The sequence below is a fragment of the Coenobita brevimanus genome, chromosome 68, assembly GCF_032717465.1.
Source record: "Coenobita brevimanus isolate Jiangsu-jjx chromosome 68, ASM3271746v2, whole genome shotgun sequence".
Classification (NCBI taxonomy): Eukaryota; Metazoa; Arthropoda; class Malacostraca; order Decapoda; family Coenobitidae; genus Coenobita; species Coenobita brevimanus.
In genome coordinates this window covers 11,283,938-11,356,026 of record NC_137021.1, presented here as the reverse complement: position 1 = coordinate 11,356,026, position 72,089 = coordinate 11,283,938, and the positions used below count along the sequence as shown (strand labels likewise).

At 41.7% G+C, this 72,089-nt stretch overlaps 1 protein-coding gene across 2 annotated transcripts; it reads left to right on the top strand.

Moving 5' to 3' along the window:
• The first annotated feature begins 34,311 nt into the window (after positions 1-34,311).
• On the top strand, positions 34,312-69,538 carry park (E3 ubiquitin-protein ligase parkin). 2 transcript variants are annotated; one of them, XM_080277084.1, is made up of 6 exons: positions 34,312-34,391; positions 37,126-37,301; positions 42,073-42,360; positions 50,494-50,739; positions 65,251-65,418; positions 66,674-69,538. In XM_080277084.1, the coding sequence occupies exons 2-6, from the start codon at positions 37,170-37,172 to the stop codon at positions 67,493-67,495; spliced, it is 1,656 nt and encodes a 551-aa protein (XP_080133210.1). In that variant the 5' UTR covers positions 34,312-34,391; positions 37,126-37,169; the 3' UTR covers positions 67,496-69,538. The 2 variants fall into 2 exon arrangements, with proteins under 2 accessions (XP_080133210.1, XP_080133211.1); XM_080277085.1 differs by lacking the exon at positions 34,312-34,391 and adding an exon at positions 34,425-34,486.
• Positions 69,539-72,089: the final 2,551 nt, after the last annotated feature.

The window sequence follows — 72,089 nt, the reverse complement described above, 5'->3', positions numbered from 1 at the left end:
CTTTCAAGTACTTCATCCTCCAAACTTCCATCCTTACTCATCACACTACCCAAGTACTTAAATGCACTCCTATTTCCCATTTCCTCCTCATCCAACCTCACTGTACATTCAGTGGCTTCATTTCTCTCAAGGACCATAACTTTACTCTTCCCTACATTCACCTTTAGATTCCATTTCTTACACACACTCCAAAACTCATCCACCAAACCATGCAGTTTCCCTTCCTCTTCACTTAACAATACCGTATCATCTGCAAACAACAGTACAGGAAGCTTCCATACCCTGCCTTTTCTCATTGGGGTCACTCCTACATCCACTGCTTTGCTTTTTATCTCTTTTATAACCCTATCCATATACAGATTGAAAACCATGAGGACATGACACATCCCTTATGGTCACTACAGCAAATAAAACCCTATTTTACTTTATATCAACCCTTAACTCAAGAAAATTATATATATGTATCTATCTACTGCCAGACTCCTTTATCCAGGGTTAAAAAAAAATAAATAAATAAAAAAAAATTAAAAACAAAATAAATGCACCCAGGGAAATTCTTGCTAACACTAAACAATGATTCTATCGTGAGCAATTGTTGGCATTGTGAAATTTTTTTTAAACCAACTCTATACTGTACTCTAACTTGGCCCAAATTTTTGTCCTTCTGTTAATTTTAAAAAAAAGTTTAGTGACAGAAAAAGACAATGCTTCAGCTCTCTCTACTTTCCACTGCAACTCCTCATGACTAGCATAAGTCAAGTGTTTGCCTACAGTTACAACTCAGCACTACTAGGGAGATGGCTGTTTTGGGCCAAATTAGTGCAAAAGGGGTTCAGTGAATATAAATATAATCCCTAACTCGCCTGTTAATTATCAGCATATGAGGGAGGAGGGTGCAATTTGGGGGGAGGACAGTGAAATTGCAGGGGAAAGGGCAACATGGAGGTGATATGTTTGTGCCCACTCCTTAATCAAGGTAACATGAGAATTTCAAGAGAGAAAAAAATAATGATCTTATCTATCGATCTATTGCCAGACGCCTCAATCCTGTTCGGGGTGGCCACAAACAAATCGCCTCCACGTCGCCCTGTCCCCCGCTGTTTCACTGCCCCGCTCCCAACTCACACCCCCCTCTCTCATATACCTCTCCACCCCATCCCTCCATCTCATCCTCGGCCTCCCCCTCCCTCTTCCCCTCTCCACCTCACTCACATACACTCTGTCAGTCTTTCACCCTCCATCCTCTCCAAATGGCCAAACCACCTCAGTGTATTCCTCCTAATAATTCCTATCACATCCACATCCACACCACAATGCTCCTTTATATACTCATTTGTCAGCCTGTCTCTCCATGTGACTCCACAGGCTCCTCTTAAATAACTCATTTCCACTGCTCTCACTCTTGACTTGTGTTCTTCCAGCAACGTCCAAGCTTCACTTCCATACGTTAGAGTTGGTATCACAATACTGTCATGTAGTAACTTTTTCACTTCCATGCTCACTTCCCTGTTTCTTATCACTGCTTTCAAGGAACCAGCAACCTTTCTTCCCTGCTGTACCCTTTCAAGCACTTCACCTTCCAAACCTCCATCCTTGCTCATCACACTGCCCAAGTACTTAAACATACTCACATTTTCCAATTCTTCACCATCCAACCTCGCTGTACATTCACTGACTTCACGTCTCTCAAAGACCATCACTTTACTCTTCCCTACATTCACCTTTAGATTCCATTTCTTACACACTCTCCCAAACTCATCCACCAAGCCTTGCAGCTCTCCTTCGTCTTCATTCAACAACACATCATCATCTGCAAACAACAGTACAGGGAGTTTCCAAACACTACCCTCTCTCACCAGGGCCACTCCAACATCCACTACCCTACCCAGTACCTCTTTTATTACCCCATCCATGTACAGATTGAAGAACCATGGAGACACGACACATCCCTGTTTCAACCCAACCTTCAAAGAGAACAATTCACTCAGTTCACCATCCACACGCACTGCAGCCTTCGTACCATCATACATATTCTTCACAGCATTCAACAACTTCCCATCTACTCCATATATTCTTAACACTTTCCACAATCCTTGTCTATCCACCCTGTCATATGCTTTCTCCAAATCCATGAAGGCTGCATACAACTTCTTTCCCTTCTCTAGAAACTTTTCCACTAAAGATCTAAGAATGAATATCTGATCCCTGCCTAAAGCCTCCCTGTTCTTCTCCAAGTAATTCCTCTGTTCTTTCTCTAACTCTGTCAATAAGTATCCTACCATACACTTTTCCTATTATACTAAGAAGACAAATGCCCCTATGATTACCACACACTTCTTTTTCCCCTTTTCCTTTGTACAAGGGAATAATTATACCTGACTTCCAATCCTCCGGGACTCTACCTTCCTCCCAGGCCAATCTGCACATTTTCCACATCCATTCTACTACTATCTCTCCCCCATGCTTCACATGAACAAAATCACAGGGGTTGGGGATCAGGGGTAGGCTAAATGAAACCAGATGTGGTATATCGAAATATTTGGGGGATAATGCGTGTGGTATATTACTGATTTTTCACATAATGCTGTACAGTAAGCTTTAGTGAACGAGATTCTAAAAGCACATAGCATGTGTACTATAGCACATGCAATTTTTTTTTAAATACTGAAATCTGGGGGTAATTTCATTTTACTCAATTTTTTGGGTAGTACTCCAAAAAAATTTCCAGGCTCTTGCATTACAAGAAAATGGGTTTTAGTAACATTAACTCACTAGACAATTTTAGTTCATAAAAGGTGCTTAGCAACTCAAGGCGCTAGTTATGACGTCACTAATCAAGCAGGTTGTTAAATAAACAAGTAAAACTTAATAAACTGAAGCAAATAACACTGAATTCTGCCACTACACACTCATATGACAGGAAAAAAAGTAGCAAATCAAGGCACTAAATAATAAATCACCACACAAACTTTGAATGAAATAAAATAAATTCAAACAAATAAATTAGGCAGTACTCACTCACGTAACCGTCGCCAAGGTGGGAATGAGGAACTGGTGATTTGAAAGGATGAGGAAACCTTGAAAACGAGGCGGGGAGACTTCTCTCGGCGACTCGCACTCCACAGAGGTCGAAGCACTTGTTTCTTGGCGACTCATTCTTGTTTTATATACTCATACATTCTTCTTTGTGTGGTAGGTGGGGGCACTCACCATCCACTCACCTGATGTAGTGCTACTCTCGGGTGTCTGCCCTTTCCTCTCCTCCATCCTTCTTCCCATCCATTCTCTTCTGTCTTTCTTTCCTTCACTCTTTCCTCTTTCTTCTGCCTGCAGGTGACTTTACACTCCCTCTTGTGTCTTTTTTTCCTTCATTCTTTCTTCTTCCTTCTGCCTTGGGTGACTCTACACTGAGTGACAAGCCAAATGGTTTCCTGTACACCAGGAAACCATTTACTATGCTGAGTGGTAACCATATAACCAAATTTTGGCTCCTGGTGGTTTAGTGGGTAATAACGGTGCTCCAATCGGACTGAGCCGGTGAAGGTTTATATCCAAGGGGTGGTTGGGGTTTATTGCTCACGTAATGCCACGCAGGGATGCGTGAGGCTGGTCACTCTCATCTTAAATGCCAGGACCAACTTGCCTAGTCCTGGGCTCCTAAGCTCCTCATGGGGCAATGTAGGATTAGATGAAGGATGGATGGACATTCTTCTTTATGATTTTAATGTTGATATAGTTTGTGTTAGTGATATAAGAGGAAAATGATATGTAGTGTTAGTGATATAAGAAGACAATATGTCATAAACTGCTAAGATTCACATTCTACAGGGTTCGAAGCACTTGTTATTCGGCTATTTAGTTTGATATGTAATCTTCCACTTTATACTGTGCTTTTTAGTAGCAATATAGCTTATGTTAATACAGCAATCCCTCCAATATCCGACGTAATAGAGCCATAGGCAGGTCCGGATAGTGGTCCTGTCCGGATATTGGACCCCAGCCTCCTGGACTTGTACTTATGGACCCTAACTCAGAAAAACACCTATACAACTCCCTCTGGACATGCATAGCACCTATTTAAGACCCAAATCACACCAATAAGGCACATAAAAGACTGAAATAAATGCAAAAGAACCATAAAATGAGGCTTTAGAGGTGAGTTTATACAATATTAAACATTCTGGGTACTTAAAAGACCCTGGCTCCTGGACTGGTTTGAACTCCCAGTTTGCAGTCCACAGTTAATCCTCTGCACTCTAAATTCTAATTTCTTGACAATGCACAACACTGTAAATTCCTGTGTGTTCTAGTGGCGAGGTATTGCAGTTTATTCACTGTTTATTCACACAAAAAAAGCACCTGTGGCTTGCACTGCTATGAGCATTTGCTCTCGATCGGATTTAGGCTGTGACTGTTGATGATGGCGGGGTAACAGAGTTGCCAGATCGCAACGGCCATATTACCAATCTCCTCAACTTTCATTACCAAATTCGTAAAGCTAGCATTTATTCTTCACTAATTATATATACAAGTGGAAATACATGTAATCACTCTCCTTATAATTAACACCATGTTGATTATTTTCACGCTATGTAGGGCAGCAGATTAATCAGAGGCAGCAAACAATCCACCATCTCCATCCTGTGTATCCTCATACATGTGAAAAATCCATTTGGTAATGCATTATCCTGATTCATTACCAAACGAATTTTTCATTACCAAATTGGCCCACACTTGGTAATAAAAAATACCAAATGGCAACCCTGACATGGGAGGGGGGAGGAAGGGGTGAAGGGACCATGGTGTAACAGCTGTTCGGCGCCAGGCAGCAATTTCAAATTACGGGTGGGAAAAAAGTCAGATTTTTTTTCGAATTTTTTGCGGTTTTTGGCCCATTTTGGGAATATTGGATCCCAGGACGATTATGTCTGATTAGTGGGGATGTTCGGATATTGGGCGTTCGGATATTAGAGGGATTACTAATATATATGGGGATGGTGATGTAGAATATGGAAAATAAATCGCTAAGACATAAGAGTTACGATATATGCACGAAAGTGAGACCCACATTAGGTAATATTCTAAAAAGTTCCCCGGCTCTTGCAGTACAAGAATCTAAGGTTTTCAGTGTAATGTTAATTCAATAGACGATTTTAGTTCACAAAAGGTGCTTAGTAACTCAAGGCGCTAGTTATTACATCACTAATCAAGCAGATTGTTAAATAAATAAAAATTAATAAAAAGAAGCAAATAACATAAGAGGGGTGTGTGGGCTGGGAGCAGGGCAATGAAATGGCGGGGGACAGAGCGACACGGAGATTTGTTTGTGGACACCCCTTACGGGATTAAGGCATCTGGCAATAGACAGACAGATAGAAATAACAGACAGAATTCCACCACTACTCACAGGGTGGGGTGGATTGCTTGGAGGCATGGAGTATATAGACCTGTGTACAGTAGTGAAGAAATTAGGGAACACCTAGACATGGCATTAAAAATTAAAAATGGCATATCCTATATGGAAGAGGAAATAATAAATGAAGAAATTGTGAAAATGTGTCTAAGAATAATGAAAACAAAGAACGCTGCTGGTCCAGATGGTATAAAACCAGAATTTTTCAAAGTTTTCCAAAAAAAAAAAAGTAAGATATTATTATGAACAATAGTCGATATAATAAAACTAACATAGCAAACAGCTAACATACCAGATGGCTGGAGAGAATCTAATAAAGTTATGATACCTAAAACTAAGAAGCCTAAAGTTAATGAGTTCAGACCTATAGCGTTAACAAATACAGGTTATAAACTAATGATGGCAGTGCTAAGAATGAGCATAAAAGAACACATAGAGAGGAATGGATGGGGAAAAGATAATCAAGTCAGTTTTACAGCAGGTGGTAGAGTAGAAAACAACATTCTTATTCTGAGGTACTGTACAGAAAAGGCATTTATGAATAGAAAAACATTAATAGTTATATCACTTTTGCTAAAGCATTCAATAGTGTTAAAATAGACTTGATGGTAATGTTGTTACTGGATTACAGGATAAATGAAAAAGCAAAAGACATTATTATAAAACCATACAAGAGGGACAAAACAAAGGTGAAGTTGGATGAGGGTGAAGTGCTTGCGATACCAGTAGGTTGTGGTATAAGGCAAGGGTGTACAGCTTCAACCACTTCATTCAAGTTAGTAACTTTCAAAATAATTCAGATGCCAGAAGAACTAGATAGGGGCTCTAAAGATGAGGCTTTTAAAATAACATCTCTGTTCTTTGCTGATGATGGGATGCTGTTGGCAAGCAATGTAGAAGATGCAGAAAGAGTAGTGGAACAGGTGGTGACAACAGGTAGGGAATGTCAAGAAAGTAATACTATAATAATCAACATGAAAGAAGAATCACAGGAGATAGCTGGTAGAAGGGTTAGTGATAGGCTGAAGTATTTAGGGATTACAATTAATGATAGTAGATACTCCTTTAAGGCACAGAAAGAGTTAATGATAGAGAAGGCAGTAAGAATGGCAATCATGACCAATTCAACAGTTGCAAGGAACTGTTCAAGACTGTTCTTAGGAAAAACATGCTGGAAGAGCAAAACTGTATGGATCCAATGTAATAGACTTCACAAAGCAGGAGATAGAATAGAGAACTGTGTGTGTAGGAAGACACTAGGAGCTCCAAGCTATGCACAACAACCAGCGTTACGGGGAGAAATAGGGATATCAAGTATGACAGCAAGAATTATGGAAAGGTCAGCTAAAGTTTTTACAGTATAATTTGAGAGGGGAGGGGAATGAACTGATTGAAAGAGTTGTGGGAGAGATGAGTGTGCTAGTCAAAAAGAATGGATCGATACAAGGTCTAACAGAGGGAAGAAAAAGGATGGATATAAGAGAAAGCACTGTGACAAATGATGAGATAAAGATGAAAGTTCAAGCATGGGATACAAGAGTCTGGAAGCAAGAGATGCAAGAAAAAGTGAGTTTGAGAATGTATAGTAAGTGGAGAGAAGAGATGGGTGCCCAAGAGAAAGTATATGACAACAGGGGAGCATCTGTCATTCTCTTTAGGTGCAGAATTAATAACATGCGCTGGAGAGACAGAAGAAGGTTCCAAAATGAGTCAACAGAATGTATTATGTGCGGATACAACACCGAGGACCTGAATCACTTCATCTTACACTGCCCTGCCTACAACGAGGAAAGAAGAAAAAATCCTGTATAACAGCGCCCGTACCATTAAGATAATATACGATAACGACAACACAGAAGAAAACAAATAAGGTGCATGCAATAGTAAGGGCACAAGCACCACCGCACCCACATCCGAGTTGCCAGTACTGCATTTTTTCTCAGGGTTTCCTCTATCCAACAGTAGGACGTATATGCCCTTCTGATTATTTTTCTTATCGTCTAGTGAGCCCTGAAACACCCGCGATTTTTCAGCTGTATACACCCTAATACAGCTCTGCCAGAGCTGGGACCTTCCCATGGCCGTAACCGCAAACCAAAGCCAGACACGTGGAAAGCCAATGTGGTGAAAAAAACTTCGTAATGAAGGTAAGGCTTACACCAGCAGTATGACTAAGAAACTGGTGGAAGAACGAAAGATAGGACCTCCATGTGCTAATGGTTGTTTCAATAAAGTGACTAGGTAGCGGAGAAGAGTCGGCAGGGTTGGTGAGCACTGCATTAGTGTTACACTCCCCTTCCTTTGTCTGTCTGTCTGTCTGTCTCTCCTCACTCACCTGTCTGTCTGTCTGTCTGTCTCTCACTCACTCACTCTCTTCCTTTTTTATGTATGCCTGCCACCCTATAATGCCTATTCTAATATTTTTATTATTATGACATTGCGTTATTATTCTGAGCATTATTGAAAATTTATTATTATTACTTAGAAGTTGAGAGACAGAAGAGAGAGTTATATGTAGAAAGAAAGAGAGAGGTGAAAAGATTAGTAAGAGAGAGTAAGAAGAGAGTGAATGAGGAATTTGGAAGGAATTTGAGTGTAAAGTGGAGGGACTGTAAGAAAATGTTCTGGAAAGAGGTGAAAAGAGTAAGGCAGGGTGGAAGTGAAGTTAGCAGGGTAGTGAAAGATAAAAATGGTAGATTACTAGTGGAGAAGGGAGAAAAAGTGAGCAGATGGAAAGAACACTTTAAGGAATTATTGAACGTAGAGGATGGAAGTAATGCGAGTATAAGTGGCTGGGGAATGGCTGGGAGAAGGAGGGAGGTGAGAAAACAGGAAGAAATCAGTAGGATAGAAGTTGTGGAAGCAATGAAGAAAGTTAAATCGGGGAAAGCCCCAGGAATTGATGGAGTGTGTGGTGAAATGCTGAAGCATGGGGGAGAGATAGTAGTAGAATGGATGTGGAAGATGTGCAGATTGGTATGGGAGGAAGGTAGAGTCCCGGAGGATTGGAAGTCAGGTATAATTATTCCCTTGTACAAAGGAAATGGGGAAAAAGAAGTGTGTGGTAATCATAGGGGCATTTGTCTTCCTAGTATAATAGGAAAAGTGTATGGTAGGATACTTATTGACAGAGTTAGAGAAAGAACAGAGAAATTAGTTGGAGAAGAACAGGGAGCCTTTAGGAAGGGAAGAGGTTGTGTAGATCAGATATTCATTCTTAGATCTTTAGTGGAAAAGTTTCTAGAGAAAGGAAAGAAGTTGTATGCGGCTTTCATGGATTTGGAGAAAGCATATGACAGGGTGGATAGACAAGGATTGTGGAAAGTGTTAAGAATATATTGAGTAGATGGGAAGTTGTTGAATGCTGTGAAGAATATGTATGATGGTGCGAAGGCTGCAGTGCGTGTGGATGGTGAACTAAGTGAATTTTTCTCTTTGAAAGTTGGTTTGAAACAGGGATGTGTCATGTCTCCATGGTTGTTCAATATGTACATGGATGGGGTAATAAAAGAGGTACAAGGTAGGGTAGTGGATGTTGGAGTGGCCCTGGTGAGAGAGGATAGTGTTTGGAAACTCCCTGTACTGTTGTTTGCAGATGATACTGTGTTGTTGAGTGAAGACGAAGGGGAGCTGCAAGGCTTGGTGGATGAGTTTGGGAGAGTGTGTAAGAAACGGAATCTAAAGGTGAATGTAAGGAAGAGTAAAGTGATGGTCTTTGAGAGAGGTGAAGTCAGTGAATGTACAGCGAGGTTGGATGGTGAGGAATTGGAAAATGTGAGTACGTTTAAGTACTTGGGTAGTGTGATGAGTAAGGATGGAGGTTTGGAGGGTGAAGTGCTTGAAAGGGTACAGCAGGGAAGAAAGGTTGCTGGTTCTTTGAAAGCAGTGATAAAAAACAGGGAAGTGAGCATGGAAGTGAAAAAGTTACTACATGACAGTATTGTGATACCAACTCTAACGTATGGAAGTGAAGCTTGGACGTTGTTGGAAGGACACAAGTCAAGAGTGAGAGCAGTGGAAATGAGTTATTTAAGAGGAGCCTGTGGAGTCACATGGAGAGACAGGCTGACGAATGAGGATATAAAGAAGCGTTGTGGTGTTGATGTGGATGTGATAGGATGCGTTATGAGGAACACACTGAGGTGGTTTGGCCATGTGGAGAGGATGGAGGGTGAAAGACTGACGAAGAGAGTGTATGTGAGTGAGGTGGAGGGGGGAAGAGGGAGGGGGAGGCTGAGGATGAGATGGAGGGATGGGGTGGAGAGGTATATGAGAGAGGGGGGTGCAAGTTGGGAGCAGGGCAGTGAAATGGCGGGGGACAGGGCGACTTGGAGGCGATTTGTTTGTGGCCACCCCAAACGGGATTGAGGCGTCTGGCAATAGATAGATAGATTATTTACCATTATTATATGAATGATTATCATGTGTATGCTACTATTATGGCATTATTATAACATCTATTCTGATGTGTTGTAATGTCAATGGTTAGGAGATGGAAAAAAAAATGATTTCAGCAGTAAAAGAGATATGATTTTGCAAAGTATCAGAGACACATTACCTGACGTCTTATGCTGCAACAAAGGCATAAAGCATAATAATGAAATAATTTTGGGATACGTATTAGAGGGATAAGTTTACTTTAAATTGGTGCAAAGTAGATTGAATTCGTATGGTTGGTTTGGAAGATCTTGCTGTTTCAAAACTTTAAACTCGTTTTTCTTGTTTTTAAAAAAATAGCGCTTGTGCCCTTACTACACCGTGTGCCTCAAATGATATACAAATTCTGGCAAATAAGGGAAAAGAAAAGGAAACTTGCTGCCATACGAAAAAGACCCAGACCATGACAAGACCGCCAATTCTAAGGCAATACTTCCACCATCCAACTGAACTGAACTGAAGTGAGGTTCATTCGAAGCACCCCATCCTCAACAACTTATTTTGCATTCCACACCTTCACATTCTTTACAAGGTTTTTAAATATCTGTAAGATTTTTAAATATCTACAAGGTTTTTAAATACATGGTTTTTAAATATTTACAAGTTTTTCAAAATATCTACAAAGGTTTTAAATTCCGACATAGTCGGAATACTTGGTTTAATGTTTAATGTAGAAAAGAAAAAGAATTATTCGTAAAGGAAGAGGTGTTTCGTACGGTGACTCCCCTCCCTATATGACCCCTGGTTTTATGCTTGATGCCTCAGATGATGATGATGATTATGATGATGAAGATGATGATTATTATTATTATCATCAGCAGCAGCAGCAGCAAAATTATCATTATCATCAATAATATTATCATTATTACTGACAAAACTATATATCTCTCACATCAACATGGCCCAGATTTTCGTCCTTTTTCACATCATTTCACGTAGCCCATTCTCTTAAAAATACTATGATTTTATTCTTTCCATAGCATTTCTTCGTGACTAGTGCTATATTCTAGAGTTAAAGCTAACTATGCACAATGGACTGATGGGAATTTTAGGCCAAGTTAGAATACAGTATGGCAGTGAAGGGGTTAATGAACGCTATGGCTCCCTAACACCCCTCCATTAGCGATTAATTTTCCAAACTACCCTTCAATATTGCCTGGTACTAATGAAATGGTGGGGGACAGGGTGACATGGAGACGATTTGTTTGTGGCCACCTTTTATGGGATTAAGGTGTCTGGCAATAGAGATACATAGATTGACTAATGAAGGCAAGATATAACTCTACTGTTACCTGGACTTACACATACACAAAAAATAAAATAATAATACTGTAATAATAATTTTAAAAAATGAAAAGCAGGCCATTACCTTGAAGAATTTATCAAGACTAGTGTATATGTAACTCCTAATATGATGAATATGATGATAATAATAACAATGATAATAATGATAATAATAATAATAATAATAATAATATCTATCTACCTATCTATTGCAAGATGCCATAATCCCATAAGGGGCGGCCATTTGAGTTTGAGTTATTTGTTTTACAGGGAGGGGCACTAACCCTCTATCAACCCACTTGTTGACATGTACGAAGCAAGTATGGTTTGGTTATATGGTTACCACCCAGCGTTGTAAATGGTTTCTTAGCTTACAGGAAACCATTTGGCTTGTCACTCAACGTCAAGCCACCTGTAAAGGAAAGAAAAGCAATAAGAAGTGACAGGAAAGATGGGAGACATAGGAAGAAAGGAGGGCAGACACAGAAAATGAATGATAAAGGCTACGGAAAAAGTAGGCAGCACTACATCAAGTGAGTGGATGATGGTCACCACCACCTACCTACAATACATAATAATAATAATAATACAGTAATCCCTCCAATATCTGATGTAACAGAGCCAAAGGCATGTCCGGATAGTGATCTTGTCCGGATATTGGACCCCAGCCTCCTGGACTTGTACTTATGGACCCTAACTCAGAAAAACACCTATACAACTCCCTCTGGACATGCATTGCACCTATTTAAGACCCAAATCACACCAATAAGGCACATAAAAGACTGAAATAAATGCAAAAGAACCATAAAATGAAGTTTTAGAGGTGAGTTTATACAATATTAAACATTCTGGGTACTTACAAGTCCCTGGCTCCTGGACTGGTTTGAACCGCCAGTTTGCAGTCCACAGTTAATCCTCTGCACTCTAAATTCTAATTTCTTAACAATGCACAACACTGTAAATTCCAGTGTGTTCTAGTGGCGAGGTATTGCAGTTTATTCACTGTTTATTCACAAAAAACAAGCACCTGTGGCTTGCACTGCTATAAGCATCTGCTCTTGATCAAATTTAGGCTGTGACTGTTGATGATGGCAGGGTAACAGAGTTGCCAGATCGCAACGGCCACATTACCAAACTCTTCAATTTTCATTACCAAATTTGTAAGGCTAGCATCTATTCTTCTTTAATTATATACATAAGTGGAAATACATGTAATCACTCTTCTTATAAGTATCAGCATGTTGATTATTATCACGCTATATAGGCTACCAAATTAATCAGAGAGAGCAAACAATCCTCCACCTCCATCCTCTGTATCCTCATACATGTGAAAAATCCATTTGGTAATGCATTATTCTGATTCATTACCAAATGAATTTTTCATTACCAAATTGGCCCACACTTGGTAATAAAAAATACCAAATGGCAACCCTGACAGGGGAGGGGGGAGGAAGGAAGGGGTGAAGGGACCATGGTGTAACAGCTGTTCGGCGCCAGGCAGCAATTTCAAATTACGGGTGGGAATAAAAGTCAGATTTTTTTCGATTTTTTTGCGGTTTTTGGCCCATTTTGGGAATATTGGATCCCGGGATGATTATGTCCAGTTAGTGGGGATGTTCGGATAGTGGGCGTTCAGATATTAGAGGGATTACTTATATAATACATAATAATAATAATAATAAAAATAATACCAATAATATACAATACATAATAATAATAGTAATAATAATAATAATAATAATCTATCTATCTATCTATTGCCAGATGCCTCAATCCCGTTTGGGGTGGCCACAAACAAATCGCCTCCACGTCACCCTGTCCCTCACCATTTCACTACCCTGCTCTCAACTCACCCCCCCCCCTCATATACCTCTCCACGCCATCCCTCCATCTCATCCTCAGCCTCCCCCTCCCTCTACCTCACTCACATACATTCTCCTCGTCAGTCGCTCACCCTCCATCCACTCCACATGGCCAATAATACACAGTAATAATAACAACAACAATAATAATAATAATAGTAATAATAATAATGATAATAATAACACATAATAATGTCACCTAATAATAACAATAATCTATCTATCTATCTATCTGTTGCCAGACGCCTCAATCCCGTTTGGGGTGGCCACAAACAAATCGCCTCCAAGTCGCCCTGTCCCCCGGCATTTCACTGCCCTGCTCCCAACTCACGCCACCCTCTCTCATATACCTCTCCACCCCATCCCTCCATCTCATCCTCGGCCTCCCCCTCCCTCTTCCCCCCTCCACCTCACTCACATACACTCTCTTCGTCAGTCTTTCACCCTCCATCCTCTCCACATGGCCAAACCACCTCAATGTGTTCCTCATAATGCTTCCTATCACATCCACATCAACACCATAATGCTCTTTTTTCACTTCCATGCTCACTTCCCTGTTCCTTATCACTGCTTTCAAAGAACCAGCAACCTTTCTTCCCTGCTGTACCCTTTCAAGCACTTCACCCTCCAAACCTCCATCCTTACTCATCACACTACCCAAGTACTTAAACGTACTCACATTTTCCAATTCCTCACCATCCAACCTCGCTGTACATTCACTGACTTCACCTCTCTCAAAGACCATCACTTTACTCTTCCTTACATTCACCTTTAGATTCCATTTCTTACACACTCTCCCAAACTCATCCACCAAGCCTTGCAGCTCCCCTTCGTCTTCACTCAACAACACAGTATCATCTGCAAACAACAGTACAGGGAGTTTCCAAACACTATCCTCTCTCACCAGGGCCACTCCAACATCCACTACCCTACCTTGTACCTCTTTTATTACCCCATCCATGTACAGATTGCACAACCATGGAGACATGACACATCCCTGTTTCAAACCAACTTTCAAAGAGAAAAATTCACTTAGTTCACCATCCACACGCACTGCAGCCTTCGCACCATCGTACATACTCTTCACAGCATTCAACAACTTCCCATCTACTCCATATATTCTTAACACTTTCCACAATCCTTGTCTATCCACCTTGTCATATGCTTTCTCCAAATCCATGAAAGCCGCATACAACTTCTTTCCCTTCTCTAGAAACTTTTCCACAAAAGATCTAAGAATGAATATCTGATCTACACAACCTCTTCCCTTCCTAAAGGCTCCCTGTTCTTCTCCAACTAATTTCTCTGTTCTTTCTCTAACTCTGTCAATAAGTATCCTACCATACACTTTTCCTATTATACTAGGAAGACAAATGCCCCTATGATTACCACACACTTCTTTTTCCCCATTTCCTTTGTACAAGGGAATAATTATACCTGACTTCCAATCCTCCGGGACTCTACCTTCCTCCCAGGCCAATCTGCACATCTTCCACATCCATTCTACTACTATCTCTCCCCCATGCTTCAGCATTTCACCACACACTCCATCAATTCCTGGGGCTTTCCCCGATTTAACTTTCTTCATTGCTTCCACAACTTCTATCCTACTGATTTCTTACTGTCTTCTCACCTCCCTCCTTCTCCCAGCCATTCCCCAGCCACTTATACTCGCATTACTTCCATCCTCTACGTTCAACAATTCCTTAAAGTGTTCTCTCCATCTGCTCACTTTTTCTCCCTTCTCCACTAGTAATCTACCATTTTTATCTTTCACTCCCCTGCTAACTTCACTTCCACCCTGTCTTACTCTTTTCATAATAATATTAATAATAAATAATAATAGTAATAATATTAATAATAACAATAATAATAATTCATAATAATATTAATAATAAATAATAATAGTAATAATATTAATAATAACAATAATAATAATACAGTAATCACTCTAATATCCGGACGCCCAATAACCGAACATCCCCACTAACCGAACCTTATCGTCCTGGGATCAAACATTCCCAAAATGGTCCGAAAATCCAAAAAAAATTGGAAAAAAAAAATCGATTTTTTTGCCGTCCGTAATTTGAACTTGCCGCGCGCGCCGCGTGAGAGCATTGTTTTGGTTCGTCATTCCTCCGACGTCCGATAGAGCGCCGCTGCATCCTCCCCACTTCCCGCCTGTCTCTCACCGCGACAAGACCTACGCTCTTCGTCATGGCTGCCCACGTGCTCGCTTTTGTGGTGGTGCCGTACTTGCTGCAAGGCCTCCTGCTGCTCTCTGCCCTACTCTTAGTGTGTGTGATGATGGCCCCGCCTCCTGAGAAAAGGAAGAGAGTGGTGTTGACTCTGGAGAAGAAACGGGAGATATTGGAGAAGGTTGATGCGGGTTGGTCTTCCTCTCGCATTCTCCGCGAGTTCAACCTGGCCCGGTCGACTTTGTTTGATATCAAGCGTTCCCGAGACAAGCTCATGCAGTACACGGCTGACTTCTCGTCGAGAAGCAAACGCAACGTGGAGAGGAAGGTTATGTTTACTCCCAAGTATGCAGAGATCGACCGCTCCACGTTGATTTGGTATCGACAGCAACGTGCAGCTGGTGTGATGGTATGTGGAACGGAGCTGAAGGCTGCTGCTGAGAAGTTTGCAAGGCTTCACGACGCCCTAGACTTCAAGGCATCCGAGGGTTGGCTCTTCGCGTTCAAGTTGCGACATGGCCTTACTAACTGTAAAGCACATGGCGAAGCATTGGACGCTAACGAGGATGGAGTGGACGAGTTTCGGCACAAGGTGAAAGGCTTGATCGACAGGGAGGGCCTCACTCTCGGTCAAGTCTATAACGCTGACGAAACTGGCCTGTTCTATCGCTCGGTGCCAACGAACACTCTCGCCGATGAGACGGAGAAGCGTGTACCTGGCCGCAAGCTTTCTAAGGAACAGATATGTGCTTTGTGTTGTGCCAATGCTAACGGCATGCACCGGCTTAAGCCCGTTATTGTTGGCCGTGCAAAGCAGCCTCGGTGCCTTCGTGGGGTGATGGATGTCCTTCCTGTCGTATGGTACCATTCTTTGAAAGCATGGTTCACAGCTGTGATTTTCAAAGACTGGTTTCACCATCACGCCGTCAAGGAGGTCATACATTGCAGACGAAGACACTGGGAATTCCTCGCGACCAGGTAAAGGCTCTCCTTCTCCTCGACAATGCACCTGCCCACCCGTGCGACAAGGACTTGGTTGCTGAGAATGGCCGTATTAGGTGCATGTTTCTGCCACCTAATACGACTGCTCTCATTCAACCAATGGACCAAGGAGTGATCGTGGCAACAAAGCGCCTGTACCGTCCGGAAGTTCCTGGACGAGGTGATGGTGGTTCTCGAGGACGAGGACGAGCGCAGGGAAGGACGTGGACACTCGAGGCAAGCGGACTTTGGAAAACCTTCGCCGCTACAACATCAAGTCTGCGCTGTACAACTGGGCTAGTGCATGGAAGGAAGTCCCTGTGAAAACTCTTGAAAATGGTTGGTCTCGTCTGCTTCTCGGAACAGATGTGGAGTACGATTTCCTAGGGTTTGACGTGGATGACTTCCATGCACGGCTCCGTACGCACGGCGACGATGTTGATGTGGACGATGTTCGTGAGTGGTTGGACGACGACGAGGCGATCCTGGGTATCAGACGTTGTCTGATATCGAGATCGCGTCTTCGGTTGCTGGTGTCAGTCCCGAACTTGAAGATTCCGACGACGAAGGCGATGATGATGCAGACTCCGCCCAGCAGGACACTACTCCAGCCATCCCCAAGCTGAGCGCACTCCGGGAACATCTAGAGTTCATCCTAGACTACCTGGAACACCCGGACTGCGACAGGGAGATGGGGCCTTGGGACTCGTGGAGGAAGTGCGTGCTTTCCGGCAGCGCATCATCAATCGCCAGAATCGTCGGTCCTTGCGTCAGTCAACGATTGACAGTTTTTTCAGGCCCGTGAACCCCGCTGTGCCAAGCCCTGGTTCCACTCCGTTGCCTCCCCAAGACAGGCCCTCATGCTCCGAGCCACAGCCCAGCACATCAGCTACAGTGGAGTCACCGCTCGACGTGAGTTTGCGGCTGTCTTCAGAGTCTTCTGTAGTCGGTACGCCATCACCACTACCCACCGATGCACCCCTTGGACGCCTGCCAGTGATACTCTCGGGCTCTGACAGTGAATAAACAGCAAGAACTTTTCCACTAGACCACACGGGAATTTTGAGTGTTGTGCAGTGAAAAAAACGGTGTGTTGTGTTAAGGTTTTCAAGTTGGGAGAAAAGACTAAGTAGAAAAGAAATTTAACGTAACTAACCTTCTTTGTTTTGGCTTTGGAAACTTAAAAAAACTTGGGAAAAGTTAATGTGCAACACTTAAATTTAATGGAACATTATTTGGACTAAAGTGAACACTGTGAAAAGAACGGACTTCTGTGTGTTAGTGACTAAGTTCAGTGCAAGACTTCAGGAAGAGTGTAGTGCAAGTGCTTCAGGAATTCGTTCTTACTGTCAGAGTCCGAGAGGAGGCGGTTATTCATCGAGGTGGCCAGGGACTTGCTGTAAGTAGCCAAAATGTTTCATGTTGTACTATTTTCCATACTATATTTACCAGATTGTTTCATATTGTATTTTTTCCCATACTATACTTACCAGAAAGTGTCATACTGTACTTCTTTCCATACTAAACTTACCTCATGCATGTGCAGTAGGAATGTGTTTTTCAGAGTTCGGTTAGGTTCGGTTAGGTTAGGTTCGGTTAGAGTCCATAAGTACCAGAATGTTTATTAATGTATGAACATACTTCTAAACCCACATTTAATGTGTCTATTGCATTTATTTCAGTCATTTATGTGCCTTATTGGTGTGATTTGGGTGTTAAATAGGTGCTATGCATGTCCGGAGGGAGTTGTATAGGTGTTTCTCTGTGTTAGGGTCCGTAAGTACAAGTCCATAAGCTGGGGCCCAATATCCGGACAAAACCAATATCCGAACCTACCGATGGCTCTATTGATCCGGATATTGGAGTGATTACTGTATTAATAATAATAATATTAATAATAATAATAATAATAACTAATAATAATAATTAATAATAATAATAACAATAATAATAATAATAATAATAATAATAATGACAATGTCTATAGCTAAGTAGAATAAAAGTTGATAGACAATATATATAGAATAAAATTGTTGGTAGGTCTGTAGAATAAAATAAGGAGAGAGAGAGAGAGAGAGGGGGCGGCAGCAGGGGGAAGACTACTGAACCAGGGGGGAAGGGGGAAGACTACCGAACCACCTAGTACTGTACATTCAAACCAGCGAAATGACCCATCAGGATTCATATTTTCCCGCCAATGAGGTGAGGTGTGGAAGAAGGAGCAATGGTGGGTCAGTTTCAATTGAGCAGCTGGACTAGGAAGACACTGCATGGTAAGCTGGAGTACACTGATATATTTGCTGTTTTATTGGATATTTTCAATGTTTGTGATATTAAGGGGCAGTGGGCTACATTTTTGGGCAAGTATAAAAATTACTGACTAATTTTTCATGAAGATTTAATACAACACAAAAAGGAAATCTTTAATTTTACTTATATGAACAAATTTAGTAATAGCAGCTTAAAAGTGATCATACTGAATACTTTTTAGCTTGGCATGGTAAGTTTTTTAAAGAATACTTTTTTCAAAACTTCAAACCTTCTACCTACAAAAGTACTGTAGGTATCTAATTCGAGTTGCAGGAAATTTTACTGAAAATAGGTCAGTAATTTTTATCTATCTATCTATCAATAGCCCGACACCCTAATCCCGCAAAAGGTGGCCGCAGACAAAACGCTTCCAAGTCGCTCTGTAACCCACCATTTGACTACCCTCCCCCCAACTCATCCCCTCTCCCTCATATATCTCTCAACTCCATTCCTCCACCTCATCCTCAGTCTACCCTTCCTTCTCCCTCCCTCCCTCCACATCACCTACATGCACCCTCTTAGTCAGTCTTTCATTCTCCATTCTCTCCACATGTCCAAACCACCTCAGTGTATTTCTCCTAATCTTCTCAACCACATCCACATCCACCCCACAACGTTCCTTCACTTCTTCATTCGTCAACCTGTCCCTCCATGTCACTCCACATGCTCCTCTCAAGTAACTCATTTCCACTGCTCTCACTCTTGACATGTTCCCCTCTTGCAGGGTCCACGCCTCGCTTCCATACGTCAGGGTAGGGACCATAATATTATCATGCAATGACTTCTCAACTTCCATACTCACCTCCCTATTTCTCATCACTGCTTTCAGTGAACCAACAACCTTTCTTCCCTGCTGTACCCTTTCACGCACTTAATCCCCCAAAGTTCCATCCTTACTCATCACACTACCCAAGTACTTGAATGCACTCACATTCTCCATATCCTCACCATCCAACCTCACTGTACATTCTATGACTTCATTCCTCTCAAACACCATAACTTTACTTTTGTTTACATTAACTTTCAGCTTCCTCCTCCTACACACTGTCCCAAATTCATTCACCAAACCTTGCAACTCCCATTCATCTTCACTCAACAATACTGTATCATCAGCAAACAGCAACACTGGAATCTTCCAAATCTCACCCTCATTCATTAGAGCCACTCCCACATCCACTGCCCTACCTTGCACCTCCTTTACAACCCCATCCATGTACATATTAAACAGCCATGGAGACATCACACAACCCTGTTTCAGTCCCACACCGAGATCAAAGACCTCACTCAGCTCACCATCCACTCGCACCGTAGCCCTAGCTCCTTCGTACATAAGGTACTCTTCACAGCACTCAACAATTTCCCCTTCACTCCATATATTCTTAATACCTTCCACATACCTTGCCTATCTATTCTGTCATAAGCTTTCTCCAAGTCCATGACGGCAGCATACACTTTCTTTCCCTTCTCTAGATACTTCTCCACTAAACATCTTAGAACAAATATCTGATCTTCACGCCCTTTTCCCTTCCTAAATCCCCCTTGTTCTTCTCCAACTAGTTCCTCTGTCACATGCCTAACCCTATATGTGAGTATTCTATCTTATATTTTACCAGTCACACTAAGAAGGCAAATACCCCTATGGTTACCACATACTTCTCTCTCCCCTTTTCCTTTGTATAAAGGAACAATTATACCTGATTTCCAGTCCTCTGGAACCCTTCCCTCTTCCCAAGCCAATCTACACAACTTCCATATCCACTCCACAACAATCTCACCCCCATACCTCAACATTTCACCACACACTCCATCAATTTCTGGGGCCTTTCCCAACTTGATCTTCTTCATTGCTTCCACTACTTCCGCTCTACTGATCTCTTCCTCCCTCCTCTCATCTCTTCTTCTCCCAGCCAATCCCAAACCACTTATACTCGTACTGCTCTCACTCTCTACATTCAACAAATCCTCAAAGTGCTCCTTCCATCTCCTCAATTTCTCTCTCTTCTCCACCAACAATCTGTTATTCCTATCTTTCACTCCCCTACTAATTTCCCTTCCACACTGCCTTACTTTCTTTACCTCCTTCCAAAACAATTTCTTACTCTCCCTCCATTTCACACTCAGATTCCTCCCAAACTCTTCATCCACTTTCTTCTTACTCTCCTTCACCAGTCTCTTCACCTCCCTTCTCCTGCTCACATATACCTCTCTCTTCTCTCTCTCACCTTCTCCCCTACCTCTACTCGCTAGCCATTCACTATATGCCTTCTTCTTTTGTTCCACAGCTCGTTTCACCTCACCATTCCACCATCCTGTCCCTTGCACACCCTTGCATCTCCTCCTCACTCCACAAACCACCTCACATGCTGCGCCTATCTCTTCCGTGAATATCTTACATACATCTTCCACCCCTTCCATGTGCTCTAGCTCATACCTTCCCAATCTTTCTTCCACTATGCTCTTATACTCTGCCATTTTCTCACTCTTCCAAATTCTCCACTCTTCTCACAGGAGCTGTTTCCTCATGTCTTCCCCTTCGTTTTTTTTCGTTTCAATTCGTTTCATTTTTAAAGGCTCCAACATGCTTGCATGTGTCGGCCTTGGTCACCTAATGGCGGCTCTCCACGCTGCACGATCCATTGCAGCCTCCCTGTTCAGTCCCTTAACCCTAAGGTCACACTTAATGACCTTGTCCCATGTCTTTCTCGGTCTACCCCTCATAACCCCACCCCCAATATTAACACTTCTCACCTTCCTCACCCAATTATCATCCCCCATCCTCTCCACATGTCCAAACCACCTCAATCTACCTCTCCTCATCACAACACCAATACACTCCAGTCCCATCCTACCTCTCAACTCTTCCATTGTAAACCCAGCCCCTCCAGGCCTTGGACGCTGGGACGCACTGCACATCCACCTAATCATTGTCATTTCTGTATGTCTGAGCTGGCGAATGTCTTCCTCCTTCACTGCCCAGGTCTCACTGCCATACAGCATTACACTCCTAACACATGCTGCATACAAAGACCCCTTAGCATGTAGGGAGAGCCCTCTCAATGTCAGGAGAGGCAAGAGGTCCCTGAACTTCTTCCAACCACTTCTCACCCTAGCCACAGAGCTAGCTCCAGCCCCACCTCCAGCACACAACATGTCTCCCAAATAACAAAACTCTTCCACACACTCAAGAGATTCACCAGCAAGTTCAATCTTTTCACATCTGACGATCTCCACCTGCTCACCCCAGCACGCCGTACACATAAAATCAGCATTATCTCGCAGTCTACCTATGATACCACTACATCTCTTATGCACCCATTTATCACACACACCGCACAAGATGGAATTACTTCCCACGCCCTTGTGGCAAACTGCACATGGCCATTCTCCCTTGTCTTTGAAAGTACTGCCACCAACCCTAGATATCATCACTTTTGTTTTATCTGCATTTACCCTTAAACCCTTTTGCCCCATACCATCTCTCCACTTCCTAAACCTTTCCTCCGCCTCCCTTTCATTCTCTGCAATCAACACCAAATCATCAGCATACAACAACTCCCACGGGAGTCCGTTTCTAAAGTCACGTGAAAGGGCTTCAAGTACCATGATAAACAACATGGGACTCAAGACTGACCCCTGATGCATACCAACATTCACGGAAAACTCATCATTCAAATCTCCATTCACTCTCACCTGGGTGTGAGCACCCACATACATGGCCATAACCACCCTAACCAGCCACTCCTCCAAGCCAAGCTTTCTCATTGCCCACTTCACCACCTCTCTAGGGACTCTGTCAAAGGCCTTTTCCAAATCAACAAAAACTAAATAAAGATCCCTTCTCCTACCAATATATTTTTCCTGAAGCTGTCGAACAATGAATATGGCATCAGTGGTCCCCCTACCTGGCATAAACCCAAACTGCATCTCATTAATATTCACTCTTTCTCTAATCATACCTTCTAAAACTCTCTCCATTACCTTCATTATCTGATCTAAAAGCTTTATACCTCTATAATTTCCTCTTTCCAGGGCATCACCCTTCCCTTTATACACATTTACAATTACAATCTTCAGCCAATCATCTGGGACAACACACTCATAAATAATCCTATTTATCAGGTCAGTGACTAAACTCACCCCTATATCGCCTGAGGCCTTCAACATTTCGGCAGTCAACCCAGACACACCTGCTGCCTTCCCCACCCTCATCCTGCCTATTGCCTCACTCACAGTAGCAGTATCAATCAAAGGCCAAGGGCCAGACACTGGATCTGCTGGCTCCAAACCTTCCCTGTCCCAGTCAAACTCCTCATTCAACAACCGGTTATAATGCTCTCTCCATGCATCTTTAATATCCTCACTGTTCACCACTACCCTTCCTTCATCATTCTTCACACACTGCTCACCTATGATATCCCGATTATCCCTCTTCACCTGACCTGCCACCCTAAATATATTTTTCCTTTCCCCATGATTTAGGTTATCAAGTAATTGTCTCTGTGACTCAGACTTTGCCCTGTATACCTCTCTCCTAGCCCTACGCTTGGCAGCCAAGTATTCCTCTTCGCTACCACCCTTCTTCCATTCCCGGAAAAGCCTTCTTTTCTCCTTAATTGCAGCTTCTACACCCTCATCCCACCACCAAGTTACTTTATGTCTTGGTGGTCCTCTTGTCCAGCCGCATGTTACATCAGTAACTCTCAAGAAATTGATCTTGAGGGCTCTGTACTGTTCATTAACGCCTCTGTCTACAGCTCCCTGTTCAGCCACCACTTCGTTTCCTCAACCATTTTCTTTGCAGCTTTACCTCCATTCCCCCACCCTCTCCACACTCTTGCATCCAACACTTGTCTTCTCATTCACTCATCCACACACACGTAGTATATCATTGCCTTTCGTTCAACAAGTTCACCATCTATTCTCCGCATTACTCTCCATGTATACCAGTTGATCATCTTATGCCGAAAGTAGATGTTGACTATTGCCAACCCCTTACCCAAAATATAGCCCAATGCCCCTTACGTTTGACTCGATGTTTTGTCTTTGTCAAAGAACTTGTTTTTCTTCCTGTCATGATCTTTTAATATTGCCTGTCTCTGCAATATACTGTACTTATCTAGAAATTTGGGATAAGTAACATCAAATACTAAATCTATACTAAACTGTACAGAAACTTGCATCTCGACAAGGGTAGACTTGGCGGGTTGGAGCGCTCCTCTGACCGAAGGGTAGGAGGTTTGAGTCCACCCGAGGGTCATAAGCAGACATCAAGGATACCTGGCCACAAAGTACTGCAGGCTCCAAAACCAAAGTCCTCTACCCAGGGGCAACGTCTTAGCCCTTATCGAAAAGAAGATGACATGACATAAAACGCACAAATTAAGATTAAACCAACTGGAACTAGACTGTTTGCCTGGTAGTAACATATAATAAAGGGTTAGGTAAGTTCTTGGTCACGTGATAAAAAGTACAAATACAGTCTGGTCACGTGATAAAAAGTACAAATACAGTCTCTTAACTAATCTTGTTACAGGTGTGGGCTGGTCTTTGCTGATAATCCGTTGGACTAAAGACTAACCCCTATCCAATTCCTGCATCTCAGTATCATTCCACAGGCAGAATGGAATGACTAGACTGCCGGGTAGAAGCACTGACGGGTTTTAGTGACCCGTGAAGGAGTCACCTAGGCAGATAATATGAAGGGTGAATCTACAATCACCCGGGCATGGAAACAAATCCTCCTCTACCACATAACTTAAACCTCCCTGACCCACTAAACCACCAGGCGTCACTACACAATACCAGCAAATATACGGGACGCTACTACATACCGGAATATCTGAACAACAAATTCTCAACCACGTAAATTGAACTGCCTTGACCTACTGAACCACCAGGAGTCTACACTAAGCCGTTTATGATGAGGGAGTTTATTTATGCCTTTGAAATGGAATCTTTAAGGAAACTGTATATTTAAACTGAAATTACTTAAGCCTGTCGTGAATAAATTGTTTTTTATTTGTCGTGGCCTATAAATATTCCTGTTTATTTGGTATTTGAATTTATACACATGTCTGGTGTATGTAGTCAGGCAAGAAATTTAAATTACTTTAATCTATCTATTGCCAGAACCCTTAATCCCGTAAAGGGTGGCCACAAACAAATTGCCTCCATGTCTCCCTGTCCCTCGGCATTTCATTGCCCTGCTCCCAGTTCATGTCCCCCTTTCTCATGTACCTCTCCACTCCATCCCTCCATCTCATCCTTGGCCTCCTCCTTCCTCTCCCCCTCCACCTCACTCACATACTCTCCTCGTCAGTCTCTCACTCTACTTTAATGTTTAAGTAATTATTAAATTAGTTTAACTAGCAACACTAAAGACTCTGTCTTGTACTGTGTAAATACAGTATCTTCATAAAGAGAGAATGAAATCTGTGCCAGATAACAAACATGGCATATGATTGGAAGATATGTTAAAGAGTAGGGAGATGACAGTTGAGAAAGATGTAAATAGGATGTCCTTAAACTATAACTGTTAGAACAGGAAAAACAAAAACGGAAAGACACATGGAAATAGAGAGGTAGTGCAGAAATAATAAAAGGACTTGAGAAATTTTAAGATGCCTCTCAAGACACACAAAGGAAGTATTTTCTCACAATAAGATGGAAAATATCTAAGAATAGAGATAATCACACAAATCTGATGGCCAAATGGATTGCTAGTTATTTGGGCAGTATCATAAAACTTTTTTTTCGCTGTCAAATTAGTCAAACATCTATACTCGGCTGAACCTGGCTTAAAACTACCATCACCTAAGCAGAATGTGAGTAAACAAAGAAGCACAGAAGTTCGTACATGAAGTTCCTGAAAATGTCTTGCTTACTCTCCTGCCGAGCTATGTTACTAGCTGCAAAAGACTTTATGCCAAAGGCAACATGAATAACTTCTGGTTGCACTGACTTAGATACTTTCGTTTCACTGATATCGGCCTTGGTCACCTAATGTCGGTTCTACACGATGTTCGATCTCTGGCAACCTCCTTAAGTCCCTCATCCCTGAGGTCACAATGACCTTGTCCAAGGTCTTTTTCAGTCTGCCTCTCACAACCCTATCCCCATTATTCACACTTCTTGCTTTCTGCACCCATTTGTCACCCCCCGTCCACTCCACATGCCCAGACCATCTCAATCTATCCGTGTATAAGATTCTGTATAGTGGTCTGTATATAACGCTAGACTAAACTGCATGCCATACTTCGCTGCAGGAGCTGCTCAGTCTGCTGGTGTGGGTGTGACACTGGGAGTATGAAATATATGATGCAGGACAGACACTGACAACTGAGCCATACTTCCAACACCAGAGAAATCACCCAGCCCAGCAGATTATTCTCTCTCTCTCTCTCTCTTTCACATAGCTCAGACAGAAAAATCATTACTGTAGCTCCACATCCCTTCCATAGCACTTCTTCGTGACTAGCATCATGTTCGTTAAAACTTTCGCAAACTCAGTACTGGAGAGATGGTAATTGTAGGCCAAATTTAACATAGTATGGTCAAAAGTCTTTAAAAATAATTACGTTTTCTTTATATTTTTATTAAACGTATAGCCTACATAACCTTTTTAAATTCATAATCTTTATCAGGAGGAGGAGGAGGAGGAGGAGAAGAAAGAGGAAGAGCAGGAGGAGAAGAAATAGGAAGTGTTGGACGAAAAATTAATAATAATAATAATAATAATAATAATAATAATAATATCTAACAACTCTTCACCATTTCTCTACCGCTCCAAACCATTAAACAACCTGACTAAACCTCTTCCTAACAAGCATCACGTCAACAGATCACCTTAACCATGATTATAATAAATGACAAAAATATATGCCATTTTAAAAAGCTGTTTCCTTCTTAATTTGGGAGAAAGAAGAGAAATGGCCCATCTTGAACCCTCTTCAGGTTAAATAAGGCTTTGGTTCTACCTTAACCCCTTAACCGCGGGGCGTCACTTCCGTGACGCTTGGGAGCAAGGGATCATACCGCGGGGCGTCGCTTTTGTGATTCTGTGTTATTTTGAATTCACCCGGGCTTCCAAGTGGGGGCTTGTATCATCTATCAGTACTGCCAATGTCCAACACTAGTCAGCACTCCTAATCTCATCTGTACTCCCATCCATTGTTGACAATTTAGCCATTTCTCCCCGTTCTTGACTCCCCTCCCTACCCCCCCTCCATTACCCTATCCTCTTGCCTGCCCGGCAGTGCTACGCTAAGTAAATCTTCCCTGGAATTTTTCACTGATTTCATCCATTGAAATAAGCCCTATGTCCTATTCTTATACCAAATAATATATACAAGAAAGAAATAAGGTAAGTGAGAGTGCCATACACCTGGAATTGGCTAATTATCACCTGACAACACCTCACGTGCACTCGTTCGCTAATTTTCGCTGTTTTTTCCCCTTGAAATATGCCGTATAATCTATTTTCGTAATAAATATACATGTAAGGAGGGAAGGGAGAAGCCTAAGTGATATTTACATTCACCTGGAACTACCTAATTTATAATGTATTGTCTAGATTTCCTGCCAATCATTTTAGTGCTAGACAAAGCTGTTTCAAGAGCTAACATTGGTAGCTCTGAATATCTCCTAAGTAGGTCTCTAATCTATTTTCGTAATAAATATACATGTAAGGAGGGAAGGGAGAAGCCTAAGTGATATTTACATTCACCTGGAACTACCTAATTTATAATGTATTGTCTAGATTTCCTGCCAATCATTTCAGTGCTAGACATAGCCGTTTCAAGACCTAACATTGGTAGCTCTGAATAACCCCTAAGCAGGCCTCCACCCCGGCCCTCCGTTATCAGTTTACTTTCATCTTCCGAAGCGAGGGTACGTATGTTTCTTCTTGCTGACTTCAAGGCCTTTTTTCACCCCCATGCAAAGGGCCCTGTGACCTTTACCCCCTACTAAACCTCGTGTGGAAAGAGGTAAAGGGCTGACAATTGATAAAAGAGTGACTATGATCTTTCTATTGAGTAAAACAGTGCAAGTGGAATTGTAAATAATGTGTAAACAGCAAGTGAAAGTAATGAATGTAAATATACGTGAACAATGGAAAATAGTTTTATAAGTTACTTCAAGTGACAGTGCATAACACAGTGTAAATAAAATAGAAATGTAAATAATGTAAATAAAATAGAGAACGTAAATAGAAATGTAAATTAGTATTATAAGAATACGAGTATATACCCCAGGAGTAATGAAAGTGAAAGTTTCACTCTAGCATGTCTGAATGCTATGAGTTATGAGAGTGAAGATGAAAGTGACATTCACTCTCAATGCCAGTATACAGGACGAGAAAGTGAATGCTACGTATTTTACTGAAAGAAATTGAATCCCTACAGTGACAATAAACTAATACTACTGAAGGAAACTTATGGATAAAGACTGTAGATATATATAAGTGTTATATAGTAACAGAAATATAAAGTGTGAGGGGTTTTATGAATAATAAATGACAGAGTACCAAGAGCGAACTAGTGCCAGTGCGACGATCAGACGCACTTGTAATTTCCATTGCTTTCACAGTGTTTTTTTTTTTGAGTATGGATCCCAAACTACTTGAAAATTGTAGAATAGTGTTTATAGTGTTTGTATCTGGCTGTGGTAATCATATTACGGGTTGTCGGGAAGTGTAAAGTGGAGACTTCGTTACCCTACTTCAGAGGTCTCCACAAGTCCTACGGTAACCGACGAAGGCTCAACAATCATTCCAGGAGAAAGCTGAAGGTATGTGCCATAAGCATATGTAATTTTATTATACTAGGACTAATAACTGATTTTTGGCAAATATTTTTTGAGAGTCTGTCGGAGCCCAAATAACCCCGCGGGACACGCAAGTCATTGGTAAACAAGCCCGCGGTGTAGGGGTTAACCATGATTATAATAAATGACAAAAATATATGCCATTTCAAAAAGCTGTTTCCTTCTTAATTTGGGAGAAAGAACAGAAATGGCCCATCCTGAACCCTCTTCAGATTAAATAAGCCTTTGGTTCTTTCTTCTCTGCAAAAAAGAAAATATATACCTACAACATCACTGTCAGATATCATTTAAAATCTCAATACAACTATATATATTCACACATCTGGAGGAAAAAAAAAAAAAAAAAAAAAATCCATACTCCCTCCATTTTTAGCTCGCTGAAGGACTGATTTGACTAATAACTATGGAGATTCATTTTCGAGGCTTAAAAAAATCAATGGCCAAGTGTCATTAGACTGAAGTAATTATTTGACTAGTAACCAAGGAGACTCATTTAAGGTCCAAAAAATCACATACCATTAAACACTACTGAAATGACTGAAGGAATTATTTGACTAGTAACCAAGGAGACTCATTTGAGGCTTTAAACAAATCATGTACCACTAAACACTACTGAAATTGTGGGAGTGACTCAGGCCAATCAGGTGATAAAAATCTGCAATAGTAACCAAGGAGATTCATTCCTACTTACATGGTTGGTATTTAAACTGGCATAATGCTGCTCAGGGATGGTGACTGGTCTCCCTTCCCTTCGGTGTCTAGACTGAGTAGCATATTCCTGAGATAATAAAGACTTAGATGAATAGATGGACAATGTTTATCAGTATCTATATCTACTAGTCTATTTATCTATCTACTCTACTGGTCTATCTATCTATCTATTCTATCTACTAGTCTATTTATCTGTCTACCACTCTATCTACTAGTCTTCATAATCAACGCTGAGGCAAAGAATTGGATGAATGGATGGATAATATCTATAAGTAACTATATTTACCAGCCCATTCAGCCTATCCACTAGTCAATCTATTGATCTGTCTATATCTATCTAGTACTCTATCTATCTACTAGTCTTTGCTACCCTATACTAACTGCTGAATAGAAAAATATAACAGCCTAATAATTATTGACAATGGTTCAGGGGATTCTCTCTCTCTCTCTCTCTCAGCACAACACTGCAGCAACATATACCATATTGATGAAACTCGCTCACACACACACACTCTCTCTCTCTCACGGTAAACACTACAGCAGAATATATTGATCAAACCTCCTTACTCTCTTTCTCTCTCTCTCAGGGCAACATGACAGCAGCGTTCACTTTCTCAACTCACTCCAACTGGAACACATGACTTGCTCCAGCCAAAGACTTTACTGCCTTCCCTCTTGTCTCTATTCAGCTGTCTCTTTTTGCACTCACTTGTCTTGTTTTCCCACTCATTGTGTTCTTTTCCCACTCACTGTCTTGTTTTCCCTCTGGTCTCCAATCAGCTGTCTATTTTTGCATTCAGTTGTTTTCCTACTCACTGTCGTGTCTTCCCTCTCGTCTCCACTCAGCTGTCTCTTTTTCCACTCAATTGTCTTCTTTTCCCACTTAGTCTTGTTTTCCCTCTGGTCTCCACTCAGCTGTCTCTTTTTTCCACTCAATTGTCTTCTTTTCCCACTCACTATCTTTTTTTCAACTTTCTCTTCCCATTCATTTGTCTCGTTCTGATACCATCCTAGGACCTGATTCAGCCTAAAAGTGGCTTATCAAGTTGATTTGGAAAAGAAGGACTGTATTATGTAGGTACTGTAATTGGCCTCATTGCTCTGTCCTGGTTATCTGATCGAGTAGATCCATCGACCACAGGTAACTGCCCCCTATGAGATGATCCCACATGTTCCTCCCCACTGTTGATGTTGTCTCCCTATTCATGTGGAACTTCCTGTGTATGTTGTGTGGGCCTATTTTACAAGCAGGGTATGTCATTTGTGGTTCCACCCAGCCCATATTTAAGCTGGTTGCTGAGGAAGGCTGGGTGATGTCCTGATGTACTCAATCTGTATTTAAGGACACCTTCAATGAGCGTATGTCAGGAGGGAGGCTTCAGGATGGTGTTATGATTGAGTTGTACTGCTGTGTGTGAAGTGAGTATGGAGGTGTTTCTTCATTGCTGGTGTTGGAATATCTGGAGGTGGGATACTGTTGTAAAGGTTTTGCTAATGTTTGTCTGGTGGGTGTTCTGTGCCTATGTGTGTTGTGTCTGTCATGTAAGCTACGTGTAATGAGTGGGGTGTTGTGTACTGGTTACGAGTCCCTCATATCATGGTAGTTTCTGGGAGGGCTTTAGTTTCCGAGTGTGAGAGTGGTTTTGGTGCCATCAGTGTTGATGTGTAGGCTGTTTGTCCATATGGTTTGCAGGGTGTTCTTGTGAGTATCGGATAGGATGGGACCCGATGTCAAGGAGGCACAGGACATTAAGTGAACTAAAGTCTCTGCTGTGGTCAATAAATGATGTTCTGTAGAGTGAGGCCCAAAGTCTAGCCCTGTGGTTGCCCCAAGTGCAGGGAGTCTGGGGGTGCACGGCCTCTTGATGTCTTGTAATGGGTCCTTGAAGGTGTGTCTACAGTAGTTTCATGCATCACTACAAGAACTTAGTAGGGGGTGTGGGTTAAGTGGACTGTGATGAGGAGGGTGTGGATTAAGTGGATTGTGATTAGGAGGGTGTGGAGTAAGTGGATTGTGATGTGGAGGGAGTATCTGTGACCATGTTTACTGCTGGTGATGTGTTGTGGTGGATTTGGCTAAGGCGACTGTCAACCTCTTGTCCTCGACCCAAGTCTGCTGTGTGTTAAGGTAGTCTTGCTGCAGTGAAGGGGCTGTGTCTGCAATGTGGTATGTGGTTGTCGTGGTGTCACAACATGATGTCGTTTTTACGGTGTCTGCAATGTGGCGTGTGTTGTTATGGTGGTCTGCAGTGTGATGTGGTTGAAATGGTGGTCATCTGCATACAGTATAAGGCAATGTTAGTGGCTGGCTGGGATGTGGGAATATCATGACTGTATAGACTGAAGAGTGTGGGTGAGTCTCAGCAAGTATTATGCACACTGCCAATACAGGGATACCCCATGATTCTGCAAGGGGATTTAGTACTTAACAGTAATTTGCACTGTTAATACACCCTCTCCCAACTTCTCATGGTCAGCTCAGGAATCCAACCAAGGACCTTTAAGTGGTGGGTCGTGTGCTACAAATTACACCCCAAATCCTACAGTTCATGTTAGTCTCTTGACAATATTAGTCAGAAGAGAGGTATATGAGAGAGAGAGGTGTAAGTTGGATGGATGGTCATTGAAATGGTAGGGGACAGGGCGACATGGAAATTTGTTTGTGGGCACCCCTTATGTGATTAAAGTGTCTGGCTATAGACAGATAGTTACCGGAGGAAAGTGACAATTAGGAGGTGAAATAGTCAACAGGGGATAGTGACATGCAGACGAGGTGAAATATTAGACGAACGTTTGTCCTACACCGTAGATTAAATGTTAGAAGACCCCTTACACTAGAGAAGTCAAAATACACTCTACAGTACTACATTCAACTTTATTGCTCTACATAAATGAGCTATTGTAAATCTGTGCAAATCATAACAATACAGTACATGAGAAGTGACTTCCACAAGTACTGTACCACACATATATGGACTTAGCGATTCTGATACAGTATTTCCCATTAACACGTACAGTAGGTCCTCATTGTACGCGAGTATATGGGTGGCAGAGGACATTGCGTACTAGGAATTCGCGTACTTTGAACACAGAAACTTATGGGAAAAATTACACATGGTCAGCACCCCCCTTCATGGGCAACCCTTGTGACTCCTTTCAGACCTAAGTATTGTACTGTACAGAGACACTATCTAAGTCTTACCTAAGATAAAGTAAACCAACATGATTATGGCTTTACTAAATCAACATGGATATGGCTTAACCAAACGAACACCTTAACCCAAGTGGACAACAGGCTTAATAGAGGTAAGAAGGGGATCCGAAGCAGGGTGAGGCACCTAGCGTGGGTTTCAGGTGAATTCGCCATCACAACAATAACAAGACAATTCATCATCATTAATGAAGGCAGCAATGGGTGACACTAGAATATGTATTCAAAGGTGACTACAGCAAGGAAGAGACAAGTTACGGTAATTATTGTCTGACGGAGAATTGACTTGATGGCAAATTTTCTCGGAAACCAAGTGTGCACTTGCTGTACCACCCGCCACACCACTCTCATCACCAGCACTTTCGACACTTTCACTAGCTAATGCACTCACTTCGTTCATAAACCCTTAAAAGTGAAGTCATCACTTCCTCCACTCGCAACTGACAGTGTTCGATGTTCTTGAATTCTTCCTTGAATTTATCAAAGGCACACAGTACCTGGCTGAGCTCCATCATCGACAAGACTCCACTCTCCATCACTGGTAGTTAGAGCTTCTTGGGGTGGCAATGTCGCGTTCTCGGGGTAAACCCCAGATTTCGGCCACTCTTTGCTGCTGTCTCACCTAAGACGAGTTCAATTCACATACTATTAAAAAAAAAAAAAAACTAAAATTCGGATAAAAAATAGGTCCTCACATACAATGAGGATTGCGTACTCTGAACTCGCATACTGTGGGTACCTCCTGTACCATAATGCTCTGAGACAACACTGGCTACTCCCCATACATACAAAATGTCCCCAAAAATGTTAAAAAATCTAGGTGGTGAAAATATGGTTAATTTTGTGATAAATGGTATAAAAACATGTCTAATTCTCAGCCAAGGGATATTTACAGAAGGTCTTATGGGAGAAAATGCAACTGGTTATAATTACTGAAGGTCTTATGGGAGAAAATGCAACTGGTTATAATTACCAAAAGTCTTATGGGAGAAAATGCAACTGGTTACAATTACTGGAGGTCTTATGGGAGAAAATGCCGAGTTATAATTACTGATTGTCTTATGGGAGAAAATATGTATTCTCATCTGTTAAGGAAGTTCCCTAGCACCTCTTCCTTAGCGATTTATTTTTGGATATGTCTGGGTAATATCATTTGGTTGGTAATGCTGAGTATGGTAATGTTTGGACAATATATATAACACAAGAGGTCAGTAAGGTGTAATATGCAAAATAAATCACAAAGAAAAAGATGTTAGGGAGTTTTGTCAATCATACAATCACTTCCTTCACTTTCTCAAACACATACACATCCCAAGACACTGTGTATTACAACATACGGACAGCATACATAGATTATACAGACCTACTTCCTGTATGTACACAAGGCACTAATCAATACGCTACTTTGTGTGAACTGGAAGTAAGTTACTGGTGACTTTGCCATTACCAGTATTTGCAATACCTTTCATCAAAGCCTGATAACGGGCCCTGGTGTTGTTTAACTGAAGCATTATGTCAATATTTTCCATGGCTACTGCTAAGTGTTGAAAAAGTGTCATGTTCTCTTTCAATGCATTTACAGTATATTGTCCAAACTTTCTTCAGTTATCCTTTCTGAGATTTTTCACACTCATCACTGCCGTTCTGACTGTCAACTAGCTTCTGTTGGTATGTTAATACCTGATCTATCTTATTAAATTTGTTGTTTACTTCTTGAGGATCTTTTTCCGTCGAACACCGCGCCTCTCACGTGTAGTAGCCTATGTGCGATGGGGTCTATCTATCCTACAAAATTACAATGATGTTTTAAGCGAGGGATGAAGAATAATCCATACTTAATTTCGGAATGTGATTAAATCCTGTCTGAATATATATTTTTTTTTTTAATCAAGTAATGAGGAAACCAGTTGCAAAACCAGTGTAACGTGGCATCTAGAAATTTTTAGCAAGAGTGTGAAATATGAAGCAGGAAAGCGATCAAGCAGCATAGAAAATATCACAAAAAATATAGACCAAAAAATCAGTTGCAGAGGCCCTGAGAAACCCGGGTCAAACGCGACAGACAAGAAGCAGAAGTGTCCCTTACATTGTAATGTAAACAGAGATCAGCTGATCATAGGGATGACCCGCAAGTAGACCACGAAGGGGGATATTATGAGGTTATTTTAGATTATGTGTGTGTGTACTCTCACAAACTGTGCATTTATATATTGGTTGTTAATACTGTCTCAAACTTTAGCATCTTGTGTTTAAGGTAACTGATCTTAATCGAGAGGTTTGCACTTTGCATACGGTATCGTCTGCATAAAGTTGTAATTTTAATTTTGTAACACTATACAGTAGAAGATTAATGCGTCACACGCTGCCACACCACTATCTGCACTGTGAGTTCAGACACTGCCAATAGGTAGGTGGCAAAATTATGTAACGCCAATGGTAAATTGAATTATTTGTAACCTTCCTAATATTAATTTTGACAAATTTTAAGAGCTACTATTCACAGAAGATAGAAAGTTTATGACAAAGATTCAGTCTGGTAAGGCTAGAGTATGGGCATCACCACAAGTATTTATGTAATCTCTTCCCATCTTTCAGATTGTGTTACTGGTAGGTGAAATGTTACTGTAAATAAGATTAACCATGCAGAAACCCAACCCAGCCTAACCTAACATCTATCTATCTATCTATTGCCAGACGCCTCAATCCCGTTTGGGGTGGCCACAAACAAATTGCCTCCAAGTCGCCCTGTCCCCCGCCATTTCACTGCCCTGCTCCCAACTCACACCCCCCTCTCTCATATACCTCTCCACCCCATCCCTCCATCTCATCCTCGGCCTCCCCCTCCCTCTTCCCCCCTCCACCTCACTCACATACACTCTCTTCGTCAGTCTTTCACCCTCCATCCTCTCCACATGGCCAAACCACCTCAGTGGGTTCCTCATAACGCTTCCTATCACATCTACATCCACACCACAACGCTCCTTTATATCCTCATTCGTCAGCCTGTCTCTCCACGTGACTCCACAGGCTCCTCTTAAATAACTCATTTCCACTGCTCTCACTCTTGACTTGTGTCCTTCCAACAATGTCCAAGCTTCACTTCTGTACGTTAGAGTTGGTATCACAATACTGTCATGTAGTAACTTTTTCACTTCCATGCTCACTTCCCTGTTTCTTATCACTGCTTTCAAGGAACCAGCAACCTTTCTTCCCTGCTGTACCCTTTCAAGCACTTCACCCTCCAAACCTCCATCCTTACTCATCACACTACCCAAATACTTAAACGTACTCACATTTTCCAATTCCTCACCATCCAACCTCGCTGTACATTCACTAACTTCACCTCTCTCAAAGACCATCACTTTACTCTTCCCTACATTCACCTTTAGGTTCCGTTTCTTACACACTCTCTCAAACTCATCCACCAAGCCTTGCAGCTCCCCTTCGTCTTCACTCAACAACACAGTATCATCTGCAAACAACAGTACAGGGAGTTTCCAAACACTATCCTCTCTCACCAGGGCCACTCCAACATCCACTACCCTACCTTGTACCTCTTTTATTACCCCATCCATGTACAGATTGAACAACCATGGAGACATGACACATCCCTGTTTCAAACCAACTTTCAAAGAGAAAAATTCACTTAGTTCACCATCCACATGCACTGCAGCCTTCGCACCATTGTACATACTCTTCACAGCATTCAACAACTTCCCATCTACTCCATATATTCTTAACACTTTCCACAATCCTTGTCTATCCACCCTGTCATATGCTTTCTCCAAATCCATGAAAGCCACATACAACTTCTTTCCCTTCTCTAGAAACTTTTCCACTAAAGATCTAAGAATGAATATCTGATCTACACAACCTCTTCCCTTCCTAAAGCCTCCCTGTTCTTCTCCAACTAATTTCTCTGTTCTTTCTCTAACTCTGTCTATAAGTATCCTACCATACACTTTTCCTATTATACTAAGAAGACAAATGCCCCTATGATTACCACACACTTCATTTTCCCCTGAAAAGTATAGGCTCCTGGGTAGGTTTCAGAGGGACTCTGTTGTCATTATAATATAAGCTCCATTATAATGTACCATACAATAAATGATAAATTACTGTGTGATGATATAAGTTGATGCAATTATTGTAATTTTCCCTCAAATTTTGTTGTAAAAAATTTGAATTCATGAAGACCCTAGTTTAAATACTGTATAAAGAGAAAATATAACAAATATAAAATGTGCAGCTAAACTTTACTTGACAGAAGCCTTCACTGTCATAATGTATATACCGGCATTCTTTTATTCTGTTCTTGCAAGAATAAACTAAAGAACATTTCTTCAGAGTGATGGTACTAATAGCTAGTGAAATGTAAAACTTAACTTCCTTGAGTTAATGAAAAAAGATGATGAAAGACATACCCAGAACCTTGTAACCACTGATCCTTATTAAGTCATACCCAAAACCTCATATTAAATATATGGTGGTAAAAAAATCTCATTTATGTTGTAGGCACTGTCCATCTTCCCCTATATACTAAAGTCAGAGATACAAACTACCCTACAGTACATTTCATTATCTAATGGTTCTGGAAGGGGGTGCCCCCTCCAACATACCTACTGTATACAAATATCCCAGAACTCCCTCCCATTCCCCAGAAAGGAGGATGATGGACTGCATGAGATGATCAACTTCCAGTCTGCAGTCCACTAAGTTCACTTTGAGATAAATATTGGGCCACAAGAACAACAACATTGTGCGATGAATAAACACTTTGGCTTTTTTTTTTGGTATCATCACTGCATCCATACAATACAATATAATGGTGTTCAGTTAAAAAGGATATGCTAATATATGTGTAAGAAAACTTAAAGAATATTCATTTTTCAGCACCATGACGAGGTACTGGCAGCAGAGAGGGAGTGTGTTTTACAATGCTGGGGTTCATCTTTGATTTCCTGAGTGGCCTCTGGCATTCTCTACTGGCAATGTTTGGCCTTGGAAGACCTCAGCCAGCCATCTCAAACAATCTTGAGATCTTTGTCAGAACAAACACTGGAGAGAAGGTGACAGTTAACCCCTTGAAACCTAGTTAAATGAGTGATTGTAGCTTTTTCATGGTGGAGTGCTAGCATACTTTTGTCATTTTTCGGTATACCACTTCTACACTGCAACTATCACCCAGTGACTTAATGCATATCAACTTATCCATTTTCACTGACAGAGACTGGTCATTACTGCAGCAAAAACATGTCACTTTACAACTGTGCACCATACTTTGGAAACAGTCTTGATCTGAGTCTCATTTCCTCTAGCTGTGACTTTTGCCTAAGTATTTGTGAAACAAACATCACATCCTGTAGAGTATACAGTATACTGAATATGCAGAAATGGGAAGTTACCTACATGCAGTGCTAGGCAGGTGTCTTGTTTTTCAGTCTTTAGTGGTTTAAATATATTAAGCTTTATTATCTGCCTTCCCACCAAAAAAAAATCAAAAGCTGGACCAAAAATGTTGCATGATCACCCACTAATGTTTAATAATATTTAGCTTAATCCTGCATCATCCTTGAACATGCTTGGGGTTTTATTTACTCGGGGCTTATCTTGGAAAGATCATATTACATCTCTCGTAAAATCTGCTTCCAAGAGATTAGGTGTGCTAAGCCGACTCCGTTCTTTCTTTACCCCTGCTCAATTGTTGACTCTATACAGGGGTTTTATCCGCCCCTGTGTGGAGTACAACTCTCATGTGTGGGGAGGCTCCCCACATACAGCTCTTCTCAATAGGGTCGAGTCAAAGGCTTTTCGTCTCATTAACTCTCCTCCTCTTACTGACTCCCTTCAACCTCTGTCTCTTCGCCGCACTGTTGCATCTTTATCTCTTTTCTATCGCTACTTTAATGGTCACTGCTCCTCTGAACTGTCTGCATTCATTCCTCCACCTCTACGATGGGCGCGTAGCCCCCGTCTAGCAGCAAACTCTCATCCCTTTTCTGTCCAACTCTCTAATGCAAGAGTTAGCCGTTACTCCCAGTCCTTCATTTATGCAACAGGTCAACTCTGGAACGGTCTCCCTCTGTCTGTATTTCCTGCTGCCTATGATCTCCAGTCTTTCAAACGCAGTGTGTCCAGGCATCTCGAAATGATCGGATCTTGAATTTGGCTTTCTATTGTATTTTGTTTTTTCTCTAGGAGGGAACTGTAGTTGCGGGCTCATGGCCTTTGGTTCCTTCTTCCTCGCATTAAAAAAAAAAAAAAAAAAAAAAATCAGTATGTGGCTGATGAAATATTGAAGAGAATCAAAAGAAATGCCTGTTAGAAATACAGTACACCCTCTATATAATGGACTAACTAGAGGAACTGTGATGGTAAAACTGAACATTTGTTAAATCCGATATTCAAGCTATTCTAAGTTATGACCCCAAGTCTGTTATATACCTAGCCAAGTTCATTGGATACACTTGGTACTGTACAACCCAGTGTTGTTTATGTACTGAGGTACTGTAAATTACTACAAATTTTAAACTCAGTGATACATTACAGTATGGTAAAACAAAATATATTAGGTATGTGGTAGGTGGTGGTGACCATCATCCACTCACTTGATGTTGTGCTGCTTACTTCTTCCCTCACCTTTATCATTCATTTTCTAACCTCCTCTCTTCCTGTTTCTCCCAACTTTCCTGTCACTTTTAATTACTCTTCTTTCCTTTTCAGGTGGCTTTATATTGAGTGACAAACCTACACCCACTGCAAATTGACTTAGGACCTACACACAGAATTGCTATGGGCGAGTTGTTTCTCTTTGCTTTGTGTTTCCACCTCTACCAAGTGAATTTTTTGGGCAAGAAATAACTGGCAACCCCTCTGGTGTTGGCGGGAGCTGGTGAAACACTCAGCACGTCAGTGCTTGCCCAGAAGCGAGAGTGGGAGTATATGTTCCCGTCGCTCCGAGCTTGCACCTCCCTCTTGTTTCGCAAGCATTACTGCTTGCCCTGTTATTTTCCCAGAGTCAAGTTGTCATGCCTGGAAAGTACTGCTCAAGGGATGAAAGGGTCTGTATCATTGCATGGAAGCAGGATAATGTCCCTATCAACACAATTTGTGAACGTACTGGATGCGCCAAGTCGACCGTCATGAAGATTCTTGCTGCAGCGTGCGGCCTGCCACCTGATGTCGTACCAGAGAACAAGCACGACGGTGGAAAGAAGAGGACGACTTCCAGAGGTACAGATACACTTCTGAAGAGGGAAGTAATCAAGAATCCTCTACTGACAGCAGCAGAATTGAAGAGAATGCATCCCCAGCTGTTACAAGACGTCTCAATTCAAATTATCCAACACTGCTTGCAGAAGGAGCTGGGTTTGCCGAGCCGCACCACAGCCAAGAACTTCTCACTGACAGCATGAAGAAGCAGCACATTCAGTTTGCCAAGAAGTATGCATGCTGGACATCGGATGAGTGGAGAAAAGTTATGTTTTCCGATAACAGCACATTTCAAGTGTTCCAGGTGCGTTCTGCTTAGGTTCGTCGTCCTGTCTCCCGTAGTCAATATGACCCTGCTTACATGGTGCTGACTGTTAGGCACCCACAATCAGTAATGGTATGGGGGTGTTTCTCGGGTGAAATGGGAAGGGGAGGCCTTTACTTTCTTCCTAAGAACTTGATGATGAATGGTGGCTGGTACATTCAAGTTCTGAAAGATCATTTGTTAAACTTTTTTGCTATTCATGGGTGCAACTTTTTCATGCACAATTCAGCTCCATGTTACAAGTCAAGAAAGGTGACAAAATGGCTTCAGGATAATTGGATAGAAAACTGCTGAGAAAAGATGAAGAAAATCTTGGCAGAGAAGAAGACACCCAATCTGGAAAACCCCAAGACTGAACTGACAAATGTTTGGTGCAAAGAAATGTCCTTTGATTACTCTAAGTGATTCCATGCCAAAATGCATCCAACTCGTCCTGAAAAAACATGGGAAACATGATTTCATATTAATGCCATTTCATGAACAAACATTGTGATATACACTACTATGATTTCTGTGTTTTTTAATACCTTGTGGGGGGAGGTCCTAAGTCAATCTACAGTAGCTGTATTGGTTTCCTGTATGCCAGGAAACCATTTATAATGTTGGGTGGTAACCATATAGCCAACCCACACATTCCTTACATGTCAACAATTGGGTTGGCAGAGGGTTAGTGCCTCCTCCCTGTATAACAACTTACTCAAAGGCAAATGGCCGCCGCTTACAGGATTATAGCGTCTGGCTATAGACAGATTAACAGATGTGGTGAGTTGGAGTGGAAGTGTTTACACAGTGCCAGGCAGAGCTAAGCTTATGCCATTAATTAGTCAGTCAGTTACATCCACCACATATACCTAACCTCATTCAGTGTATGTGAGAAGACTGATCACAGGGCTCACAGAGTTCGTTGATACCACAATTGAGTCGATGGAGGTTTGTTAAAAAGAGAGTTTACCAACAAAGCTTGTGCGAATGGAGTTGTACTGGTGGAACAGAAGGCTCTGCTTGCCTTTTCACAAAAGAGAAGGTAATCAAAGTGAGTGCAGAAATTATTAAGGTATGTCTACATGGTGTTGTAGGAAAGTATATGGAATAATTATAAAGAAGGTAAGGAGTATGCTGGATGGATAATGTAAACGAGTGTAAGAACGCAAGGCAGTGAAGTTGATAAGGCTAGGGAACTACCAGGGTATCAAATTATCCTGAATTATATATGATGCTGTGGAACTAAGAGGACATCAAGTTGTCTGGATGAATCATGTACAGAGGAGCACATGACAAGGGCTTGGCACTCCCCTACCCCCCCCCCACATTTTTTTCTAACATCAGTCAACAAACTGACTGTCTGGCAAGTGTATATGAAGTGCATGAATATATATATATATTTTTTCAACATGCAGAGATAGTTAGGCCTGTGAGGAACAAGGATTCTGAGAGCTTCAGTCATGTGGAAATTATTGTGTGGTCCATTCCTCTGAGCATGAAGTTGACAGTTCTCATACTTTTTTTTTTTTTTTTTTTTTTTTCCTGGATTCTACTGCACCCTATATTTAGGTGGGAAAAAGTTCATGATGATTATATTGATAATGATTACTCCACTGTAGCACTTAAACTGCATTGCTAATGTTAAATACTTCACTGCTACCTACCCAATGTAGTATATAACGAGAAACATGTTAAATATTTCACTGCTGCCTACCCACTGCAATATATAATGAGAAATATTTAACATAGTATGGGATGGTATTATTCTTACTGTTATAATTTATCAAGTTTATAATAGTAATCAGTGGTAGGTGGGGGGTGCTCACCATCCACTCACTCGATGTAGTGCTGCTCTCGGGTGACTGCCCTTTCCTCTCCTTCCTTCTTTCCTTCCATTCTCTTCTGTCTTTTGTTTCCTTCCTTATTTCCTCTTCCTTCTGTCTACAGGTGACTCTACACTGAGTGACAAGCCAAATGGTTTCCTGCACACCAGGAAACCATGTACTGTGCTGGGTGGTAACAATATAACCAAACTATGGCACATGGTGGTTTAGTGGGTAATTAAGGTGCTCCAGCCAGATTGAGCTTGTGTAGGTTTATATCCAAGGGGCAGCTGGGGTTTACTACCCACATAATGCCACTCAGGGATGAGTGAGGCTGGTCATTTTCATAAATGTCAGGACCAACTTGCTTAACCCTGGGCTCCTATGCTCCTCATGGGGGCAACACAGGATTAGATGATGCATGTATGTATGTAAAAAGATGTCGTCAGAAATAATATATCTGACATTACAGAAACTTGTCTTATGTTGTATTCCCAGGTGACTGTGAGCTTAGACCCTTGCTGGACAGTTGCACAGGTGAAAGCAACCCTTGCTCCCAAAATCAACACTTCAGGTCAAGACCTGCGAATAATTTTTGCTGGGAAGGAGTTGCCTGATGACCTGGTGATTCGACAGTGTGACTTGGGCAACCACAGTGTCCTCCATGCTGTTCGGGTAGTGGCTGGGGCAGGGTGGGCAGGAAATGTGCCCGTCCCAACCCCTGAAACCAAGATTACTCATGTGAAAGAAACCATAACCAAAACTTGTGAAGCAACATGTACTGAGGTACAGTATTATTCCTACTGAGGTTACTTATTTAATGTTGAAGGTTTATACTCCTGTATTCTTTAATAATTTGAAAAAAAAGTACATGACACTATGATATGGTAAATCCTTGATATAACTAACTTCCAAGCTAATTCATCCTTCACATAACAGCAGGGCTTTATGCTGATAATTTCTTTGCTTTGTGCTGTATGCTAGAATGATATTAGTAATACTGTAATACCATTATCTGTTATGCACATAGTGGGAAGATATATAACAGGTGTAGCACTATGAATGGTAGGCTGTGAGATGCCATCTGACTGGTTGATGGTTGCATAAAAGCACCATTGCATAAATAAAATATGTGTTCTAGCAAGAGTTGTAAGGGGGTCTATAAAAGCCCACATTGCTCAGAGGTAAAGCAGGGATCCTCTGTTTGGCTCAGTGGTAACGTGCGTGTGTATGGGGACATGAGATCGAATCCAGGCCAGGACAGTGTGATTAATTTGCTGAGTTTCAGTTAGGTTATTACACTGGTTGGCAGCAATATGAGGTGAGGCTTGGAGAGCAATGATGTTTTTGGTTAGCTGACAGCTCTTTGTCCTTACATCCCGAGGATGAGCTGTTTGGTGTGGTCTGCAGCGTCCCTAATGGTGGCCTCCAGTGCTACGCTCCTTTGTGTGTTCGAAACTCACCAAGGGGAGAAAAGAGTGATGTAATGGGGACTATAAAAGCCCACACTGCCTAGAGGCAAAGCGAGGATCCTCTGTTTGGTTCTGTAGTAACATGCACATGTATGGAGGTGCGGGGGCATGAGATCAAATCCCAGCCAGGGCAGTGTGATTAATCTGTTAAGTTTTAGTTCAGTTATTACAATGTTATTTTAAAGTACTGTACTATAGTTTTTCTTTTTGAATGATGAACTTGTGAACTCGAGATGGCTACTGTGACTCTTTGTTTTGCATGGATCTTTGTGCTAATTTAGTCTGTATCAATCAATCAATCAATCATTTCCTGTGGCACCCTCGGGGATGCATAGGGCCTCGATGAACTCACACCACCACATCCTATCTTGTGCTAACTCCTCAAGATCTCCCCAACACTCATCTCCAGCTTCCCGTCTCATTGTCCTCACCCACGTCTCTTTTGGCCTTCCTCTACCTCTCCTACCAGGTGCCACCCACCCTGGTGTACCTCGTACTATTCCCTGTCTCCTATACACATGTCCTAGCCACTTCCATCGTGAGAATCTAACATATTCATCGATCGGCTGCACTCCCGTTATTTCTCTAATTCTACTATTTGGTATCCTTTCCCACCACTTCTATCTATCTATCTATTGCCAGACGCCTCAATCCCGTTTGGGGTGGCCACAAACAAATCGCCTCCAAGTCGCCCTGTCCCCCGCCATTTCACTCCCCTGCTCCCAACTCACACCCCCCTCTCTCATATACCTCTCCACCCCATCTCTCCATCTCATCCTCGGCCTCCCCCTCCCTCTTTCCCCCTCCACCTCACTCACATACACTCTCTTCGTCAGTCTTTCACCCTCCATCCTCTCCACATGGCCAAACCACCTCAGTGTGTTCCTCATAACGCTTCCTATCACATCCACATCAACACCACAACGCTCCTTTATATCCTCATTCGTCAGCCTGTCTCTCCATGTGACTCCACAGGCTCCTCTTAAATAACTCATTTCCACGGCTCTCACTCTTGACTTGTGTCCTTCCAACAACGTCCAAGCTTCACTTCCGTACGTTAGAGTTGGTATCACAATACTGTCACGTAGTAACTTTTTCACTTCCATGCTCACTTCCCTGTTTTTTATCACTGCTTTCAAAGAACCAGCAACCTTTCTTCCCTGCTGTACCCTTTCAAGCACTTCACCCTCCAAACCTCCATCCTTACTCATCACACTACCCAAGTACTTAAACGTACTCACATTTTCCAATTCCACACCATCCAACCTCGCTGTACATTCACTGACTTCACCTCTCTCAAAGACCATCACTTTACTCTTCCCTACATTCACCTTTAGGTTCCGTTTCTTACACACACTCTCAAACTCATCCACCAAGCCTTGCAGCTCCCCTTCGTCTTCACTCAACAACACGGTATCATCTGCAAACAACAGTACAGGGAGTTTCCAAACACTATCCTCTCTCACCAGGGCCACTCCAACATCCACTACCCTACCTTGTACCTCTTTTATTACCCCATCCATGTACAGATTGAACAACCATGGAGACATGACACATCCCTGTTTCAACCCAACTTTCAAAGAGAAAAATTCACTTAGTTCACCATCCACACGCACTGCAGCCTTCGCACCATCGTACATACTCTTCACAGCATTCAACAACTTCCCATCTATTCCATATATTCTTAACACTTTCCACAATCCTTGTCTATCCACCCTGTCATATGCTTTCTCCAAATCCATGAAAGCCGCATACAACTTCTTTCCTTTCTCTAGAAACTTTTCCACTAAAGATCTGAGAATGAATATCTGATCTACACAACCTCTTCCCTTCCTGAAGCCTCCCTGTTCTTCTCCAACTAATTTCTCTGTTCTTTCTCTAACTCTGTCAATAAGTATCCTACCATACACTTTTCCTATTATACTAAGACAAATGCCCCTATGATTACCACACACTTCTTTTTCCCCTTTTCCTTTGTACAAGGGAATAATTATACCTGACTTCCAATCCTCCGGGACTCTACCTTCCTCCCAGGCCAATCTGCACATCTTCCACATCCATTCTACTACTATCTCTCCCCCATGCTTCAGCATTTCACCACACACTCCATCAATTCTTGGGGCTTTCCCTGATTTAACTTTCTTCATTGCTTCCACAACTTCTATCCTACTGATTTCTTCCTGTCTTCTCACCTCCCTCCTTCTCCCAGCCATTCCCCAGCCACTTATACTTGCATTACTTCCATCCTCCACGTTCAACAATTCCTTAAAGTGTTCTCTCCATCTGCTCACTTTTTCTCCCTTCTCCACTAGTAATCTACCATTTTTATCTTTCACTCCCCTGCTAACTTCACTTCCACCCTGTCTTACTCTTTTCACCTCTTTCCAGAACATTTTCTTACAGTCCCTCCACTTTACACTCAAATTCCTTCCAAATTCCTCATCCACTCTCTTCTTACTCTCTCTTACTAATTTTTTCACCTCTCTCTTTCTTTCTACATATAACTCTCTCTTCCGCCTCTCAACTTCTTCCACGTCCCTATTTCTCATCCATTCATTGTATGCTTTCTTCTTTTGTGCCACAGCCCGTTTCACCTCTTCAGTCCACCACGCTGTTCCTTGCACCCCCCTCCGTCTTCTCTTCCTTCCATACACCACATCACATGCTACACATATTTCTTCTGTAAATATTCTACACACACCTTCCACGTCCCCCATCTGCTCCAACTCATATTTGCCCAATCGTTCCTCCACTTCTCTCTTGTACTCTGCCTTTTTCTCATCCTCTTGTAACCTTTCCACTCTCCTTGCAACTACTCCTTCCTCTCGTCTTTCCCTTCTTCTATTCCTCCATCTTACATGAACTTTAACTCTGGCCACCACCAAGTAGTGGTCAGAAAGTCCACTCCCCCAACCTCTATAAACTCTTGCATCCAATATACATCTTCGCATCCCACCACTTAACTCCTAATATTCTTCTAAGTGCTTTATTTTCAAACACCAAGAATTTATTTTCCATAGTCGCTGTGCTGTACCAAGACTCGTGTCCATAAATTAAGATACTCCTAACCATTACCTTATAAAGTTTGATTTTTGTATGCACAGAGAAATTGTTATTATTCCAAATATTTTTAAGCATTCCCATTGCCTGATTAGCCTTCTTTAACCTTTCCTCGAATTCAAAGTTCAAAGAACCATCCTTGGCTAAATAAGTACCTAAATATTTAAACCTATCAACTTGCTTTACAACCATACCTCCAATTACACATTCCTGCGCATTTTCCATATTCATATTGATTATTTCAGTTTTTCCACAATTAATAACCAAACCCACCTTGCGACCTTCACTCACCAAACAGTCCAACACTCTCTGCATCTCTTCTGGCCCATCACAAATCAAAACTATATCATCTGCATAATCTAAATCCAAAAGTTTCCTGTTCTCTCCCCAAAGTATACCTGCACCGGTTTCTGTTCCAACACGTTTCATAATGTAATCAATGACCAATGTAAATAGTAAAGGCGATAGAACACCACCTTGAATTACTCCGGACTAGACTTCAAACGAATCACTCAGACAACCATCAACCATCACTTTACAAAATATGTCCTCATGCATGTTCATAATGACCCTCACAAACTCCTCTGGTATTCCATAATGTCTCATGATCTTCCCCATAGACTCTCTCGAAACACTATCAAAAGCCTTTTCAAAATCAACAAAACAAAGACTTAACGGTACTCTCATTTCATTAACTTGCTGCATCAAATGCCTAACTATAAAGATCTGATCATTGCAACCACGTCCCTTTCTAAAACCAGCCTGTTCATCCCTCAGAATACCCTCAACCACCAGCTCCAACCTATTTAACAACACTCTACTGAAAACTTTCAAAGCTATCGGTGACAAAGAGATTCCCCTCCAATTACCACATTCACTCAGGTCTCCTTTCTTCGGAACTTTAACAATTACACCATTCTTCCAAACTGATGGTAGTAACCCCGTCACCCATATCTTATTGAATAGCTTGGTCAAGATCATTATTAATCTATCCCCCTCCACTTTAAACATTTCCGGAAATAAACCATCCTCCCCTGGTGCCTTATTATTCTTTAACTGTTTTACTGCTTTCTCCACTTCTGCAAGCCTCAACTCTCCTGTTTCTATATTTAAATCTTCCTGAGCAGACGGTATATCCTCTTCTGGTGGTATTGGTCTATTAAGAACTGTCTCAAAATGCTCTTTCCATCTATTTTTAATATCTCCATCTTTGGTCAATAAATTTCCTTCCCTGTCTCTAATTGGTATTTCCTTGCGTTTACCTGCATTACCACTCAGTTCTCTAATCGATTCATATGCTATTCTTTGACTCTGTCCATCATTTTTGTTTATTAGGATTTCAGTCTCTGCAACCTTTTCATCCACACATCTTCTTTTATCTCTCCTAGCTAACCTTCTTACTTCTGAATTCAAACTCCAGTACGCAGCTCTTGCTAATTCAATCTCTCGTTCATCAACGCATTGCATCTCACTCCTCAATTTAGCCTCACCTCAATTTTTTATCATATCCCACGTTTCCTCTGATATCCATTTCTTTCTTCTGAATCTATGTCTCCTTCCAATCGTACATTCAGCAGTCTCATGCAAAACTTTGTTCACATCCTCCCACATCTCATCTACACTTCTCTCCCCCTCTTCCAACGTTTCCAACACCAAAAACCTATTTCTGCATTCTAATCTGAATTCCTCCTTTTCTTCTCCTTCTCTTCTAAGCTTAACAATATCGTATCTACCAACACCAGATTTTTCCTTCTTCTGATTTTTAAGTTTAAACCTTATTTTTGCAATGCTGAGTTGATGGTCACTACCAATATCCGCTCCCCGTTTAACATGAACATCTAGCAGAGAACTTCTATGCCTCCTACTGATAGCGATGAGATCAATCTGATTTTTATATTTTCCACACGGCGACACCCAAGTTGTCTTGTGTATATTGCAATGCTGAAAGAGTGTGCCCCCGATGACTAAGTCATTTGCTAGACAGAAGCTTCCAAACCTCACTCCGTTTTCACTCATCCTACTACCAACTCCCATCTTACCCATACATGCCTCAAATCCCTCATTTGAACAGCCCATTACTGCATTAAAGTCTCCAACGCAGATCAAAACATCATGTCTAGGTACCCTTCCTACTCCTTCTTGCAACTTTTCATAAAATGTGTCTTTCCTTTCATCGAGTGCATCATTAGTAGGTGCATAACACACAAACAGACTGATGTTACCATGATTTGATTTAAACCGTGCGTATAGCAATCGCTCATCTATAGGATCCCACTCACATAAAGCCTTATTTGCTTTACAACCCAGCAACAATCCTACTCCCTGATAATGCATTCCGTCCTGTCGGCCAGATATCAATAAACGTATACCATCCTCCAAATCCAACTTATCGACTCCAGTTAATCTAGTTTCTGTCAGAGCACAAATATCAAGTCCGTAATTTTGAAAAACCTTCACTAACTCATCGATTTTACCGTCATGATTTAGCGTTCTGACATTCCAGTTACCAATTTTAATTGTATTTTTTGCATTGACAAAGGAATTAGATTGTAACTGAGGCAACCGTGAGATTCTTAGCACCCCCTGCCCATTTAAGGGCTGCACGGGACTGGGGGCCATTATTGTTCTTTCAGAGTCCATCAAGGTTTCTTTGGCTAACTTCCTGAACACCTCGCCATTGTGTTGCAGTCGCAGTAGGCAGCTAACTTGCCTGATTGCCCACACCCGAAAGACCCAGCTATGCTGTAGCCAGTCACGTGCCGGCATGCTTCCCAGCCATTTCACTCTCAAGGAGTTCCTCTGCCTGAGAAAGCAACCACCCCCCTGCTCCCGAGGGCTTTTGATCTGTGTAGGTAGAGGGCGATCACTCCCTCACTAGCCATATACAGTGTATTTACAGTGTATAGGCTACACTCACCATATATACAGTGTATAGGCTACACTCACCATTAGTCTGTATAGCATAAAAAAATAAAAAATAAAGTACCTGCAAACAGTTACTGTATTGCATAAAATATATCAGAAAAAGATGCTAAAATTATGAAAACTGAGAACCCTACCGTATGTCTCTCAGTGCTGGTAAGGGCTGGTTTGCAAGGCATTATGCATATTATCAGATACTGAACCAAATGAAAAATACCACATATTTATCAACTTATATCGCTTTAGTGATGATCACTGTGTGGAAGGTGGTGGTGACCATTATCCACTCACTTTATGTAGTGCTACCTACTTCTTAAGTAACTCTACACTGAGAGACAAGCTTAATGATTTCCTGTAACCCGGGAAACCATTCACAATGCTGGGTGATAAGCACATAACCCAGTAACAGGATATGTCGAGTGTAGTACGTGGACGCATTTGTGATATCCAGCCACAAACCAACCTTCCACACTCATCCACTGCAAGGGAACATTGGTGTACTGCACAGGACTGCCCTGCAGGGATGATTGTTTACCTGCAATTGATAGGTCTGCTTAGCCAGATACAATAGTTACTGTACTGTACTACTACTACTTCTGACCACTAGATCTTTAATCAAACTGTACTGTACATCATTCATGTGCTGTACTGGACTGTTGGTAGGTGGGGGCACCCATCATCTCACTTGACATAGTTCTGCCTACTTCTTCCTTAAAGTCTGTCATTCTTTTTGTGTGTGTTTCCTCCTCTCTTCCTACTTCTCCTATCTTTCCTGTCACTATTTATACTCTTTCCACTTCAGGTGGCTGTACACTTGCAAGCCAAATTGTTTCCTATAACTCAGGAAACCTACAATGCTGGATGGTAACCCTATAGCCAAATAATGGAGTGACATGTAGCCTACTATGGTGTCCCTGTTAACTGGGTGGAGAGATACAAATGTAGCATCCACCCAGAAACCTAAACTTCATACTAATCCCTGTGCCTTGCTGTGGCAGGGTGCTGTCACCCATTTGGGAACACTGGTTCACTGCACAGGACAATCCTGCTGGGTTGCTGCCTGCAGTTGATGGGTCTGCTCAATCAGAGAGACTGGAGTAGCAAAACACCATCAACAGCAACTATACTGGACATGAGGACAAAATGTTTTCTACTGTACTGAAGAGGGCAAAAGCAGAGATTTGGAGAAAAGTTTAAATTTCCTTTTCCCCATTAGCTAAAAAACAAGTTTTTAAGTCTCCTTTTGCACTGATTCTCTTTGCACAGTGGATTTTTGGGTATACATTAGCTGTGCAAAACAGGGCTCACTATGTTTTCATAGTCATACTCTGGTTGCTGTAATATCAGCAACATTTGTACGGTACAGCATCCTACCCGCACATAGCTTGATGTCCTTTACTTAGCAATACATTTAACAATAGTAAGAAAAAATAATCCTGTTATACTAGTTCCATTATATTTACAGAATAAAATGCCCAGTGGCCAGTCTCAAGACTCTGCAGATCAAGCCAAAGCCTTGAATAAAGCTCTCATCCAAGAAGAAGCTGTTAAAGAAAATGGGCCCTCAAGTGCCTTTCCATCCCAGCCATCCACCTCTGTGCCTCCTGCCCATGGATCTGAGAGCAGTGGGAGGAGGCTGCTGTGTGATGCATCAACTGTAATCACAATACAGATGTCTGAAGGGGAGCAGAAAGCCATTCGTGACCTTAAGGTGGGGTAGTAAACCTGGATTATTCTGACCCTGTGTTGCTTCTTAAAAGTGATTGGTATTTTTGCAAAATTTAGGGTCTGAAAGATTACATAGATGAGATTAATGTGATGGTTCTTTAGAGAGGAGAGAGAGAGAAAGAAACAGAAGGTAACTCATGGTGTGATACCAGTATGCTGCTGAACAGAGAGAGACTCAAATTGGCACACTGTAAGATCCTCTGTGCATTGATAAAGGGGGAACATTATTGTGTAAAGGATCACAGGAGTGGCTCAAGGAAGTAAAGTGATCAGGGTTATGAATACTGTACTTTGATATGAAACAGAGGGCTGAATAAAGGTTGCAGGAGAACTGCATGATGATGTGTTGGTTCCCACAGTAATGTATGAATGTGAGACTCATAGGTCTGTCATGGGTCTGCAAAGTCGAAGAGTGAGAGCTCTGGAAATGGGACTGTTTAGGAATATACCAGTAAATAAGTTCAGTATGTAGGTTGCATATCTTGAGAAATACAGTAGTTGTGTGAGAAAATGACAAGGACAAAAATGGTATATGTACAAATATGCACACAAGAAAGGCTGCAGTTTTTTTTTCTTTCTGTATATCACAATTTTTATGAACCAAATTCTGTATTGAATGCTTGCCTGTGTAGTGGAGCAGCTAAAGGCTTGCATGATAACTAAGCAGATGGACAGTATAGTGCATTTCACTGAGTGTTCTATTGATAGTTCTGCTGTATGCTTTCTCATTCCTACAGTACTGGTATCTTTGGATTCTACCCACCCTATTTTACTACTTTATCATGTGTGTACAGTAGATTACTAGTGGAGAAGGGAGAAAAAGTGAGCAGATGGAGAGAACACTTTAAGGAATTGTTGAACGTAGAGGATGGAAGTAATGCGAGTATAAGTGGCTGGGGAATGGCTGGGAGAAGGAGGGAGGTGAGAAGACAGGAAGAAATCAGTAGGATAGAAGTTGTGGAAGCAATGAAGAAAGTTAAATAGGGGAAAGCCCCAGGAATTGATGGAGTGTGTGGTGAAATGCTGAAGCATGGGGGAGAGATAGTAGTAGAATGGATGTGGAAGATGTGCAGATTGGCCTGGGAGGAAGGTAGAGTCCCGGAAGATTGGAAGTCAGGTATAATTATTCCCTTGTACAAAGGAAAAGGGGAAAAAGAAGTGTGTGGTAATCATAGGGGCATTTGTCTTCTTAGTATAATAGGAAAAGTGTATGGTAGGATACTTATTGACAGAGTTAGAGAAAGAACAGAGAAATTAGTTGGAGAAGAACAGGGAGGCTTTAGGAAGGGAAGAGGTTGTGTAGATCAGATATTCATTCTTAGATCTTTAGTGGAAAAGTTTCTAGAGAAGGGAAAGAAGTTGTATGCAGCTTTCATGGATTTGGAGAAAGCATATGACAGGGTGGATAGACAAGGATTGTGGAAAGTGTTAAGAATATGTGGAGTAGATGGGAGGTTGTTGAATGCTGTGAAGAGTATGTACGATGGTGCGAAGGCTGCAGTGCGTGTGGATGGTGAACTAAGTAAATTTTTCTCTTTGAAAGTTGGCTTGAAACAGGGATGTGTCATGTCTCCATGGTTGTTCAATCTGTACATGGATGGGGTAATAAAAGAGGTACAAGGTAGGGTAGTGGATGTTGGAGTGGCCCTGGTGAGAGAGGGTAGTGTTTGGAAACTCCCTGTACTGTTGTTTGCAGATGATACTGTGTTGCTGAGTGAAGACGAAGGGGAGCTGCAAGGCTTGGTGGATGAGTTTGGGAGAGTGTGTAAGAAACGGAATCTAAAGGTGAATGTAGGGAAGAGTAAAGCGATGGTCTTTGAGAGAGGTGAAGTCAGTGAATGTACAGCGAGGTTGGATGGTGAGGAATTGGAAAATGTGAGTACGTTTAAGTACTTGGGTAGTGTGATGAGTAAGGATGGAGGTTTGGAGGGTGAAGTGCTTGAAAGGGTACAGCAGGGAAGAAAGGTTGCTGGTTCTTTGAAAGCAGTGATAAAAAACAGGGAAGTGAGCATGGAAATGAAAAAGTTACTACATGACAGTATTGTGATACCAACTCTAACGTACGGAAGTGAAGCTTGGACGTTGCTGGAAGGACACAAGTCAAGAGTGAGAGCAGTGGAAATGAGTTATTTAAGAGGAGCCTGTGGAGTCACATGGAGAGACAGGCTGACGAATGAGGATAATTATAAAGAAGCGTTGTGGTGTTGATGTGGATGTGATAGGAAGCGTTATGAGGAACACACTGAGGAGGTTTGGCCATGTGGAGAGGATGGAGGGTGAAAGACTGACGAAGAGAGTGTATGTGAGTGAGGTGGATGGGGGAAGAGGGAGGGGGAGGCAGAGGATGAGATGGAGGTATGGGGTGGAGAGGTATATGAGAGAGGGAGGTGTGAGTTGGGAGCAGGGCAGTGAGATGGTGGGGGACAGGGCGACTTGGAGGCGATTTGTTTGTGGCCACCCCAAACGGGATTGAGGCGTCTGGCAATAGATAGATAGATCATGGGTGAATTATGGCATTTACTGATCCTGAAAAAGCATATGACAGTGTGAGCAAGAGGCATTTTGGAAGGTACAGTATTTAAGTTTTATGATGTGGAAGGAAAACTGGTGCATGATGTAATAGTCTGTGATGGTACTGAACCACATGCAGTAAACTTCCGATTATCCATCTCGGCACTATCCAGCATAGGGCATTAACTGGTGTAGCCATTGGTTGAATTAAAATGGTATACAACAGTAAGTATGAAATCATCAACACTATCTGGCATGAAAGACCCTTCCTTCTGGCAAAAAGTACATTATTATCCTGCATGAGACAGTAGTTGTTGTCAAACATCCAGCCATAATCACAAAAAAAGAAAATAAAGAAATACAGCACACAAAAAGAATGGGGTATACTGTACTGTAATATGGAAAGGAGGGAGGGAGGGTTGACGGTTGGTGGGCCTAGCAGCTCACAGGGAGATGCAGTGGTATGGAGTAGAAGAGTTTTGACTGGTTAAGACAGGGGATGGAGAATTCTAATGCAGAGTTTTCATCGGCTGGCAACAGGAACGTGGATGTTCTCTCTCTCCATTGTATTCCTTTGCCACTATATATGGTGCCAATATACAAATGAGCCTACATTGGACTTTGTGTCTCTTCCAAAACATTATTATAAGTAAATGCCAATACTGTGATGGGTTTCCCTCCAAAACCTGGCTGGCCTTCTAGTGCTGCTGTGGCTCTCTGACACGTACTGCCCCCCCCCCTCTTTCTTTCTCTCTCGACATGGAATTCCTCACCTTTGGCATTTCTCTCCTCATGCATGGACTTTTAAGTACAACTTACAGTGCTCTGATGTGTACATTACTGTAGTCTCGTCCAAAACATTTATTATTAATAAATACCAATGTTGTGATGTGTTTCCCTCCAAAACTTGGCTGGCCTTCTAGTGCTGCTGAGGCTCTCTGACACGTTATACTGCTACCCTCCCCCCCTCTCTCTCACCATGGAATTCCTCACCACTTGCATTCCTCTCCTCATGAATGGACTTCTAAGTACAACTTAGTGTTCTGATGTGTACATTACTGTACTGTACAAGTGGCTGTTGGATTCTGCTAAGGCACTGATGAAAGTGTGTTAGAAAGAAAAGTCGATTCAGCTGTGTTATTAGGCAAGAGGTTTATGAAAATGTGTTTATTTTACTAAACAAAATAATCATGCTACAATGGAATTGTTAACACAAAATATATAATCATTTAGATGACTGTTCTTCCCAAGTGAAATTTGTCCTTGCTACTAAGAGACAAAAGTTTTGTTTTGTTCTGTATGGCGGAGTCATCTGCTATAATTTCGATCAGTGAAAGAACGGTATGGTGTACACAGTACAGTACAGTGCAGTAAAGCATGCTTCATTTTATTTATGTTTTTTGTGTTTTTTTGATGTTTTGATTGTTTATTTTGGGCATTACTGTACATTATTCTACAGTAATATCTTTACATCACCACCACCATCATCATCACTACCATCAACATGAAATGTGTTCCTGTATAGAAAATTACAGTTTACTTCACAGTACATTACAATATTTCAGTATTATGAATGTCTTTTAGCTGTTTTTCGATGATTTATAGTGTTTACAATGCATATGTTTATACATTACTGCCGGGTAAAAGAAAACAGGTCTCCTGGCTAGGGGGACTTTGATATTATCCCCATCGCCAAAATGAAATAGCTTTCGTACATATGATTATAGCGTACTTAACAGTACATTACAGTATTTCATTATTAGGAACATCTGTTAGCTGTTTTTTGACATTTTAGAGCGACTTGTAGGAGTCAGACAGTAGATAAGTGTTACACGGTTGGGGGGTTAGGGGCCCCTAGGGGGTACTTTTGCATAACCCGGCATTTTGACAGTATCCGGCAGGCCTTTGGCTCTATTATGCCAGATAATCGAGAGTTTACTGTACTGTATACACAGGTTAATGAATGTGTGGGGAAGTGATTCATTTTAGTATTACTATTGTAGGGAGACTTCAAATAACGCTGCTACTGTGGGCAGGGCAATAGGCAGGATGCGGGTTGGAAAGGAAGCAGGTGTGTCAATGTTGACTCCTGAAATGTTGAAAGCCTCGGGAGATACAGAAGTAAGGTTAGTCACTGACCTGATAAATATGATTATATATGAGTGTGTTGTCCCAGATGACTGGCTGAAGAGTGTAATTGTAAATATGTACAAGGGGCAGGGTGATGCCCTGGAAAGAGTAAATTATAGAGGCATAAAGCTTTTAGACCAGATAATGAAAGTAATGGAGAGAGTTTTAGAAGGTATGATGAGAGAGAGTGAATACTGATGAGATGCAGTTTCGGTTTATGCCAGGCAAAGGGACTACTGATACCATATTCATTGTTTGACAGCTTCAGGAAAAATATATAGGAAAGAAAAGGGAACTGTACTTTGCTTTTGCTGATTTGGAGAAGGCCTTTGACAGGGTCACTAGAGAGGAGGTGAAGTGGGCCATGAGAAAGCATGGGATCGAGGAGTGGCTGGTTAGCCTAGTTGTGGCCATGTAGGTGGGTGCTCACACCCAGGTAAGAGAGATTGGAGATTTGAGTGATGAGTTTTCTGAGAATGTTGGTGTGCATCAGGGGTCAGTCTTGAGCCATTGTTTATCATGGTAAGCCCCTGTTTATCATGGTACTTGATGCCCTCTCATGTGCCTTCAGAAATGGACTCCTGTGGGAGATGATGTATGCTGATGATGTGGTGTTGATGGCAGAGATTGAAAGGAAGGTGGAGGAAAGATTTAGGAAGTGGAGAGATGGTATGGGGCCCAAGGGCTTAAGAGTAAATGCGGTACTGTCAAAGAAGAGGGAGAGTGGCTATGTGCGATTTGTCACAAGGGCGTGGGAAGTAATTCCATCTTGTGCAGTGTTTGTGATAAGTGTGTGCATAAGAGATGTAGTGGTGTCAGAGGTAGACAGCAAGATAATGCCGATTTCATGTGTGTGGTGTGCTGGGGAGAGCATGTGGATATTGCCAGGCATGAAAGGATTGAACCTGCTGGTGAGTCTCCTGAGTGTGTGGGAGACTTTTATTAGGAAGACATGTTATGTGCTGGAGGTGGGACAGGAGCTAGCTCTGTGGCTAGAGTGAGGAGTGACTGGCAAGAATTTCAGCGACTTATTGCCTCTCCTGACATTGAGAGAGCTCTCCCTCCGTGCAAAATAATCTTTGTATGCAGCATGTATTAGGAGTGTAATGCTGAATGATAGTGGGACCTGGGCATTAAAGGAAGAGGATATTCTATCTATCTATCTATTGCCAGACGCCATCATCCCGTAAGGGGTGGTCATTTGACTTTGAGTTATTTATTTTACAGGGAGGGTCACTAACCCTCCACCAACTCACTCGTTGACACGTAGGGAGCACGTATGGTTTGGTTATGTGGTTACCACCCAGCGTTGTAAATGGTTTCTTGGCTTACAGGAAACCATTTGGCTTGTCACTCAATGTAAAGCCACCTGTAAAGGAAAGAAAAGCAATAAGAAGTGACAGGATAGATGGGAGAAATAGGAAGAGAGGAGGGCAAGGACAGAAAAAGAATTATAAAGGCTAAGGAAGAAGTAGGCAGCACTACATCAAGTGAGTGGATGATGGTCGCCACCACCTACCACAAATGACAATATTCACAGGCTCAAATGTGCAGAAATGGTAATAATTAGGTGGATGTGCAATGTGTCCTTGAGTGCAAGGCCTAGGGGGGCTACATTTATGATTGAGGAGTTGAGAGGTAGGATGGGACTGGAGTGTACTGGTGTTGTGATGAGGAGAGGTAAGTTGACATGGTCTGGGCATGTGGAGAGGATGGGGGATGATAATTGGGTGCAAAAAGCAAGAAGTGTTAATGCTGAGGGTAGGGTAGTGAAAGGCAGACCAAAAAAGACCTCAGACGAGGTCACTGAGTGTGACCTCAGGGTTAAGGAACTAAATGGGAAAGCTGCCAGAGATCAACCAGAATGGAGGGCCACCATTAGGTGACCAAGGCTGACAAGTGCAAGCATGTTGGAGCCTTTAAAAACAAAAACGATGGTATGTGAATGTGCAAGATACTGAGGTACAGTATGCATGATAATGAAGCCAAAGAACTGACAGGGGACAAAGGTGGATGAATGAAGAACTGCATCCATGGCACTGCATACAACAAGGTCTACATCAGTTTGTTAACTTGGCAATCTACAAAACTGCCCCACTGTACAGTAGTTGTGAGAGCAACCTAATCATGTGTTGTACATGGGTGTGTGGATGATTCTGCCAACAGGATCTGATAATAAAGAGTGAATGGAAGTGGTCTGATGCATACTTTCTGGATTTGGTCATTTTTTTTTTTTCTTTCTGCCTAACCATTTGTAAATGGGAATAAGAGTGAGTTGATGATGGTGATAAATGGTCTCTTTTGTTCTTTTTATTACCACTAATTTTGTTCATCCAGTTTTTCAATGTTAGTACTGTATAAAAATCCCAAATTTCATGACAGTCAGTAGGTACAGAAGAGCATTTCACCATCCATGTTTGGCTCCCCTATGTTCTCATTATCCTTCCAGTTCTTCAAATACAGCACCTTTATCTTTTGTAATGCTGGCTTTTCTTCATGTAAAGCTATATCAGAATACCTTTACAGTACTTGAAATAATGTATGTATACTGTACAGCTACCGCAAACTGACTTAGGACCTCCTCCACAAGGTATTAAAAAACACAGAAATCATAGTACAGTATATCACAAAGTTTGTTCATGAAATGTCATTCATTAATATGAAATCATGTTTCCCCTTGTTTTTCAGGACCAGTTGGATACGTTTTGGCATGGAATCAGATCTCTAATGTAATGTAAGGGCATTTCTTTGCACCAAAAATTTGTCAGTTCAGTCTTGAGGTTGTCCAGATTGGGTGTCTTCTTCTCCGCCATGATTTTCTTCATCTTTGCCTAGCAGTTTTCTATTGGATTTAGATCCAGACTGTTGCCAGGCCAGTCGAGGACCTCAATCCGATTATCCTGAAGCCATTTAGTCACCTTTCTTGACTTGTGACATGGAGCTGAACTGTGCATGAAAGAGTTGCACCCATGAATAGCAAAAAAGTTTAACAAATGATCTTTCAGAACTTGAATGTACTGGTAGCCATTCATCATCAAGTTCTTAGGAAGAATGTAGAGGCCTCCCCTTGCCATGTCACCTGAGAAACACCCTCATACCATTACTGACTGTGGGTGCTTAACAGTCGGCACCATGTAAGTAGAGTCATATTGACTACGGGAGGCAGGGCAACGAACCTTGGCAGAACACACCTGGAACACTTGAAATGTGCTTTCATTGGACAACATAACTTTTCTCCACTCATCCGATGTCCAGTGTGCATACTTCTTGGCAAACTGAATATGCTGCTTCTTCATGCTGTCAATGAGACGCGGTTTCTTGGCCGTGGTGTGGGTCGGCAAACCCAGCTCCTTCTGCAAGCGGTGTTGGATAGTTCGAATTGAGACGTTTTGTAACAGCTGGGGATGCATTCTCTTCAATTCTGCTGCGGTCAGCAGAGGATTCTTGATTACTTCCCTCTTCAGAAGTGTATCTGTACCTCTGGAAGTCGTCCTCTTCTTTCCATCGCCATGCTTGTGCTCTGGTATGACATCAGGTGGCAGGCCGCACGCTGCAGCAAGAATCTTCATGACAGTCGACTTGGCGCATCCAGTGCGTTCACAAATCGTGTTGACAGGGACGTTATCCTGCCTCCATGCAACGATCCAGACCCTCTCATCCCTCGAGCAGTACTTTCCAGGCATAACAACTCAACTTTGGGAAAATAACAGGGCAAGCAGTAATGCACATGAAAAAAGAGGGAGGTGCAAGCTCAGAGCAACGGGAACATATACTCCCACTCTCGCTTCTGGGCAAGCACTGACGTGTTGAGTGTTTCACCAACTCCTGCCAACACCAGAGAGTTGCCAGTTACTTCTTGCCCCAAAAATTCACTTGGTAGAGGTGGAAACACAAAGCAAAGAGAGACAACTCTCCCATAGCAATTCTGTGTGTAGGTCCTAAGTCAATTTGTGGTGGGTGTAGTATTTTGTAATTCTGCAGCCTGTAAAAGTACAACAGTTTACCATAAAAAATGAACTACAGAACTGTCATCATCCGGACCTCCTTTCCCACCCTAGGGCAGGGTGAGGAGTAGCAGCGTCCAGACAGCCCAAGTCTGCCCAGTCCAATGGGCCATGCTTCCATGCACTCATCATTCAAGCCCCTGGAATCCTGGCTCTATCTGATATGCCATAAACATTCACCACAATCTGTAGCTTTACATAAACGTATCCGATAGTCAATCCGGATGCTGTCACATTAAAAAGGGGTGCCAAATCCCTGATCATGCACTTCTCACAACATTCATCCAGCTAGCTCAATCTCCTGTTAGTTCCCTAGCTTCACTGACTTACAATCTTCTCTTCCTCACACATTCATCCACCATATCCCTCCACCTTTTCTTTGGCCTACCTCGCCTCCTCCCTCCTCCAGATTTGCTCTGATAAAGTATACCTTTTTCACCACTGTATTGTTATCCATTCCCTCCACAAGACCATACCATCTCAGTACACTCTCTTTGATTCTGGTGTCCACAGACTTGCTCATTTCACATCTTTCACAAATCACATTATTTCATGTCCTATCCACTCTCTGTACTCCACATACATTCCTCAGCAGTCCCATCTCCACTGCTCTCACTCTTGACTTTTCATTTTCATGCCACACCATAGTCTCACATCCATATGTTATAGCTGGCACTAACACTCCTTCATGCAAGCCTCATGCAGCTGCAACACTCAAGCCTCAGTTTCTTATCATGACCTTCATAGCACCAGCTATTTTCCTTCCTTGTGTCACTCTACTTTCCACTTCTTCAGCACATTTTCCTCTCTCTTCTATCACTGTACCCAGGTATTTGAACTCTCTCACCAGTTCCTGTCTCTCCATTCACTCTAACATCACACTGGGAGTCACCTTCTCTCTCAATATCCATCACTTTGCTCTTTTCTACGTTTACTCTCATGGCACGACACTCACAGACATCAGCAAAACTCTGTACTAGTCTACCAAGTTCTTGTCCGGTATTTGCAAGTTGTACTGCATCATCAGCATACAACAAATTTGAGATATTCCATTCATTACCAACGCCATCCCACTCTCCATTACTCGTGTTTTCTTTTCTCTCATCACACCAGCCATATATATACTGAACAACACAACCTTGTTACATGCCCACACCGAACATGAACCATTCAATTAGATGCCCATTTACCCTAAAACATGCTTCACTACCATCATAAAAACTCTTGACGGCACCTAGCAGCTTACCATCTACACCGTGCATGTGCAATACCTTCCACAATCCTTCTCTGTCTACTTTGTCATATACTTTTTCCAGATCCATATCCACAACACCTTATAGTCCTTCACACACGCCTCCACTATCTGTCCTACTGCAAATATTTGATCTACACATCCTCTGTCACTTCTAAAGCCACCCTGTTCATCACTCACTAGGATTTCTGATATCTCTCTTTTTCTATAATAATTCTTCCATATACCTTCCCTACCACACTCAATAAACTTATGCCAACATAATTCTTGCACTCACTTTGCTCACCTTTATTTTTGTACAGGGGTACAATCACAGCCCCTTTCCACTCTGCTGGCACAGTTTCACTCATCCATGCCTTGTTACATATCTCTAACATGCACTTCAGTCCTCTCTCTCCATTACATTTAATCATCTCTGCTTACACCTCATCAACCCCAGCTGCTTTCCCATTTTTCAGCCGCTTCACAGCGTTCTTCACCTGTGCGAGTGTCACGTTTCCTGGCATTGCATTCTGTCTCTGCACTCCCCCAAAACCAATCAAGTTTACAGCAGCTCTGCTCTCTCTCTATTCCCATTCATCAGGCTTTCAAAATAATCTTTCCATCTGGTCTTTACTTCACTGTCTTACATCCTTCACACTTTCACATTTCTTTCCGCTGCCACTTCTACATTTCCACAACTGTATCAATTGAACCCCTTTCCTGTAACCACTCTATCAACTTCTTCCTCTTTTCCTCCACTGCTCTCTTAACTTCATCCCACCATGCCGTACCTTTCTTCTCTGTTGTTACTCTTGCCACACCAAACACCGATTTAGCATTCCTTACTAAGCAATCCCTATATGCATTCCACAGGCTGTCCAGATCCATTTCATTCCAATTCACTGATTCTAACTCCATCCCTACTTTGGTCCTGTATTCATATGCCATTTCTTTGATCCTCAGTTTCTCAAGTTTCACTCTTTCTCCTGACTATTCCTCTCTCTCCTGGTCCACCTCACTCCTATCAGCTTGATCTTGCACACCACAATCATATGATATGACAGACCTCAACATCATCTTCTCACGGCCCTTGTATCAGCAACCATTCCCAGCATCGACTTCTCTACAAGCATGTAATCAATCAGGCTCCTTTCAACACGATGCCCATTCCCTCTATACCATGTATATTTATGTGCATCTTTGTGTTTGAAATTCATTCATTCATTCATTCACTCACTCATTCATCATCTAATCCACTGCTGCCCCATGGGATGCGTAGGGGTCCAAGGCTAGGCTTAAGTTGATCCTGATAATAAAGATGAGAGTGACCAGCCTCACTCATCCCTCAGTGGCACATTACGTAAGCAGTAAACCCCAATCACTCCTTGGATACTAGTTACAAAGGCACAACCTCCTTTCCTGACACATATCCTTCAGTTGCTTTCCATTATCATTTTCTCCTGGTACTCCATTACAACCCATTATGCCATCCTCAGGACCAGTGCCTACTCTTCCATTCATGTTGCCCATTACGATCACTTTATGGCTCCTGGGCATTTCTCCCACTGCTTCATCCAGCTCATCCCAAAACCTGTCTTTCTCTCACTCCTGTCATCACACGGTGCATACACCACAATCACAGCCACGTTCACCTTCTCAAACTTGAACTTGACATACATACATCTCGGGCTTACGCATTTGTAATATCTCATTCTACTCTGCCATATTTCATTCATCAACAAAGCAACTCCTTCCTTGCATCTTCCTCGCCCATTCATGCCCGACCTCACAAACTTTACACCCTCCCACTCCTCCACTTCACACCCTTTCATCTTTGTTTCACACAACGCCATCACAGCATATTTCACACTTTTGAACACATTCTTGTTCCCCTCATTCACACCTCTCACATTCCACATGGCCATGTGAATCTGCTCATTTGGTTGGGGCCCTGGGCAGGTATTGAGCCCTCTGAGGCTGTCCAAAACATTTGTCATGATTAAGTAATTTTAGATAGGGGAATCTGGAGGACACTTAACCCAGCCAAAAACCACGGTTATATGGTTACCACCTAGCATAGTAAATGGTTTCTTGGGTACAGGAAACCATTTGGTTTGTCACTCAGTGTAGAGACAGAGAATGTTAATAATTAAAGGAAAATTGTTGTAGGGTAAGCAACAGAAACTTAAAATGTTACCCATGCAGGAAAGAGCAAGGGAAAAACCAGCTAAATCACTCCCTCTGTTATCTGCACCACCACAAAACTTAATAGGTTATCACCACACTTAATAGGATAATCCCCCAAAGCTAAAGAATCATGAATTATTAACATTCCCCCAGTCTAAATGTTCAGAAGCAATGGGAGGCATTACAGGTATTTATTCACGGTTCTCTGGGTTCACTAGAAATACATGACCTCAGAGAATTTTTTTTTTTCCCCCGAATTCAAAACCTAATCTTAGACATTTTGAAAAAGACCACCATCTCTGTATTCAGATATGGCACTGCTGAAAAGTTCATGATCATGCTCCCCCCCCCCCTTTTTTTTTCCTTTTGTCCCCACCTCTGGGCACAGGCTTTACAGCCTGCTCCCAAGGACCCGCAGTCCTCCTTCATACTATACACTTCTACATTTTATCACTTTGGTGCTAACACTCATCATCCATATTGAATATATGCTAGGGTTGTCTCATACAGGACTGGAGCACTGTTATTAGTGGGGGTATTTTTATGACATGTTAGTAGGTTCTCTGGTAGATCAGTAAAGTCTGCTTTAATAAAATTCAGATCCTTTGTTCTCTGCCTCAGCCAGGATTCGAACTTGGGTTCATTAGGACTGCGGCCACATCTCTACCAATTGCTGTGTATACTATTAAAAATTATGGAAGAGATTCATTTTCAGATTGTGAGTCCTGACATTCCATTGTCCAAATCTCAACGTGAGTTATGACCAAAACAATCAACCACAATACGCATTTTAGGGATGAATGTTTACTTTGGATGGAGTCAACTATAAACAACCCTCATTAACCACTGCCGTGGAGATTCTTTGTAAGGTAGTTTACCTCCTCTGGGTCACGCTTCACAACCCATATGAATTTTACCTCATCTTAGGCTTTGCATGACCTGTGTAAGACCTACACTATACCTCATATTAGGTCTGCAGCAGCGTGGCAACGGTTAAGAACTACACTAGTAGCAACAGACATTAACATGGCTTCTGATATTATCAAGATGTATATATTTAACTCTTTCTGCATGAGGACATCTATACTGTACTTTATTCTTGCTATCTATAGACATTTTTATCCAGCTTAGGTGAGATTTTTAAAACTAGAGGGATTAGATGTATCTTCCACTAGGTTCTTAAAACACAAGAGGTCTTCCTGAAGGGGAATAAATATGTCTGCATCAACAGATAATAGTGGAACATTATATGATGTCACTGTTGAAGCTGTTTTTGTTGTAGCTGTTGTGGCCCCAGGCTCATATGGATGTGAATCCATGGACTGCGGGCTGAAGTTAACTTGCAATTCATATTCCTCATTTTGGAGATCACAGAGATACTTCTGGGGAACACAGGTAGTTCAGGGATATTTGTATCCTCAGAAAATGGACGATATAGCTAGGATACGAAAAGGTGAATTACATGATTCTCCCCCCCCTCCCCAAAAAAAAGGACAACTGCAATGCAAGCACCCCAAGAGCTGGGATGAAGAGGGGGAGGGGTATATGCCTCCATTTTTTAATGCTATATACCTTATGAATAATAACTGCATGCAGAAATACCACAAATACATAACAAAAACACTTCCAATCAAAGACTATACGAGACGCAAGCAGTTCATTCCTTCAGCTCATGATCCATCCCACCCATGTAACTTTTGCTATCAATCTCAAGAATAAGAATAAAAACTGCCAGCACAAAAACAACTACTGACCAGTTGCTGCAAAACACAAAACACTTCCAGTCAAAGATAACATGAATATGAGAGGCACACAGTTCAGTGCTTCAGCTCAGGATCCAACCCACCCATGTAACTTATCCCTCCATAAACTACCACCAGACAGCCACCCCTCAGAAATTATCCTACCCTGAGAGATATGAGAGCAGCATACCTAACCAGACTGCAATGCAGCCACCACTCCTCTCTGCTTCAGTACCAACACAATGCAATGCAGCTCACAACACTATAACACACTTATTCACCTCATGCACCTCACTCACAACACAGACAATCCTTAACCAAAAGTGCTGAAAAGGCCAGTTTCTTACAGTCCACGGGGTTCATGTCCTGGTGAACCTGGAGTTGTAGCAACTGCAGCAGTTTATTGTGATGGTACTTGATAGCATTTGACAGGCCACAGCTGTGTTTTACCATTATGGTAAATCATACAGTAAGCCAATACTGTATTTATAAATTTATATGCTTATCATATGCCTTTCATTGTTTGTTGGACATATTTCATACACTTCTCCTCATCCCTCCTGGGGGGAAAAAAAAAAGGAAAAATGTTTAGTCAGTGCCCAGGTACCCAACAAAATTTGGACTTGCCTCTATTCCCCTCATAACATACAACACTAGCAGCCATTTTCTTTTTTTCTCCCCCTCAGAGTTTTGACAGTGAGAGTGAGCGGCCACACTTCTATGTGTACTGTGTGCGTCCATGCAACTCAGTGCAGGTTGGGAAGTTGCGTGTGCGGTGCTCAGCATGCAAGCAGGGGGCGCTTACCCTACATCGTGATCCTTGTAACTGGCAAGATGTCCTTCAGTCAGGCCAGGTCAGTATGCCTCGCAAATGTGAGCCCAAAAGGTTTTTACCTGCAGCATCTATACTATACCTGCACAGTGTGTTCTTATATGTCAAGGATAATATGTTCTACAAAACTGAGGGAACCAAAGAATATTTTTTAGGCAACAACTGAAAGTTGAGAACAATTTTCTGAACTAATGTGTACTTCAGACTTAATGGCAAATAAATAACATTGACAGGTGACTTATAACAAGGATTTATTGTACAATTATAACACCAAAGCTTGTGTGATGCATGTATCCTGTGACTGTACTGATGTTAGTAATTTTTAGCTCTTCATCAACATCAGCAATATATACGGTACAGTATAACTGATAAAACTACAGTTCCATCAGCTGAATTGGCATTTTACTTGAATCTTTTATAACATCTGCTATATTATTTAAACTGATAATTATTTTCCTTCTGGAAGATTGCATGAAGGTGCATTAGTGTCCCCATTAACATTTAGGTGTAAGACTCTGGTATGGTATGAATGAGATGTCAAGAGTAAAAACAATGTGAATGGGACTGTATGGTAATGATTGTGGTTTGCACTAAGTGAATAGAAAAAGAAACCATAATTTATAAATGATGTTGAGTAGGGAAGCATATTATTAAAGGGGCAGACAAGATTATGCTTAGATGGAGATTTAATCAAGATAGGCTGCTGAAACAAAGAGTGGGTATAATGGTAAGAGGAAGCAAAGTAGGCCAGGAAGGTTGATGAAATTGGTGATGGAGTGTGTGAGAAAGCTACATATGGAGGCTGATGAAACTCAAGGAGCTAACAAAGTAGTTGGATAAGGTATGTATACAGAAGTACATTACAGTGGCTTGGCATCCCTGTTAACTGATTGCTGATGGAATGAAACTATGTTTGGCACCCCTTCACCTGACAGCTAATGGAATGACATGCTGATAACTGCATGTGAAGCACCTCTTTACAGTTAGGAAAATGATAACAGATGATTAGGCTTGTGATGTGAAACCAGGAATTGAAAGACATTACTGTGTGAGTAACTGTGTGGTTCATTTCACAGGGCAAGCCCTTGATAGTTTATCTCATACTTATACTTTTCTTTTCATTTTTTCCTGATCTTGGCTTAGCTGATCTTTAGGTGGGAATAAACCGGTGATAATGATGATGATGATAATGATGTCTCACATACGTCATGCTGCTGATCTGTATGTGATTATTGAAAAATATTGTATCCCCCACTGTTACATCATTCTGTCTCCAGATAAGTGCAACATGTGAAACAGTGGGCTGTGGTGGCACCCAGGCTGAGTTCTTCTTCAAGTGCCGCAACCATCAGACCAGTGGTGAGGATGATACCTCAGTGGCACTCTACTTAGTGCGTGCTAATCTTCCTGCTGTCCCCTGTCTTGCCTGCTCAGATGTCTCTTCACCAGTTATCGTCTTCGAGTGTCGTGATGCCCATGTCATGTGTCTTGACTGCTTTGTTACATTCTGTCTCTCCAGACTTAATGAGCGGCAATTTATCCATGACCTTGAGCTTGGATACACTCTTTCTTGTCCCATTGGGTGTCCAGACTCACTAATAAGAGAGGTTCACCACTTCAAGCTTATGGGAGACAACCACTATGACAGGTATCAACAGTGGGGAACGGAGGAGGCTGTGCTGGCTGCAGGGGGTGTCTTGTGTCCCTACCCTGGATGTGGCCAAGGAATTATTCCAGACCAAGATTGCCGTAGGGTGGTATGTGTGTCTGGATGTGGATATGTCTTTTGTCGGCTGTGCCTCCAGGGATATCATATTGGTGAATGTCATCCTGAAGATGGCACTGGGCCAAACCCTGTAGAAAATGGAGGAAAATTTTCTGTGGATCCATCTAGAGCAGCAGGGTCCAGGTGGGATGAAGCTTCTTCCCTAGCCATTCGAGTAACAACTAAGCCATGCCCAAAGTGCCGCACACCCACTGAGCGTGATGGTGGTTGTATGCATATGGTCTGTACTCGTGCCTCATGCAACTTCCACTGGTGCTGGGTGTGTCAAACAGAATGGACTAGGGAATGCATGGGAGCACACTGGTTTGGTTAAATAGCTAGTCAAACTGAAAACTAACTTGGCAGCTGTGGGAGACTTGTAAGGTTATGAAATACCGACAAATGACAAATCATGTCTGATCATATTTGCATGCTGTACTGATCAAGGGGTGATATCTGATGAACAAATAACACTGTATGCCATATGTCATGCATGATAAAAGTCAAGTGTATTACTAAGTTTATGATAAATACTACTAAACACTGTTTCATGCAGGGAAAATATTGACAGATCCTTATAATTCTCAGAACTATACCTCTTACTAATCAACAAAAAATATTTTGGCAAACTGAGAATATATAAAAAATAGTCTAATTAAAAGTTAGTTTAATCTAAATTACTCCTTACTGAGCAATATTTTTATTCCTAACCGCAGCATAATACCATACAGATTACCCTTCATTTAATGAACATAATAACAATGCTGTAATGTCCATTGTCAAAATAAGGACCAGGTATACTGGTAAAGTGGAGGAACACTGACTTAAGCAACTTTTTAAATATAATCAAAAATTTTTGGTGTAATCTTAATAATCTGCCTTAGTCTCCAATTGCACACTCCTGGAGTCTTTAAAAAAAAATATTTCAGGTACAAATGCTTATAACTCCTGTATTGGCATAATTTATCAGTGATCATTTCCTTTCTCTCTTTCTCTCTCTCAAGAAAATGTGGGATGGAAATCAATAAAGCATGACTTACCTCCTATGGACAAATATTTTTACGTGCAGGAATTCTCAAGTACAATTTCCCATATTTCTTTTGTAGAAGCAAAAAGCCAAGTGTACCAGGAAGTACACTGTAAAAAACTCCCAACACAGTAGGTGGCAGCTGTATAGTTTTGCCTGATTTTTTCTAGTTTACAGTGACACAGAAAATGCAGTACTGTACTGTACAGTAAATATTTATTAATTAACACAAACCTAGTTAGCTGTATATGGGGTTCTGATGTAGTTTGACATCCAGTACAACTTGTTCCTCATAATTTGGAGATACTGTACCAGTTTGTCTTAAAAAGTTATTTAATGTAACTGCTACTGACTTGTGAATTTGTGATAACAGCATCATGTGATATGACAACATAGTGAAGAATATAATTTATTATGCCTTGAAACTTTTGGCTGTCAGCCAGTGCAAATGATCATCATTTACCTCAGAAGTGACTTTTGGGCTCAGTGACAGTGTTTTGATGAAACAGTAGAATGGGCCTCAACAATATACAGAAAATGAAGGGGAATCTTGTTCATGCAGCAGGTTTCCTGTCAGGCACCTCAAATTTGGTACTGTACAGGTCTGACTTATGTATAGAAAAGTTAAATACTTCCAATAATGGGATATGTTACTTATTTCTCATACCAGCTACGCAATTCCCATAAAAGCTTTAAAGAAATGTTTATGTAACCAAAATGTGCAATATAATGAATCATGTTAAACAGATATTTCTAAAACAGAAATATTTTAACAGGGTGCAATATCAGCAGTATTCACTTTATCCATCAAACAATCCATTTTATTTTTATTTTTTCCCATCAGGAGCATATGAACCTGGGGAATATCTATGCAATACCTGTGAAGTAAATGCTGTGATAGGTATATTAAGAACAAACCCTTCCCTTTGCCATAGTACCCACCACAAGCTACAATTGCTTTACAATTTTGATTAGCTTACATTAATTTTGACTGATTTACAACTTACTGCATAAAATCAACTTGAAATTAGTGTAAAAGTACAATATATAAAATTCTGTAGAAAAATATCCTCAGAACTATAGTGTGTATATTCTTCAGATTCTAACAACTTTTGACGTATCACTTATTTTAGTCACATGTAAAATACCATGGCTGTTTATGACTGAAGTGCTCAAACATATTTTAATGTGCTTCTGTATATGAGAAACTGCAGTTTATATAAACGGGTGCTAATCTATTAGTAAGAAAATGAATTTTACTGTATATTTTGTATATACAATCATATGAACTACTTTGTATTGTAATACTGTATATACAGTCATACTGATAATACAAGAGACAATAAAGCTATGAATGCAGTAGGTGTTGAACATTAGTAATCTTAATCTCATTTTAGTAGTTCCATATTCCATGATATTAGATACTGCACTAGGACCTGACAGTTCTACTGAAATGTACTGAACAATGGATAAAAAAAAACATCCTACAAGAAGACTCCAGTATTATGTGAAATAATAACAACAGATCAGGGTGTCCCCAAAAGATTATTAATTACCATCTAAATATTTTCATATATACAGGAGTGGGTTTAGTTACTGAGCTGATACATTCAGTTATATATGTGTTGTTTCAGATGACTGGGTGAAAAATGTGACTGTAAATGTGTAGGGGAAGGGTGATGCCCTGGAAAGGGGAAATGTGTAGGGGAAGGGTGATGCCCTGGAAAGAGGAAATTATAGAGGCATAAAACTTTTGTTTTACCCTCATCTTTACTGTCAGGACCAACTTGCCTAGCCCTGGGCTCCTACACTCCTCACAGGGCAACACAGGATTGGATGATGGATAGATGGATAAAACTTTTGGACCAGATAATGTAGGTTACTGAGAGAGTCCTAAGGTATGACAAGAGAAGAGCAGTTTGGGTTTATGCCAAGCAAAGGGACAATTGATGATATTTTTATTGTCTGACAGCTGCAGGAAAAATATATAGGAAAGAAACGGGAGCTGTACTTTCTTTTTGTTGACATGGAGAAGGCCTTTTACAGAGACCCTAGGGAGATGGTGATGTGGGCAATGAGAGAGCCTGGAACTGAGGAGTGGCTGGTTGGAGTGGTTATGACTATGCAAGCACCCAGGTGAGACTGAATGGAAATTTGAGTAATGCTGGACTGGATCAAGGGTCAGTCTTGAGCCCCTTATTGCTCGTCATGGTGCCTGAAGCTCTCTCACCTGACTTCAGAAATGGACTCCCATGGGAGACGTATGCTAATGACTTGGTGTTGATTGCAGAGAAAGGTAGATGGAAGAAAGATTTAGGAAGTGGAGAATGAATAGGGCACAAGGGTTTGAGAGTGATGATATCCAGAGTGGGTGGCAATATTGTCAAAGTTGAGGGAGTGTGGCCACATACAGTTTGCCACAAGGGTGTGGGAGATACAAGTAACTCCATCTTTTGCAGTGTTTGCAATAAGTGGGTGCATAAGAAATGTAGTGGCGCTAGAGTCAGGCTACGAAATAATGCTAGTTTCGTGTGTATGATGTGTCAGGGAGGGCATGTAGAGACTGACAGGTGTGAAAGGACTGATCTTGCTGGAGAGTCTCTTGAGTGAGTGGAGGTGTTCTGTTATCTGAGGGACATGTTATGTGCTGGAGGTAGAGCTGGAGCTAGCTCAGTGACTAGGGGAAGGAGTGGTTGGTGGAAGTTTAGGGAGCACTTGCCTCTCTAACACTGAGAGGGCTCTCCCACTGTGCTAAGGGATCCTTGTATGCTTGTATGTGGCATGTGTAAGGAGTGTAATGCTGTATGGTAGTAAGATCTGGCCAGTAAGTGATGGGGATATTCATAGGCTCAAATGTACAGAAATAACAATGATCTGATGGACAAGTAGTGCATCTTTGAATGTGAGACCTGAGGGGGCTTGGAATGCAATTGAAGAGTTCAGGGGGAAGGATGGGATTTGAATGTATTGGTGTTATGATGAGGAGGGGGAGATTGAGATGGTTTGGGCATGTGGACAGGATGGAGGATGACACGTGGGTGTGGAAGGTGAGAAGTGTGATAATCGAAGACTGGGTTGAAAAAAAAAAAAAAAAAAAAAAAAAAAAAAAAAGTCATATAGTGTGACCTCACGGATAAGTGACTAACAGATAGGGGGACAGAGATCAAGCAGTGTGGAGTGCTGCCATTAGGTGACCAAGGCTAATACATGCATGCATGTTGGAACCTTTACACTGTAATTGATAGGAACAATACGATACCAATCCTGGCTAGAAAATGTCAAGAGTATGCAATAAAGTACACCCTTATGATAGCAAGTTTACCAATGTGGTGCTGAATCATTGGGCATTTAGCAATAGCCTTCTTTTGGGGCACCAGACTGTTTAAATTAGAATGTGCGCTGATACATCACTTTATCCACTGTATATCCATGCATGTCCAAGCACTTCAACCTGAGTCTCAGAAAATTTTTTCCCCAAATTCATTCTTTTGCCTTCTTTATTTTGGGGGGAAGCTCTCACTTTAAAGAGGGCAGATCCTCTGGCTTCCTGTTCTGACCCATTTTGGTCAATTTCTAACATGGGTAACATTTGCTCCCCTTTCCCCTGGGATACTGGGGGGAGGGGTGAATTTGAGGTCTATAATAAGCATGGTTGGGGGTAAACAGTACAGTGATCAGTGAGGCATCATCATCACTGAAATCCAAGTACTTTCTAGGAACAACATGGAGAGTGCCAGGTGTTAATGGTGTGCAATGGCTGTCAATATGTCAAGCAAACAAAATGTAAATACAAACAAATAATGAATGAAAATCAAGGCTACACTAACTAATGCTATGGTGCTAAGGCATTATTGATGATGTATTCTTAATTTCACTTTTGCGTGCTTTAAGTAATTTCTTC

Bases quoted from the DNA above. Each gene is read 5' to 3' on its own strand.
- park (XM_080277084.1), top strand. From the start codon at position 37,170: ATGCTGGGGTTCATCTTTGATTTCCTGAGTGGCCTCTGGCATTCTCTA. The intron at 42,361-50,493 runs GTACAGTATTAT...TTATATTTACAG, and splicing joins GTGAAGCAACATGTACTGAG to AATAAAATGCCCAGTGGCCA. The intron at 50,740-65,250 runs GTGGGGTAGTAA...TCTCCCCCTCAG, and splicing joins AAGCCATTCGTGACCTTAAG to AGTTTTGACAGTGAGAGTGA.